The sequence below is a fragment of the Myripristis murdjan genome, chromosome 17, assembly GCF_902150065.1.
Source record: "Myripristis murdjan chromosome 17, fMyrMur1.1, whole genome shotgun sequence".
NCBI lineage: Eukaryota > Metazoa > Chordata > Actinopteri > Holocentriformes > Holocentridae > Myripristis > Myripristis murdjan.
In genome coordinates this window covers 33,829,591-33,901,679 of record NC_043996.1, presented here as the reverse complement: position 1 = coordinate 33,901,679, position 72,089 = coordinate 33,829,591, and the positions used below count along the sequence as shown (strand labels likewise).

Here is a 72,089-nt window from a genome sequence, read left to right as displayed (position 1 = left end):
GGACCTCTGTGAATACTGTCAGTTCAAGGCTGTAAACCGCGCTTGCGCATTGACTTGTGTTGTTGTTGTCATAAAAAAGTAAAGTGCAGTGAACGCACGTCTTGGCCTCATCAGTACATAACAGAAACTGGCGACGAGGATACTTTGCGGGGGAAAAGAGACACTTGGTGTCGGTACTAGTGAGTACAATGGCCCTGTTTGGAAGAATTGACGAATTCAAGCCAGAAAATGAGCAATGGACGGCGTATATCGAACGGCTAGAGCAGTTTTTTGAAGCTAACGACATAGCCGGAGAAAAGTATGTAGCAACGTTACTAAGTGTAATGGGCGCAACCACATATGGACTTTTGAGAAACTTAGTGCAGCCCAGTAAGCCAAAAGACAAAACGTTTGATGAGATCGTGGCAATTCTCAAGGCACATTTTGAGCCTAAGCCCTTATTAGTGGCTGAAAGGTTTCGTTTTAACCGGTGCAACCAGAAACAAAATCAGACTGTTGCACAGTATGTAGCCGAGTTGAAGCACTGCGCGGCTAATTGTGAGTTTGGCGCAAACCTGGATTCATCCCTACGAGATCGGTTCGTCAGTGGGATAAAAAATGAAGCATGCCAGAGGAGACTACTCTCTGAAAATGATCTCACTTTTGCCAAAGCTTTTGAGATTGCACTTAACATGGAGACAGCCGACAGAGACGCTCGGCAGCTGAGAGGCATGGAAAGTGAACATGTGGGGACTGCAAGTGTTCATAAGGTGAGGCCACAGAAAACAAAAAACTGCTACAGATGCAAAGGAAAAAATCACAGTGCAAATGAGTGCCATTTCAAAGAGACTAAATGTCATAACTGTGGTAAAACTGGACACATTAAAAAGGCATGCCGATCAAAGACACAGGCTGAAAGTGCAAAGGCAACACCAGGCAGAGGGCAGCAACATAAACACACAAAGTACATGGAAGCTGAAGAGGACACAGAATTAGAGGTGTTTGCCATTTTAACTGTTACAAGTGAGGATGAGGATCTGTATAAAGAAACATTCTCTGTAGCTGATGTTAATTTGGAAATGGAAATTGATACTGGGGCGGCAAGAAGTGTCATATCAGAGGCAACATACAAAAGGAAATTCTCGCACCTGCCACTGGGAAGAGCTAAGGTTAAGCTTAAAGCTTATAATGGAGGCCGCATCCCTGTGTGGGGACAGATCACAGTCAACGTGGTCTATGAGGGGCAAACTGCATACTTGCCACTTTTAGTCGTAAAGGGACATGGATCATCACTGTGTGGCAGAAATTGGCTTAAAGTGCTCCATCTTAACTGGCAGCAGATCAAGTATCTAAATGAGACAAAATGCTGTTCACTTAAGGAAGTGTTAGAGAAGTATGCTGAAGTGTTCAGTGAAGAACTGGGGACTCTTAAAGACATTAAAGCCTCTATCATTGTCAAGCCTGAGGTGCTCCCCAAGTTTTGCAAACACAGACCCCTCCCATTTGCTATGAAGGACAGAGTGGAAAAAGAGCTCAAGAGGCTAGAAGAAGCAAACATAATATCACCTGTTAAGCACAGTGAATGGGCAGCACCGATAGTGCCAGTAGAGAAAAGAGACAAGTCACTTCGCCTATGTGGTGATTATAAGGTATCAGTGAATCAGGCACTGGAAACAGACACCTACCCCTTGCCACGGTTAGAGGAGCTGTTAGCTACCCTCAGCGGAGGAAAAATCTTCTCAAAGATAGATCTGGCAGCAGCTTACCAGCAAGTGTTACTGGATGATGACTCTAAAAAATACACTACCATCAACACCCATAGGGGGCTGTTTGTGTATAATAGACTTCCTTTTGGGGTTAGCTCTGCACCCTCTATCTTTCAGCGTATCATGGAAAACCTCATGAAGGACCTACCAGTGGTGGTTTTCCTGGATGACCTGCTCATCATGGGGCGCTCAGAGAAGGAGCACCTTTACAACCTGCAGAAGGTCCTGCAACGCCTTCAGGAAAACGGCCTAAGAGTGAAGCGCTCAAAGTGTGAGTTTAACAAAACTCAAGTAGAGTACCTAGGCCACATTTTGGATGAGCAGGTATTCACCCTTCAAAAGATAAGGTGAGAGCAATACAGGAAGCTCCTGCTCCTACTAATGTGAAAGAGCTCCAGGCTTTTTTGGGACTTGTTAATTATTATGGAAGATTTGTGCCACAGCAAAGCACGGTCTTAGCCCCACTGTATAAACTGCTCAGGGAACATGCAACTTGGAAATGGACAGAGGTTGAGCAGGCTGCTTTTGCTAAGTGTAAAGAGTTGCTGACAAGTGACCAAGTCTTGGCGCACTATGACCCCAGCCTGCCACTCACCTTAGCATGTGATGCCTCAGCTTATGGCATCGGGGCTGTTATTCAACATACAATGCCTAATGGGGAGGAACGACCAATCGCTTATGCTTCCCGGACACTATCCCCGGCGGAAAAGAAATATTCTCAGATAGAGAAGGAAGCTCTGGGACTGATTTATGGAGTAAAGAAATTCCACCAGTACTTGTGGGGTAGACATTTTAATTTGGTTACTGACCATCGCCCCCTCCTAACACTGTTTGGTGAACACAAGAGTCTGCCTACACTGGCAGCGGCACGCATTCAGCGCTGGGCAATAATATTGTCTGCATATGACTATCACATTGTTTACCATAAATCTGAGGAGCACAGCAATGCAGATGGGCTTTCCCGTTGTCCTTTACCTGAGACCAGTGACTCAGGAACTGCTGTGAGTTCAGCTGTAGTCCACTCACTGCTTACTGAGCATCTTCAGGGTGCCCCACTTAATGCCACACAAATTGCAAGGGCAACACGCATGGACAGTGAGCTGTCCAGGGTCTACAAGTATGTTATGGAAGGCTGGCCTACACAGATGGAGGAAAACCTTAAAGTGTTTTTCACAAAGAGAAATGAGCTGTCCACAGAGCAAGGTTGTGTCTTATGGGGGACCAGAGTCGTTGTACCCTCAAAAATGAGAAAAGCTGTGTTACAGGAAATCCACTCAGGGCACCAAGGCATGGTAAAATCAAAAGCTCTAGCCCGCAAATATGTGTGGTGGCCCAACATTGATTGTGACGTGGAACAAATCTGCAAAGAATGTGAGACATGCCAGCTGGAACAAAAAATGCCTCGGCAGGTTCCACTCCATCCTTGGGAGTTTCCAGGTGAGTCCTGGAAGAGACTGCACATAGACTTTGCGGGACCTTTCCTGAACAGTATGTTTATGATAGTTGTGGATTCATATACCAAGTGGTTGGAGGTGTTTCACATGTCACAAATCACTTCTCATGCTACCATTACAAGGCTGAAGAGACTCTTTTCATCCTATGGTCTTCCTGAGCAAATTGTGACAGACAACGCGACCACTTTCACTTCAGAGGAGTTCCAGACCTTTGTCATGCAGAACGGAATTCTGCACACCACAAGTGCCCCAGGTCATCCAGCAACAAATGGCCTAGCAGAGAGGTATGTTCAGACATTTAAAGCAGGTATGAAAAAGCTTGCTACTACTCCTCTTAACATCGAGGACAAACTTTCACTGTTCCTGTTGCAATATCGCACCACACCCAACTGCACAACTGGTCAGTCTCCAGCAGACCTATTTCTTCACAGACACATCAGAACAAGGCTGGATTTCCTCAAGCCTTGCACGAAAGACACTGTGCGCATGAAACAGTATCAACAAAAGCAAAACCATGACCGCACAGCTGCAGACCGTTCCTTCAGTGTGGATGATGCTGTATACCTGCGTAACACAGGGGGAGGAGCTCACAGGTGGATTCCTGGACTGGTGGTGAGACAGACGGGCCCTGTGTCCTATGTAGTCAGAGAGCAGGACACTGACACAGTACACAGACGCCATGGAGATCAGCTTCGAGCTCGAGTCATTACTGGACCTGAGTCATGCTCTATGGAATCACCGGCAGAACGGGCTGAGGGTGAAAAGGGCACAGAGCCTAAAGGAACTGTTGACTTTACCAGGCAGCCCTCAGTGCTTCTAGAACCAGAACCGGTGGCTCTGAGGCGCTCTACTCGAGTGTGTAAACCTCCACAGCGATACCAGGAATAAGACTGTTCACAACAGTAGTAAACTGTGTTTCTACACATATGTTCCCACAGTAAACACTGACACTTTAAATATTTTAGTTGGACTGTTAGAAAATGTTATGCAGCAAAACAAAAAAGGTTCTTATTGTTAACAGAGGTAATCTTTATTTGTTAATTATTCACCCAACAAGTAAGGTAAACAAAAGTTATGAGAACATGTTTATTGCCATAGGTTATATGGGATATTTCTTTTAGGAGATGTCATTCTCTGTTTAAAAAGGGGATGATGTGGTATATTGACAACATTTATGTCATGTTACATATGCTTTTTGGACCTCTGTGAATACTGTCAGTTCAAGGCTGTAAACCGCGCTTGCGCATTGACTTGTGTTGTTGTTGTCATAAAAAAGTAAAGTGCAGTGAACGCACATGTCTTGGCCTCATCAGTACATAACAGTCAAGATCCAGGAAAACCACCAGAATTCCTCCTGTCCATTGCAGGATATCAAGATTCAGAAGAGTTTCTCAAATCAGACCCAAGGATTTCTACTAAAATGTCTCAAGACAAGCATGGTGTGGATCTGGAGATCTCCTCTGCTGCAGTGACAGACTCTGCTCTGTACTACTGTGCTGTGAGGCCCACAGTGACAGGAAACACACAGTCTCTGTACAAAAACCTCTGGAGAACTTTAAAAACGCCCATGAGAGCAGCAATGGCATTTGAAGGGGAGGAACCATCAGGAAACACAAGGGGCTGAATAGTGACAGGAAGCTACAGAAAGACCAGGGAACTAGCAGCTCTTCATGTTACACTTTGTTCTTCTGTCATTCAACATGTTGTCATTTTACTTTCTGTTATTCATGTGGATCATCGAAGGTAAGCCGTGTTTTAAATAATTTGGTATACTAGTGAATGTAGTATGAAAAAAATTCCCATGAATGAAACTTACAGGCTGGTTGTGTTGAGTTGGTTCAACCCAGTGTGTCAGATGTATTCTTGATTATTGTTTAAATCCATTAAAGTGAGTCACATCTATGTTGGCAGATGTTCACTCTCAAGATCTCACTCCAATCAAGACTGAAGAGTTCAGTTTGGAAGGCAGAAAAGTTACTCTGTCATACAACTACTCCAAAACTGCAGCATATGATGATTACTTCTTCTGGTATCGTCAAGATCCAGGAAAACCACCACAGCTGCTCCTCTCTCACTCAGGAACAAGTAGAGTATTATCAGAACCAGATCCAAACTCTGGACTGTCTTTTAAAGTGAATGAAGAGAAAACCCAAATGGATCTGGAGATCTCCTCTGCTGCAGTGACACACTCTGCTCTGTACTACTGTGCTGTGAGGCCCACAGTGACAGGAAACACACAGTCTCTGTACAAAAACCTCTGGAGAACTTTAAAAACGCCCATGACAGCAGCAATGGCATTTGAAGGGGAGGAACCATCAGGAAGCACAAGGGGCTGAATAGTGACAGGAAGCTACAGAAAGACCAGGGAACTAGCAGCTCTTCATTTTACACTTTGTTCTTCTGTCATTCAACATGTTGTCATTTTACTTTCTGTTGTTCATGTGGATCATTGAAGGTACGGCGTGTTTTAAATAATTTAGTGTACAAGTAAATGTAGTATGAAAAAAATTCCCATGAATGAACCTTACAGTCTGGTTGTGTTGACTTCGTTCAACCAAGTCTGTCAAATGTATTCTGGATTATTGTTGAATTCCATTAATGTGAGTCACATCTATGTTGGCAGATGTTCACTGTCAAGATCTCACTCCAATCAAGACTGAAGAGTTCAGTTTGGAAGGCAGCAAAGTTACTCTGTCATACAACTACAACAAAACTGCTGTTGGTGATTACTTCTTCTGGTATCGACAATATCCTGGAAAACAGCCAGAATTCCTCCTGATGATCACAGGAATTGAAAAGTCAGCACAGATCCTCAAATCAGACCCAAGGATTTCTACTAAACTGTCTGAAGACAAGCGAGGTGTGGATCTGGAGATCTCCTCTGCTGCAGTGACACACTCTGCTCTGTACTACTGTGCTGTGAGGCCCACAGTGACAGGAAACACACAGTCTCTGTACAAAAACCTGACAGCCAACAGCAGAAGCTGCACTACACTGCAAACACAGAGCCCTAGGAGACATTTTCTTGTGTTATCAAGTTATTTCAAAATGCATTCATTGAGGATTCTTGTCTGAGTGAAACCCTCAGTTTTAAAAGGTAATCTTACTTATTTACTGATCAAATCCACCACAGAAAATGACTTGCAGAGGCGTTGCTGCTCCACAAATGAAGCCAACAAGTTGTTCTGTACACATGGAGTGTCTGCTCAATCGACGATTCCTCATCACACAAACATGGTCAGTGGTACAAACTGTAGAAAATGACAATTTCTCCAAAGTCAACCTCTTGTCTACACAAACCCAGCAGATACCAGCATGTTTCCCCTCTCAAAACATGAGTTGAACTTTCCTCCTCCACTAGAGGGCGACATGACCCAGCAGGCGTTGCTCTGTTGTTGCCCTGTTGGACCATTCTGTCATTAAAAACTGCTGCCATGAAGAGAACAACTCTCACACTGAATGCTGAACATCAGCTAGTTTCTCCTGTTGCTTTAGACCTTGTTGTAGAGATGGAACACTGGCTGTGGATTATTCTTGCTGCACTTCTCTTTGGTATGATAGACAGCATCACACTTTGATCCACCTGTTTCTAGCAATATAGAAAGCTTTCTCCAGCTCATCAAGCTCTATTTGTTGTTGATGTGCAGATTCCACAGGAGCAGAACATGGCATATCTGCTGTCATTTGTTAGCTTGGAGATAACTCCCTGTATGCTACAGGCTGACATCAGACAGCAGGCAGTGAAAAGCCACACTCATCTACATGTCTGTGTCAAGCAGTCATGCACAAACTAGTCATGTTGTGATCTCAGCTCCAGTCAACTCTCTCAACACTTGAGCTGCTGCTGGCCATAGAGGAACACTGGACACTGGACATTTTCCACTGTCTTCTCCTCTCAGCCTCATGGACAATGTTAGTCTAATGGCTTGATTTTCTCCACTTTTTCCAGGGCTAACAGCTGCAGACAACATCTCTCCTGTACAAGATGAAGTCAGTAGGACAGAGGGGCAATCTGTCACACTCACTTGCTCCTATCAAACTAATGAAGAATATATTTGGCTTCACTGGTACAGACATCAGTCTGACCAGGCTCCTCAGTTTATACTCTGGAAAGGAGCCAAAGGTTACAGTTCTGAACATATTCCTAATAATCGTTATGGATCCAAAACAAGCGACACATCCACTGAACTCACCATAACAGGCCTAACCCTGGCAGACACAGCTCTCTACTACTGTGCTCTAGACACACAGTGATAGAAAGTCTACAAGAGGCTGTACAAAAACCTGAACACAGATATCTCACTATTCTTCAAAGAGGAGGGAAGTGGAATTCAAAGCACAGCTTCATATCAGATGGATTGTGGGAACTCATGCTTTATCAGAGCCACTGTGGTTCCAGCTGCTAGTCAAACACTGTGGGAGGAGTCACATGCTCAGCAAATACACTATATTACCAAAAGTATTCGCTCACCCATTCAAATGATCAGAATCAGGTGTCCTAATCACTTGGCCTGGCCACAGGTGTATAAAATCAAGCACTCAGGCATGCAGACTGTGAAACAAGACATTTGTGAAAGAATGGGCCGCTCTCAGGAGCTCAGTGAATTCCAGCGTGGAACTGTGATAGGATGCCACCTGTGCAACAAATCCAGTCGTGAAATTTCCTCGCTCCTAAATATTCCACAGTCAACTGTCAGCTCTATTATAACAAAATGGAAGCGTTTGGGAACAACAGCAACTCAGCCACGAAGTGGTAGGCCACATAAAGTGATGGAGAGGGGTCAGCGGATGCTGAAGCGCATAGTGCAAAGAGGTTGCCGACTTTCTGCACAGTCAATTGCTACAGAGCTACAAACTTCATGTAACCTTCAGATTAGCCCAAGTACAGTACGCAGAGAGCTTCATGGAATGGGTTTCCATGGCCGAGCAGCTGCAGCCAAGCCACACATCACCAAGTGCAATGCAAAGCGTCGGATGCAATGGTGTAAAGCACGCCGCCACTGGCCTCTAGAGCAGTGGAGACGCGTTCTCTGGAGTGATGAATCACGCTTTTCCATCTGGCAATCTGATGGACGAGTCTGGGTTTGGAGGTTGCCAGGAGAACGGTACATTTCAGACTGCATTGTGCCGACTGTGAAATTTGGTGGAGGAGGAATTATGGTGTGGGGTTGTTTTTCAGGAGCTGGGCTTGGCCCCTTAGTTCCAGTGAAAGGAACTTTGAATGCTTCAGGATACCAAAACATTTTGGACAATTCCATGCTCCCAACCTTGTGGGAACAGTTTGGAGCGGGCCCCTTCCTCTTCCAACATGACTGTGCACCAGTGCACAAAGCAAGGTCCATAAAGACATGGATGACAGAGTCTGGTGTGGATGAACTTGACTGGCCTGCACAGAGTCCTGACCTGAACCCGATAGAACACCTTTGGGATGAATTAGAGCGGAGACTGAGAGCCAGGCCTTCTCGACCAACATCAGTGTGTGACCTCACCAATACGCTTTTGGAAGAATGGTCAAAAATTCCTATAAACACTCTCCTCAACCTTGTGGACAGTCTTCCCAGAAGAGTTGAAGCTGTAATAGCTGCAAAAGGTGGACCGACATCATATTGAACTCTATGGGTTAGGAATGGGATGGCACTTCAGTTCATAGTATGAGTAAAGGCAGGTGAGCGAATACTTTTGGTAATATAGTGTACAAAGCAATGACTAATCAGCTGGATGATGCTACACAATATACTGCCATCATCAAGTAAAAATTACACAACATTTAAAGCCTAATTTCATTAATATATTATTGTAGAAACATGAACAGAACGGGAAACTATTGTAGGTTATGAACAACGACAATAGGAGTGCTTATAAGTCCACCATTAGTACTTTTACCTAAAAATATTGTACCAAGCAAGCAAAACTACATCTCTTACTGAGCAGGCAAGAGAGGAGTTTAGACTGGGAATATTACCATGACTACAACAGCCACAAGTAAACAGCAATAAACTGAAAGACAGGCAGATCTTTCTTGGTCAAGGATCGACATCGAACACCTGACGTTAATTAAACTCACTTCATGATAAACTATGACCACTAGTTACACACTACCGACTAGGATATATATAAATGATGAACTGAAACTGTAGTAAGAAGAAAAACTGTAACAAGGCAAAATATACAGATTAAAGAGCTGTAATCCAGTGAAATGATGTCATACCAATGAATAATAGACCATCATGCACCTGGAGCATCAGCAGTGTGTGATTCTGAATGTTAAGTTAGGCAGATTTTAGAAGAGTGTGAGCCAATTACAGATTTGCGTTATGTGCTAAATAAACACCAGGAACTTAATCAAAAATGTGCAGGAGAAATCCTTTCTCATGCCTGGGGAGCTGTGGAGCGGTGATGAAGGTTGTTTGGAAGGAGAATTTTGGCGATGGAGTTTGTGACAGAGTCTCTCTTCTTCAGATGGTCACGGCTCGTACGGCAAGAGGGCTGCGACGGAGCGTATGTTGGGATGGGGCTCCGGACGGTAAAAGGGCTCCAAAGTGTTTTGGGGATGGTTACTCAGAGTGATCCGGGCCGTGACTAACGAATGGCAGTCAGGCCTGGAGATGGGGATTGAGGTGTGAGAGACCACTGGGTTTAAAAAGGTGAAAGGGCACCTTTTATAGGGCTCAGCTGCTCAGGAGGAACTCTCTTGATGGGGAAAGGTCTATGAGTAAGTGCAGTCACTGGGATCTGTTGACCTCAATGAGAGACTGCTGCACCAAACCAGCTGAACCCAGGATGGAGCTGTTACTACACCTGTCCATAGGCAAATGACTGCATCTTTTGAATTATCTGACCCTATCACAGACGCCTCCCTCACTAAAGTCATCGGTAAGATGGGATCTTGTTCTTGCTGCTGTTTGAGTGTCCGTCTCTTTCCCAACAGTTTTCTGAAGGTCCTCCACCTATATAATCTAAAGAACTCTGACACTCAAAATTCAATCCTGTCAGTGGTCCAACAATGTTACCTCACATTGAAGAAATCTGAGTTATGTTCCTGATGGAAATTTCTGCTTGGAGTAAATTGTTAATTTTATCAGTCAGTTCAGTCTTGTTTTCATCAACTGAGGGTAATCTGTATAATTCAAGTGTTTTTAATCACTTAAAAAGATGGAGATATTATTTTATTTATTTAACCTTTATTTAAACAGGAAATCCCTTGAGATTAAAATCTCTTTTTCGAGGGAGACCTGGCCAAGAAGAGCACACCATTCCAGACTTACAAAAATTCTAAAATAAAACACGTTAAGAACAGACAAAGGACAACAGACACATACAACAAAATCCAGCTTAGGAATAGCAATGCACTCTTCAGTAACACAGTTTTTTATCAGAGCTTTGAACTCTCCCAGGAGACCAGATCATTAAGATGTAATGTGTTCTGAAGATTGTTCCATGACCATGACGCAGAATAAGAGAAAGCTAAATAATCCAAGCCTTAATTAAATACCATCAAGATTCCTGAAATTTTCTCCACATCCGGCTTTCATTATAAAGCATGAAAACCCACCACTGGGTAGGCCCTGAAAAAAAGTACCAATGTACCAATATTTGTTGTCAAATGCAAAAGTATCAAGAATTTTGAACAAAGTCATTCAAAACATTCAGTGATCTATAATTTCTTTAAAAAAAAAAAAAAAATGCATCAACCTATGTATCAAAATATTTCTGGAGAAAAGTTGCATTAATTTTTGTGGTTGATATTCAGCTTCTGTTACAAGTTTTTCTTCTTTTTGTTTTCAACTATGATGACAAATAAGCTAGCAATCTTAATGTATCAAAACAACATCAATTAAAAAAAAGAAGACCAAATTCATGATTTCACTGTTGAAAACTGCAAAACACAATATATTCAAAGCTGGAGACTCTGGCCCCGCCTACAAATGGTTAGAACAGAGCATCACATTAAACAAGTTGCTCAGAGTGAACAAGTGGTTAAAGAGCTTCATCAGTACGAGGGGAAGGACAGACTGAATAAAGACTTTAACTGTCAAAGTAGTAAAGAAGAAAAAGGAATTTCCATAGTGGTGTTTAAAACATGAAAGACTTGGTTTTTAAGATGGTGGCTCTGAGCTTCAGTGTGTTTTCACCTTTGTTTCTGACCATACTGTCAGGTATGTCAAACAACATTTTCAGAAAAACATTCACATTCCACTGACGTTATTTTACTGCTGAAAATGTCAACAACCAAGAGGTAACAGTTATCTCTTCCTTCAGGTGTCAGCTGTGAAGATCTCACTCCAGTCAAGAAAGAAGAGTTCAGTTTAGAAGGCAGCAAAGTTACTCTGTCATACAACTACAACAAAACTGGAACATCTTATGATTACTTCTTCTGGTATCGTCAAGATCCAGGAAAACCACCACAGTTCCTCCTCTCTCACTCAGGATCAGGTTCAGTGATGCTGCCTCCAAAACCAGAGTCTGGACTGTCTTTTAAAGTGAATGAAGAGAAAACCCAAATGGATCTGGAGATCTCCTCTGCTGCAGTGACACACTCTGCTCTGTACTACTGTGCTGTGAAGCCCACAGTGACAGGAAACACACAGTCTCTGTACAAAAACCTGACGTGTCCTCACAGAGTATTTACACACTTCAGTTCCTCCTGCTATTGAACAACAGTGCCACCAAGTGGAGTTATCACATCAGCACAGGCATGTTGCACTGACTAATTCAAACAGTTTTACTCTGATCTACAGTGATTACACTTAAAATCTCCCTCCAGCCATTGACTAAACCCCTAATGAATTATCTCTGTTCAGTAATATTACATTAATATAAATATTAAATGTCGACCTTTGTGAATAACATAAAGCACGGCTTTACAATAACTAGTTTGATTCGTATTCCACTAATTAGATGGGAAGAGTGAGTCCACACTCCAGTGACGATTTGGCTGATAGGTAGGTGTCCTGGAAACTGTCTGAATAAGAAGTGAATATAATCCATATACCTGCATAAACCCTCTACTGCACCACTGTCACCAAGTGTTGGACCTTCCAGATACCAAAACCTGACCCATGATGTAAAATGCATGAATACCAAAAATCTCCTCTTCTTTGATAAAGGTGCTATTCTCCTTATTAGATCATCAGGAAAATATTCATCTTTTGATTCTACATAAATGCTCACTCCAATTTAAATAAGAGTTCATGAACTAAAAAAAAAAAAAAAGAAAGAAAAAGAAAAAGTAAAAGAAAAAGGACCAATGATGTGAAGGCCCAGATCCATCAGAGCATCAATGCTCTTCCTCTCTCTCCTCCCCTCTCACTGCAGACATGAAACACTGGCTGACAAACATCCTGATTCTGACTCTCTGGAAAGGTAACTTGAAACCTGAGCATTTCTTCTTCTTTCATTATTCATCCTCATTCATTCATTTCTTGCTCTGCATGCTCTGTTCTTCCCCAGAGTGTAAAGGAGAAGACAGAGTGATCCAGCATGGAGGAGATGTTATTGCTACTGAAGGAGAGACACTTACACTTGCTTGTACATTTGAGACTACTGACAGCAACCCCTATTTGTTCTGGTACAAACAAGAGGTGAATGGTTTCCCAAAGTTTATGATGCGGCGCTACACCTTTGCAACAGAATATAATGCTGAAGAGTTCCCGAAAGAGAAATTTGATGCTCAAATCATCAACACATCAGTTCCTCTGAAGATCCAGAAGCTGCAGCCGTCAGACTCTGCTCTGTACCACTGTGCTGTGAAGCCCACAGTGACAGGAAACACACAGTCTCTGTACAAAAACCTCTGGAGAAGTTTAAAAATGCCCATGACAGCAGCAATGGCATTTGAAGGGGAGGAACCATCAGGAAACACAAGGGGCTGAATAGTGACAGGAAGCTACAGAAAGACCAGGGAACTAGCAGCTCTTCATTTTACACTTTGTTCTTCTGTCATTCAACATGTTGTCATTTTACTTTCTGTTGTTCATGTGGATCATTGAAGGTAGGCCACATTTTAAATAATTCATTGCAAGTAAATGTAGTATGAAAAAAATTCCCATGAATGAACCTCACAGTCTGGTTGTGTTGAAGTTGTTCAACGCAGTGTGTCAAATGTATTCTGGATTATTGTTGAATTCCATTAATGTGAGTCACATCTATGTTGGCAGATGTTCACTGTCAAGATCTCATTCCAATCAAGACTGAAGAGTTTAGTTTGGAAGGCAGCAAAGTTACTCTGTCATACAACTACTCCAAATCTGCAACATCTTTTGATTACATCTTCTGGTATCGACAATATCCTGGAAAACCACCAGAATTCCTCCTGATGATCACAGGAACTGAAAAGTCAGCACAGATCCTCAAATCAGACCCAAGGATTTCTACTAAACTGACTGAAGACAAGCGTGGTGTGGATCTGGAGATCTCCTCTGCTGCAGTGACACACTCTGCTCTGTACTACTGTGCTGTGAGGCCCACAGTGACAGGAAACACACAGTCTCTGTACAAAAACCTGACAGACACTGAAGCTACACTACACTTCAAACACAGAGCCCTAGGAGACATTTTCTTGTGTTATCAACTTATTTCAAAATGCATTCATTCAGGATTCTTGTCTGAGTGAAACCCTCAGTTTTAAAAGGTAATCTTACTTATTTACTGATCAAATCCACCACAGAAAATGACTTGCAGAGGCGTTGCTGCTCCACAAATGAACCCAACAAGTTGTTCTGTACACATGGAGTGTCTGCTCAATCGACGATTCCTCATCACACAAAAATGGTCAGTGGTACAAAGTGTAGAAAATGACAATTTCTCCAAAGTCAACCTCTTGTCTACACGAACCCAGCAGATACCAGCATGTTTCCCCTCTCAAAACATGAGTTGAACTTTCCTCCTCCACTAGAGGGCGACATGACCCAGTAGGCGTTGCTCTGCTGTTGCCCTGTTGGACCATTCTGTCATTAAAAACTGCTGCCATGAAGAGAACAACTCTCACACTGAATGCTGAACATCAGCTAGTTTCTCCTGTTGCTTTAGACCTTGTTGTAGAGATGGAACACTGGCTGTGGATTATTCTTGCTGCACTTCTCTTTGGTATGATAGACAGCATCACACTTTGATCCACCTGTTTCTAGCAATATAGAAAGCTTTCTCCAGCTCATCAAGCTCTATTTGTTGTTGATGTGCAGATTCCACAGGAGCAGAACATGGCATATCTGCTGTCATTTGTTAGCTTGGAGATAACTCCCTGTATGCTACAGGCTGACATCAGACAGCAGGCAGTGAAAAGCCACACTCATCTACATGTCTGTGTCAAGCAGTCATGCACAAACTAGTCATGTTGTGATCTCAGCTCCAGTCAACTCTCTCAACACTTGAGCTGCTGCTGGCCATAGAGGAACACTGGACACTGGACATTTTCCACTGTCTTCTCCTCTCAGCCTCATGGACAATGTTAGTCTAATGGCTTGATTTTCTCCACTTTTTCCAGGGCTAACAGCTGCAGACAACATCTCTCCTGTACAAGATGAAGTCAGTGGGACAGAGGGGCAATCTGTCACACTCACCTGCTCCTATAAAACAAGCTCCAGTTATATTTACCTTCACTGGTACAGACATCAGTCTGACCAGGCTCCTCAGTTTATACTCTTGAAAGGAGCCAAGTCATGGAGTGATTATGAACATATTCCTAATAATCGTTATGGATCCAAAACAAGCGACTCATCCACTGAACTCACCATAACAGGCCTAACCCTGGCAGACACAGCTCTCTACTACTGTGCTCTAGACACACAGTGATAGAAAGTCTACAAGAGGCTGTACAAAAACCTGAACACAGATATCTCACTATTCTTCAAAGAGGAGGGAAGTGGAATTCAAAGCACAGCTTCATATCAGATGGATTGTGGGAACTCATGCTTTATCAGAGCCACTGTGGTTCCAGCTGCTAATCAAACACTGTGGGAGGAGTCACATGCTCAGCAAATACACAGCAATGACTAATCAGCTGGATGAGGCTACAAACACACTGTCTAATAAAAAACACACCAATCAAGCTACAGTATACTGTATGCTAGTAGTTTATTATCTTTTTACACTCATATGTTAAAATATAAATATGTATGTGCAAAAATATATGTGCAATATGTATGTACAGAACAGTCGTAATAAATAGATAAGTGGAGGTCAACAGTGTGGCTGAGGTCTGCTCAGCACATTGCACAGGAAAGTGTGAGTGTTTTTATGTGCTGTTAGAGTCCGAGGTTTTTGCAGGTGTTCAGAGGTCTGATGGCGGTTGGGTAGAAGCTGTCACAGAGCCTCGCAGTTCTGCATGGCATATTGGCATATAGGTTATATTCTAATCAACAGATATTTTCCACATACATTTCACTATATCATCGATGCAATAGTTCAATGGTGAAAAATCTCTAGATATTGTATAGATATATTTTAGTATATCTCAATTTTTATTTCTTTTATTGGGTATTCATCATTGTTTTCTTTTTTAATTGATCCACTTCATTTATTTTGTTACTTGTGTTTTTCTAATTTCTCTAAAGACACAGAAGAACTATTGTTCAGAGGTATATTTTGTGTAGTCGACCATCACTCCTGCTCAATGTCTGGACAACCTGCTGCTGGAACACAAGAATTTACCTGTTTGGGGTCCATCCATTCATCCATTCATCCATCCATCCATCCATCCATCCATCCATTCTTCCATTCATCCATCCATCCATTCTTCCATTCATCCATCCATCCATCCATGAAAATAGTTTAACTATTTGACCTGGACACTTTACTGTACATTTACTTACTTCATAACAATAAAATCTCACTTTCAAATAAATTTCACTCCATCAATCCTTTTGGTGGTCGACTTCAGGCGAGAGAAGCAGAGGATCCACTATGCACCGCTCAGGATATATGGGACCCCGGTGGAGAGAGTAAGCAATTACAGGTACCTTGGGGTTCACATCTCTGAGGATCTGACATGGACTACACACACCACCACCCTGGTGAAGAAGGCTCGGCAGCGGTTGTACCACCTCAGGCGGCTGAGGAAATTTAAGATCTCCACCACGCTGCTGAAAACCTTTTACGCCGCCACAGTAGGGTCTGTGCTTTCTGTGAGCATCACTGCCTGGTACGGCAGCTGCAGCTCCCAGGACAGGAAGGCCCTGCACAGAGTGATCCGATGTGCTGAGCGCATCACCCGCACAGCACTGCCCTGCCTCCAGGACATCTACACCCAGCGGTGCAGGTCCAGGGCAAGTCGGATTTTAAAAGACACTCATCATCCCAACCACAGACTGTTCGAGTGGCTGCCCTCAGGCAAGCGGCTTCGCTCCATCAAAGCCCGGACTGAGAGGCTGAGAAGGAGCTTCTTTCCCCAGGCCACTCGGATTCTGAACTCATAACACAAACTCTGTATTTCAGTCCACAACACCCCCCACCCCCCTCCCACCACCACCTACAACTACACTACACCTACATTACTGGCAGATTGCAACACGTAAAGACTGGAGGGGAAGGGGTGACTCCACAAGGCTGGATCAAGTCTGACAGCTCCTGTAACCCAGTACCGGGCATCAGGTTTATGTCACTTGGTCTCACGGTTTCACACTAACCCTGAACCTCCGGTGGAACGTGTTGTTCTTCAGGGTTTTGCAACTCAGTTCTTCTACTCATTTGTACTTACCCTCTACTTATTTGTACTTTTTGTACTTTTTGTACCTTTTGTATATTGTTGCAGATTGTATATAGTCGTTCATTGTATATAGGAATGTCATATATTCTTTCTATTTTATCTTTATTTCTATCTTATTTTCTTTTATTTTTTTATTATTATTACCGTTATTATTATTATTTGTATTTTTATTTTTATTTTATTTTATTTTTGACTTGCACAGTGCCGGAGTTGTTGCAATTACATTTCACTGCTGCTGTACCTGTACATTCATGCATGTGACAAATAAACCTTGAATCTTGAATCTTGAATCTTGAAATGTTTTTCTGTTTTGTGCATTCTGCAGTTTGTTATCCTGTTTGCTTTGATTCATTTTTCATGTTATTTGTTGTTCATGATTTCTACAGAAAAGAGCATTGTTTTTTACAGAAACGATTTCCAGTGATGTGGCATCAAAACAACACCAACAACTGAATTCTGCTTCAAATCATCAGATAACAAACTGCTGTCATCCTGCCCGGTATCTGTTTCTCCACAGAAACATTAAATGCAACGTCTGTGTAGGATCTCAGTCATCCAGGTCACGGTTATCCACGTGGGGTTGAACTGAGATCAGCTGGACTATTTGTAGATTCTTGAAGACGTTTGACTTCTCATCCAAGAGGCTTCTTCAGTTCTAACAGACTGGTGGGGAGTCCCAGGTATTTAACCTGTGTGGGGACGTTGTCCAGGTGGTTGGAACTACTGGAGCGTCAGTGCTCCTTCCTGTTGTGATGACCGCCGTTAGTGTTGGTGGAGTCACCTGACTTCAGGAGTGAAGGACGCTGGTTAGGGTCTTCCAGGAGTGAATGGTGGTCGTTGGGATCACAAGAGGTCAAGGGTGTGTGGTTGGACTTCCTGTGAAGGGTGACAGTACAGCGTTGTAGGTTGGAGGCAGATGGTGTCTGAGACCTCCTCCTCTGTTGACAGATGGTTTCTCGATCTTGACAGAGATCGCTTCCTTCTCTCCTCTGTCCAACCATCTGTCCTCTCTATCCAAGATGTGGACATTGTGGTCCTCCAAGGAGTGTCCCTTTTCTCTCTGTTCAACATTTATGGGTGTCTCCAAACGCAAGTCCTGTTCACATTTACAGACGTGGAAAATCAACACTAAATCAGAACAACCTGATCTCACAGAAATCCGTGAAATGAGCACGACCTCTTAACAACGCATTGCGTGCTCCTGGCACATAACCTGTTATAATTATGTGTGGCCACCACAGAAACAGCGTCCACAGAAAGTCAATTAGGATCCGTGTCGTATGGCCACCACGCAAACGCTGTCCACTGAAAGTCAATTTCATGTGGGTGGTAGTTCATAGATCCCGGAAGTGCAAATTTAATCAAAATAAAATAATAAAATAAAAAATAAAAAATCGCCAGTTTTCTAGACTAGGCCTACCATATTGACCCGCATAAAAGACGACCCTGATTTTAAGATGACCCCTCTTTTTCAAGACCATTTTTGGAAAATAGGCTACTTTTTATATGGACAAAATCTTGTTTGAATAAAAAAGCCACCGGCCTGCATCAGGCGGGTCGGCCGCGGCACCGGCTGGTACCGCGCCCACCCGGTCAGGTCTGCGGGATCTGACAGGTGAGCGGTCAGTGCCGCGGTCGGCCCGCCTGGTGCCATGGCCGGTAGGAGTAGTATCTAACATGGAAGGGCGCAAGCCAGTAATTTCGCCTAGGGCGGCACATAGGCAGAACCGCCACTGTATAGTTTATAATGTCATCATTTTCATATTTTTCTAGTCCACAAAAATCACATTTTAAGCCATTTTGAAATCAATGAACGAAATTTTATTTTAATCTGAAAAACACCGGCGTTACCAAGGCAACGCGCTTCATGCTACCTGGTGACTCCCGGCTTCTCGGCTTCAAAGACGTCACGCCGTGGGTGGTGGTTCATAGATCCCGGAAGTGCAAATTTAATCGGTATTCTGAAAAAAAGGTCTGATTATTAGCCATAACGTTGTAACCACCCAAGGCAGACTTACCACGAGCTATGAGGATGTGTAACGATGGCATGTGTCCACAAGTCCCGTATAATATCAACTTTATTTTAAGAAAACACGTTTTATTTGCGATATCATATCACGGAGAAGCACTACATTACCCATAATCCTAGTGTTTATCAGCGACGTGTCTGAATTGACAGCTTTCATCAATAAAGTCAATAAAATCTAATAAAGTGCATGAAAGTTGATAATGTGCTGATATGTTACGCCATTGAACACAACCCTTTCAGTCAGCGAAACAGAGCGGGTGGAAAACCCGTCGAAACACGTCAAAAATAGCACTAAAGATTTATATAGTCTATAGGCTATATATATATTTTTTTTCATAACACATCTTTATTCGTGGTATAAACATAGGCTACATGTTACGGTTATGCTTTTGCTGTTGAAAAACTACCGTATGTATGGTTTTTAAACCTAAATTCACAATGTTTATCCTAACCCGGAAGAGGGGTACCAGAACTACAATTCGTGCAGAGTTGCAACACACAGAGCTTTCCTGCGCCATAGCTTTTGTAGTTCTAACATGTTATGTCTATTATATGAAGTGGTGATCACTAATTTTGCAATCTTAATCAAAGTTTTTGGGTGTGGGAAGAACGCCTGAATGGTCAGATTTTAATTTTTTTTTTCTTAAGATAGTGAAATCATGTTTTTTCCATGTTTTGACACTAGTCGGTGGCGCCCCCTATTGGTTTGCCATCGGACATGATAGTAGAGGTCAAGAGCTTTCCAAAAATGTTGACCCCATGTCTCTACCATATTTTGTTGCTGCACTGTAAGCCTTTAAAAGTGTCTCAGGTGGCCATATTAAGTTAATGGGAAAATCTGAAATATGAAACATTGAGTATTTTATGGGGAAAAAAAGCTTTGAAATGGTCCAAATTGAAAAGTATGACTGTGTATATGACTAACATCAATATTCTAAATAAATTTGGCCATTACATACCCCCTTAAAGAAGTTTGACTGATTTTATCAAGCTTGGCCCTAAAAGAGGTCTGCAGATGTACACCTGAGACAGCCTTGGCTTGGAGCACGATGAAAATCAAACTTTGTCACAGAACAACAATGAAGACATCGTTTGAAAGGTCTTGACCTATGGAGTAACATATCTCAGTGTGAGACCAGTGGGCAGTTCCTGCTCCCCACAAGTGCCCTTTGAACCTTGCACCTGAGACACTTTTAAAGGCTTACAGTGCAGCAACAAAATATGGTAGAGACATGGGGTCAACATTTTTGGAAAGCTCTTGACCTCTACTATCATGTCCGATGGCAAACCAATAGGGGGCGCCACCGACTAGTGTCAAAACATGGAAAAAACATGATTTCACTATCTTAAGAAAAAAAAAATCAAAATCTGACCATTCAGGCGTTCTTCCCACACCCAAAAACTTTGATTAAGATTGCAAAATTAGTGATCACCACTTCATATAATAGACATAACATGTTAGAACTACAAAAGCTATGGCGCAGGAAAGCTCTGTGTGTTGCAACTCTGCACGAATTGTAGTTCTGGTACCCCTCTTCCGGGTTAGGATAAACATTGTGAATTTAGGTTTAAAAACCATACATACGGTAGTTTTTCAACAGCAAAAGCATAACCGTAACATGTAGCCTATGTTTATACCACGAATAAAGATGTGTTATGAAAAAAAAAATATATATAGCCTATAGACTATATAAATCTTTAGTGCTATTTTTGACGTGTTTCCACGGTTTGTCGACCCGCTCTGTTTCGCTGACTGAAAGGGTTGTGTTCAATGGCGTAACATATCAGCACATTATCAACTTTCATGCACTTTATTAGATTTTATTGACTTTATTGATGAAAGCTGTCAATTCAGACACGTCGCTGATAAACACTAGGATTATGGGTAATGTAGCCTAGTGCTTCTCCGTGATATGATATCGCAAATAAAACGTGTTTTCTTAAAATAAAGTTGATATTATACGGGACTTGTGGACACATGCCATCGTTACACATCCTCATAGCTCGTGGTAAGTCTGCCTTGGGTGGTTACAACGTTATGGCTAATAATCAGACCTTTTTTTCAGAATACCGATTAAATTTGCACTTCCGGGATCTATGAACCACCACCCACGGCGTGACGTCTTTGAAGCCGAGAAGCCGGGAGTCACCAGGTAGCATGAAGCGCGTTGCCTTGGTAACGCCGGTGTTTTTCAGATTAAAATAAAATTTCGTTCATTGATTTCAAAATGGCTTAAAATGTGATTTTTGTGGACTAGAAAAATATGAAAATGATGACATTATAAACTATACAGTGGCGGTTCTGCCTATGTGCCGCCCTAGGCGAAATTACTGGCTTGCGCCCTTCCATGTTAGATACTACTCCTACCGGCCATGGCACCAGGCGGGCCGACCGCGGCACTGACCGCTCACCTGTCAGATCCCGCAGACCTGACCGGGTGGGCGCGGTACCAGCCGGTGCCGCGGCCGACCCGCCTGATGCAGGCCGGTGGCTTTTTTATTCAAACAAGATTTTGTCCATATAAAAAGTAGCCTATTTTCCAAAAATGGTCTTGAAAAGAGGGGTCATCTTAAAATCAGGGTCGTCTTTTATGCGGGTCAATATGGTAGGCCTAGTCTAGAAAACTGGCGATTTTTTATTTTTTATTTTATTATTTTATTTTGATTAAATTTGCACTTCCGGGATCTATGAACTACCACCCACATGAAATTGACTTTCAGTGGACAGCGTTTGCGTGGTGGCCATACGACACGGATCCTAATTGACTTTCAGTGGACGCTGTTTCTGTGGTGGCCACACATAATTATAACAGGTTATGTGCCAGGAGCACGCAATGCGTTGTTAAGAGGTTGTGCTCATTTCACGGATTTCTGTGAGATCAGGTTGATCAGAATATTCCCTGCACTGGTGTGCTCTTTTAGCAAAAAAAAAAAAAAAAAAAAAGAATAAATAAACATGTTTTGAAGAGGTTAAAGGATTTTGTTGTTGTAAAAAAGCTGTGAAACTGTTGATGTCTGAAACAGACCTCCATCTTTCCCCATCTTGTCACCATTGAAACGGCTTCAGGTCCAGGATGAGTGGATGTGTAGCTCCTCCTACTGACTGCAGAGGAGGCTGCATGGCAGAGAGCTGTTTTCTTCCCAGCTGTGAACATCAGACCAACCACAGCTCATAAAAGCAGACACACCTCATTGAACAGAAACATATTCCACATTCTGCTCTCTAACCATGGCAATACACTTTGCACTTTTACTCCTGTCAGCTCTTGTAGGTACGTAAAGGTTTTCACAAGACAAACTGGAACACAACAAGGTCAATTAAAAACTATATTCTGGGTTCAGCTTTTCTTTGAACCTGGAATTCACTAATCAGTGTCTTTTGTATGTACAAGCTCAAGACAAAGAAATCAGCAGGAAGTCAATGAATGATTTTGAAACTAAACTCTCCATGTATGTTTTTCCTTCAACAGGTGACACATTTGCAGATGATGTTACTGCCATCAGAGCTGAAGTGTATTCATCTCAGGGCCGCAGCGTCACTCTATCCTGTAACTATTCAATTAAAGCTCAAAGTCTCCAGTGGTATCGGCAGTATCCTGGATCAGCTCCTCAGTTCCTTCTCCTGATCACAGACACAACAACTCCTGATGTAGTGGAAGCAAAACCTCCAATCCCTCGACTGTCTGTTCAGCTGAACCAGAAGAGAAATGGTGTGGATCTGGAGATCTCCTCTGCTGAAGTGACACACTCTGCTCTGTACTACTGTGCTGTGAGGCCCACAGTGACAGGAAACACACAGTCTCTGTACAAAAACCTCTGGAGAAGTTTAAAAACGCCCATGACAGCAGCAATGGCATTTGAAGGGGAGGAACCATCAGGAAACACAAGGGGCTGAATAGTGACAGGAAGCTACAGAAACACCAGGGAACTAGCAGCTCTTCATTTTACACTTTGTTCTTCTGTCATTCAACATGTTGTTATTTTACTTCCTGTTACTGGTGTGTATTATTAAAGGTAAGACACACTTCAAATCACTTGGTATACAAACAAAATTTCAGATGAAACTAATTCTTCATGAGTCTGTTTTGGTTGCAGCTGATTAACCCAGTATGTCAGATGTAATCTGGTTCATTGATTAAATCCATGACTGTGAGTCAAATCTGATTTTGCAGATGCTGATTGTGGAGATCTCACTCCTGTCAAGGATGAAGAGTTCAGTTTGGAAGGCAGCACCGTTACTCTGTCATACAAATATTCAGAGAAAGCGGGTGGTAATGATTACTTCTTCTGGTATCGTCAAGATCCAGGAAAACCACCAGAATTCCTCCTGTCCATTGCAGGATATCAAGATTCAGCAGAGTTGCTCAAATCAGACCCAAGGATTTCTACTAAACTGTCTGAAGACAAGCGTGGTGTGGATCTGGAGATCTCCTCTGCTGCAGTGACACACTCTGCTCTGTACTACTGTGCTGTGCAGCCCACAGTGACAGGAAACACACAGTCTCTGTACAAAAACCTGACAGTCAGGAGGTTTTGGTACAGTTGTAACTAAAGGAGCTCACCAGACATTCACACTGCAGGCACAACTGTCAAAATGACAAAGTCCATGTGTTTTACAGAAGTCGTCAGCGATCTCATGATCAACAGAGATGCTGACAAGATGTCCATTCTAGTTCTTTTAGATGTCAGTGCTCCATGTGACACGACTGATCACAGTATTGTTATCGAGCGCCTTGAGAACTTGGTTGGTCTCTCTGGGAGTGTTTTCCACTGGTTCTGCTCCTACATATCAGGGAGAAAGTCTTTTTGTCACTGTGGGTGATCATGTGTCAGGGAAGTATGAGTTCACTTTTAGTGTTGCTCAGGGAAGCTGCCTTGGTCCGTTACTTTTCTCATTATGCTTCCTCTGGGTGACATTATCAGAGATCATAAGCTTCATTTCCATCGCTATGCCGACGACACACAGCTGTATATTGCATTAGACCAAAGTGATGACCAAACCCTCTCCCGTTTAACAGCTGCTTTGGCTGCAGTTAACAAGAACATGCAAAACAATTTTCTTCAAGTAAGTTATGAAAGAACATAAATTTTATTGATCTGTCCACAAGCCAAAAGAGAGCTAGTTCTAATCAAACTTGGCAGCTTAGCCCCACAGATTAAATCAGAGATCACAAGCCTGGGCATGATCTGAGATTCAGATTTTAACATAAACTCCGACATAAAAGAAGTTTCTATCATTTATGGAATATTACTGGAATATTATACCGGCTCCCTGTGTCTTCTAGTGTTGATTTTGAAACTCTGTAACTTTTTTACACATCTCTTAGTGGCTGCAGACCAGCCTATATTACGAATTCTTTGTGGTTTTATAATCCTTCACAGCCTCTTAGATCCTCTGCTGCTGGTTAAAATGCAGCACAGAAATAAGAAAATTCGTGGCTCAGTGTTTTTTAACTGTGCACCAGAATGATTCCCTACAGAAGGCTGAAAGAGATGCAGGCTCTGTGAATATTTTTAAATGACAGCTGAAACGTATTTATTCAACATTGCTTTAAACTGACACGCTTCTCTGTCCTATTCTTTTGTTCAGTTCTTTTATACATTTTGCTGTTCTTATATCCTTTGTTTTACATTTTGTTTCCACATATGTTGCTGTTTCTATATGTTAATTTGTTTTATTTCCATGTTTTATAAATCTTAATTCTGGTTTTTTCACAATATTGTCAAGCACTTTGGGTGAAACTCTATGAACGAAATTTCCTATATTGATAGAGTACTACCATTGTTATTTTTGAAAAAGCAATGACATTTTTCAGTCATAAACCATGAAAAACCAATATGATTTGCTGCTTGCGTACCAATATGATTTAAGTTCATGAAGAGTTACAACTGGCAAACTGAAAAACATAAAGAATTTTGATCAAGCAGAAATTTTCAGTGATCTACAAATTTGATTTCAAGAAAACACATCAGCAAATGACTCAAAATACGTTTGGAGAATGGATGCAAATATTGTTGTGATTGATGTTCAGCTTCTATTACAAGTTTGTTTTCATGATGTTTTCCACTATGATGCCAAATAAGCTAGCAATCTTAATTTATAAAAACCATGTCAATTACAAAAAGAAAGATCTTGAAAAATTCATGATTTCACTGTTGAAAACTGCAAAACACAATATATTCAAAAATGGAGACTCTGGCCCCGCCTACAAATGTTTAGAAAAGAGCATCACATCAAACAAGTTGCTCAGAGTGAACAAGTGGTTAAAGAGCTTCATCAGTACGAGGGGAAGGACAGACTGAACAAAGACTTTAACTGTCAAAGTAGAAAAGAAGAAAAAGGAATTTCCATAGTGGTGTTTAAAACATGAAAGACTTGGTTTTTAAGATGGTGGCTCTGAGCTTCAGTGTGTTTTCACCTTTGTTTCTGACCATACTGTCAGGTATGTCAAACAACATTTTCAGAAAAACATTTGCATTCCACTGATGTTTTTTTACTGCTAAAAATGTCAAGAACCAAGAAGTAACAGCTATCTCTTCCTTCAGGTATCAGCTGTGAAGAACTCACTCCACTCAAGAATGAAGAGTTCAGTTTAGAGGGCAGCAAAGTTACTCTGTCATACGACTACTCCAAAACTGCTGCTTCAAATGATTACTTCTTCTGGTATCGACAATATCCAGGAAAAACACCAGAATTCCTCCTGTCCACTGATGGATTTCAAAAGTCAGCAGTGATTCTCAAATCAGACCCAAGGATTTCTACTAAACTGTCTGAAGACAAGCGTGGTGTGGATCTGGAGATCTCCTCTGCTGCAGTGACACACTCTGCTCTGTACTACTGTGCTGTGCAGCCCACAGTGACAGGAAACACACAGTCTCTGTACAAAAACCTGACATCCAACAGCAGAAGCTGCACTACACTGCAAACACAGAGCCCTAGGAGACATTTTCTTGTGTTATCAACTTGTTTCAAAATGCATTCATTCAGGATTCTTGTCAGAGTGAAACCCTCAGTTTTAAAAGGTAATCTTACTTATTTACTGATCAAATCCACCACAGAAAATGACTTGCAGAGGCGTTGCTGCTCCACAAATGAAGCCAACAAGTTGTTCTGTACACATGGAGTGTCTGCTCAATCAACGATTCCTCATCACACAAACATGGTCAGTGGTACAAACTGTAGAAAATGACAATTTCTCCAAAGTCAACCAAGTCTACACAAACCCAGCAGATACCAGCATGTTTCCCCTCTCAAAACATGAGTTGAACGTTCCTCCTCCACTAGAGGGCGACATGAGCCAGCAGGCGTTGCTCTGTTGTTGCCCTGTTGGACCATTCTGTCATTAAAAACTGCTGCCATGAAGAGAACAACTCTCACACTGAATGCTGAACATCAGCTAGTTTCTCCTGTTGCTTTAGACCTTGTTGTAGAGATGGAACACTGGCTGTGGATTATTCTTGCTGCACTTCTCTTTGGTATGATAGACAGCATCACACTTTGATCCACCTGTTTCTAGCAATATAGAAAGCTTTCTCCAGCTCATCAAGCTCTATTTGTTGTTGATGTGCAGATTCCACAGGAGCAGAACATGGCATATCTGCTGTCATTTGTTAGCTTGGAGATAACTCCCTGTATGCTACAGGCTGACATCAGACAGCAGGCAGTGAAAAGCCACACTCATCTACATGTCTGTGTCAAGCAGTCATGCACAAACTAGTCATGTTGTGATCTCAGCTCCAGTCAACTCTCTCAACACTTGAGCTGCTGCTGGCCATAGAGTAACACTGGACACTGGACATTTTCCACTGTCTTCTCCTCTCAGCCTCATGGACAATGTTAGTCTAATGGCTTGATTTTCTCCACTTTTTCCAGGGCTAACAGCTGCAGACGACATCTCTCCTGTACAAGATGAAGTCAGTGGGACAGAGGGGCAATCTGCCACACTCACCTGCTCCTATCAAACAAGTTATAGTGGAATTTACCTTCACTGGTACAGACATCAGTCTGACCAGGCTCCTCAGTTCATACTCTTGAAAAGAGCCAAATCATGGAGTGATGATGAATATATTCCTGATAGACGTTATGGATCCAAAACAAATGACACATCCACTGAACTCACCATAACAGCCCTAACCCTGGCAGACACAGCTCTCTACTACTGTGCTCTAGACACACAGTGATAGAAAGTCTACAAGAGGCTGTACAAAAACCTGAACACAGATATCTCACTATTCTTCAAAGAGGAGGGAAGTGGAATTCAAAGCACAGCTTCTTATCAGATGGATTGTGGGAACTCATGCTTTATCAGAGCCACTGTGGTTCCAGCTGCTAATCAAACACTGTGGGAGGACTCACATGCTCAGCAAATACACAGCAATGACTAATCAACTGGATGATGGTACACAATATACTGCCATCATAAAGTAAAAATTACACAACATTTAAAGCCTAATTTCATTTATATATTATTGTAGAACACTTACATAGACAGGTCTTTCATGAACAGAACGGGAAACTATTGTAGGTTATGAACAACGGCAATAGGAGTGATTATAATTCCACCATTAGTACTTTTACCTAAAAATATTGTACCAAGCAAGCAAAACTACACCTCTTACTGAGCAGGCAAGAGAGGAGATTAGACTGGGAATATTACCATGACTACAACAGCCACAAGTAAACAGCAATAAACTGAAAGACAGGCAGATCTTTCTTGGTCAGGGATCAACATCGAACACCTGACGTTAATTAAACTCAACAAACTATAACCCAGGTGATGTTTCTATGATCTGAAACAGTAGTAAGAAGAAAAACTGTAACAAGGCAAAATATACGGATTAAAGAGTTGTGATCCAGTGAAATGATGTCATACCAATGAATAATAGACCATCATGCACCGTCTCCACCTGAACCATGCAGGGTCCCGCCTTCTATCCCAGAACATCGACCTCACACTAAGATCCTGCAAAGCTCTCTCCATCTGACTGTCTCCACTTGCTAAATGTAATAGAGACTCCACCCCACTCATCCCCGCTGTCACTTATTGTTTCACAAACGCACCCCCAGCTTTCATTCCAAGTGCTAACAACTATGGGTCTGGGATAAATAATTATAACAATAATCAAATATACAATATTCCGGTTATAAGCAGAAAAAGACCTAAGCACTCAAACAAAAGCCACACTTGTTACTCCACTGCTACTATCACCACTTCAAATTTAATCTCGATTCCTTTGAAACCTTGCATTGCCGCGCCTACCCATGTTTCAAATCCATCACTTAACCCAGACACATTCAAAAGCAGAAATGGTCTAGGAATAATTCATCTGAATATTAGAAGCCTGTCAAAGAACTTGGATTATGTTAAAGTCCTAGTTTTACAGACTGATCCTGACATTTTAGTTTTAAGTGAATCATGGCTACAGGAAAGTATTAAAGATTGTGATGTAAATTTGGCTGGATACAGTTTGTTTTAATTGTGTCTGTATTGGACTCTGTTTCTAGGTCTAAATGCTTTGAATTTATTGCTTTAAAAGTTCAACTTGGACCTCTGCCATTAGTGGTTATTGGTGTTTATAGACCTCCGTCCGCAGATGTAAATTCTGTGGATGTATTGACAAATCTTATCTCAAAATATATTGATTTTGAAATGCTTGTTTTGGGTGATTTCAATTTGAATTGGATCGACAGCACCTCAAATTATCTAAGGGATCTATGCTCTAATCTCAATTTAACTCAGCTTATAACTGAGCCCACAAGGCCAAATATGAAGGACCTTTCAAAATCAACTTTAATTGACCTTGTTTTCACTAATAGAGCTGATAAAATTATAGCCACTGGAGTTTTTGAATTAGGTAATAGTGATCATTGCCCCATAGCATGTGTAAGGAGAGCAAAAATAGAAAAAACAGGATCTCACACAGTCTCATAAAGAAATCTCAAGATCTTTAATGAACAACTCTTCTTGGAGGATGTCTCACATAGCCTTGCTGACTTCACAGAAAAAATCACTGATGTGGAGATGGCTCTTGACTGCTTCACAGTTACATTTACTTCAATCATTAATAAACATGCACCCCTCAAGAAATTCAGGATCAAAAACAGAATTGCACCTTGGTTCTCAAAGGAACTATCAACTTTGTTCCGTGAGAAGAACAAAGCCTGGTCTCGTGCGAGGCGTTCAGGTGACCCTGCACATTGGTTGAACTTCAGACAACTTAGGAATAAATGTACTACAGCAGTGAGAAAATCAAAATCTGATTACTATTTAGCTCTAATCACTAGCTCCTCCTCAAACCCAGCCATGTTCTGGAAAGCAGTAAATCTGAACAAAAATAAGACATCTAAATTTCAGCCAAAAATCATTAACACTGGAAATTCTGTGGATTCAGATGACTTAGAGATCTGCCTTATCCTCAACAAGCACTTCACAGATGCTGCACTTTTATTTGAGAGAGAGTATCCAGAGCTTCTTTCAGTCAGTACTGATAGCATTGATGCTGATGCTGATAGTGAGAGTGCTAGGGGTCAAACCAGTTTCTCCTTCCGTTCCTTCACACACAGTGAAGTGCTGAATGCACTGCAATCCATAGACCCTAAATGCTCTACTGGTGAGGATAATTTGGATTCCTTCTTTTTAAAGCTCGCAGCCCCTGTTATCACACAGCACCTTGCCAACATTTTTAATCTGTCCATCTCAACTGGAAAATTCCCCATACTATGGAAAACTGCTCATGTAGTCCCCTTAAATAAAGGTGGCACAAGGGATGACTTAAACAACTATCGCCCCATCTCCAAATTACCTTGCCTAGCAAAAGTAATGGAATCCTTGGTCAACTCTCAACTCAAGCCTTTTATTTCAGACCACTCACTCTTAAGTCCTTTTCAGTCTGGCTTCAGAGCCAATCATAGTACAATCTCCACCATCACACTGGTGTCAAACGACATAATAACTGCATTAGATAAGAGGTATCACTGCGCTGCTCTTTTTATAGATCTGTCTAAAGCATTTGATACAGTTGATCACCACGTGCTTCTCAGAAAATTAGATGGTATTGGTTTGGATAAAAATGCATGTACCTGGTTTCAGAGCTATTTATTTGATAGACGTCAGTGTGTTAAACTTGGTCATACAAAATCTAAATTTTTGGTAACTAATAGAGGTGTGCCACAAGGTTCTGTCCTGGGCCCCTTACTCTTCACTGTCTATATAAATGATATTGTTTCCTCTGTAAGTGATTGCCATGCTCATCTTTATGCTGATGACACAATTTTATATTGTATCGCGGATTCTGTACAGCTAGCCATCACAAATCTGCAACTTGCTTTTAACTCTTTTCAAGAATCCCTTATCCGACATAAACTACTTCTTAATGCAACTAAGACAAAATTCATGTTGTTTTCCAGATCCCAAAACATTGACTACAATAGTGTGCATTTATACACCAAAACTGGTTCAGAAATCGAGAGAGTCACAGAATACAAATACCTAGGCATCTGGCTTGATGAGGAGTTCTCATTCAAGTTCCATGTGAATGAGCTAGCCTCCAAGTTGCGACAAAAGATTGGCTTTCTGTACAGAAATAAATCAAGTTTTCCAGTACACTCGAGAAAAACAATTGTTGAAGCTGTATTTTTGTCTGTCATGGATTATGGGGATGTAATTTACAAACATGCTGCTGCTTCAACTCTGAAGCCCCTGGACACTGTTTATCACTCTGCCCTTAGATTTATAACTGGCGATAGATATGACACTCATCATTGCTTGCTCTACAAGAAAGTTGGTTGGCCCTCCCTTGAAGAGAGGCGCAAAGGACATTGGCTTTTATTCATCTTTAAAGCCCTTCTTGGTAGACTACCATCATACATCACAAACCTTTTAGCATGGAATTCTGGCACTTACATGACCCGTTCAGCTGACTTATTACTCCTAAAAGTTCCCCGAGCTAGTACCGAACTTGGTAAAACTGCATTCTCCCATAATGCCCCAAACTCGTGGAACACCCTCCAGCACACTCTGAAGATGCAAGCACTCCCCTCTCTTGCACAGTTTAAGACTTTAGTCTCAGAACACTGTGTTTCTGATTGTACTTGTTTTAAATGATTTTCTTATTATATGTATGTGTTATTTTGTTTTTAATGCGCTTGTAAACTCGACGGCATCGAAAATGAGGGTAACCTCAATGTCCATTCGAGGATAAATAAAGGTTGAATGAATGAATGAATGAATGCACCTGGAGCATCAACAGCGTGTGATTCTTAAGTTAGGCAGATTTTAGGAGAGTGTGAGCCAATTACAGATTTGCATTATGTGCTAAATGAACACCAGGAACTTAATCAAAGGTGTGCAGGAGAAATCCTTTCTTATGCCTGGGGAGCTGTGGAGCGGTGATGAAGGTTGTCTGGAAGGAGAGGGCTGGATCGGAGCAGCAGAGCGCTCGGGAGGAAGATCAGGAGAATGAATTTTGGTGATGGAGTTTGCGACAGAGTCTCTCCTCTTCGGATGGTCACGGCTCGTACGAATGCCGGTTTGGATGGCAAGAGGGCTGTGACGGAGCGCAAGCTGGGATGGGGCTCCGGACGGTAAAAGGGCTCCAAAGTGTTTTGGGGATGTTTACTCAGAGTGATCCGGGCTGTGACTAACGAATGGCAGTCAGGCTTGGAGATGGGGATTGAGGTGTGAGAGACCACTGGGTTTAAAAAGGTGAAAGGGCACCTTTTATAGGGCTCAGCTGCTCAGGAGGAACTCGCTTGATGGGGAAAGGTCTATGAGTAAGTGCAGTCACTGGGATCTGTTGACCTCAATGAGAGACTGCTGCACCAAACCAGCTGAACCCAGGATGGAGCTGTTTCTACACCTGTCCATAGGGAAATGACTGCATCTTTTGAATTATCTGACCCTATCACAGACGCTTCCCTCACTAAAGTCATCAGTAAGATGGGATCTTGTTCTTGCTGCTGTTTGAGTGTCCGTCTCTTTCCCGACAGTTTTCTGAAGGTCCTCCACCCAAAAAAATCAAAAAAACTCTGACACTCAAAATCCAATCCTATCAGTGGTCCAACAGTGTTACCTCATATTCAAGAAATCTGAGTGACGTTCCTGACAGAAATTTCTGCTTGGAGCAAATTGTTGATTTTATCAGTCAGTTCAGTCTTGTTTTCATCAACTGAGGGTAATCTGTATAATTCAAGTGTTTTTAATCAGTTAAAACGATGGAGATATTATTTTATTTATTTAACCTTTATTTAAACAGGAAATCCCTTGAGATTAAAATCTCTTTTTCAAGGGAGACCTGGCCAAGAAGAGCACACCATTCCAGACTTACAAAAATTCTAAAATAAAACACGTTAAAAACAGACAAAGGACAACAGACACATACAACAAAATCCAGTTTAGGAATACCAATTGCACTCTTCAATAACACAGTTTTTTATCAGAGCTTTGAACTCTCCCAGGAGACCAGATCATTAAGCCGTAATGTGTTCTGAAGATTGTTCCATGACCATGACGCAAAATAAGAGAAAGCTAAATAATCCAAGCCTTAATTAAATACCATGAAGATTCCTAAAATTTTCTCCACATCCGGCATTCATTATAAAGCATGAAAACCCACCACTGGGTAGGCACTGAAAAAAAGTACCAATGTACCAATATTTGTTGTCATGAATAGTTACAACTGGCAAATGGAAAAGAATCAAGAATTTTGAACAAAGTCATTTAAAACATTCAGTGATCTATGATTTCTTAAAAAAAAAAAAAAGAATGCATCAACCTATATTAAAATATTTCTGGAGAAAAGTTGCATTAATTTTTGTGGTTGATATTCAGCTTCTGTTACAAGTTTTTCTTCTTTTTGTTTTGAACTATGATGACAAATAAGCTAGCAATCTTAATGTATCAAAACAACGTCAATTACAAAAAGGAAGATCTTGAAAAATTCATGATTTTACAGTTGAAAACTGCAAAACACAATATCTCCAAAGCTGGAGACTCTGGCCCCGCCTACAAATGGTGAGAACAGAGCATCACATGAAACAAGTTGCTCAGAGTGAACAAGTGGTTAAAGAGCTTCATCAGTACGAGGGGAAGGACAGAATGAACAAAGACTTTCACTGTCAAAGTAGAAAAGAAGAAAAAGGAATTTCCATAGTGGTGTTTAAAACATGAAAGACTTGGTTTTTAAGATGGTGGCACTGAGCTTCAGTGTGTTTTCACCTTTGTTACTGACCATACTGTCAGGTATGACAAACAACATTTTCAAAAAAACATTCACATTCCACTGACGTTATTTTACAGCTGAAAATGTCAAGAGCCAAGAAGTAACAGTTATCTCTTCCTTCAGGTGTCAGCTGTGAAGATCTCACTCCAGTCAAGAATGAAGAGTTCAGTTTAGAAGGCAGCAAAGTTACTCTGTCATACAAATACAACAAAACTGCAACATCTTATGATAACTTCTTCTGGTATCGACAAGATCCAGGAAAACCACCAGAATTCGTCCTGTTGATCACAGGAATTGTGGTGTGGATCTGGAGATCTCCTCTGCTGCAGTGACACACTCTGCTCTGTACTACTGTGCTGTGAGGCCCACAGTGACAGGAAACACACAGTCTCTGTACAAAAACCTGACACCTCCTCAGAAAAGATTTACACACTTCAGCTACTCCTTTTATTCAACAACAGCGCCACCAAGTGACGTCTTACAGCAACTTACAATACGCTTCAGAAAAAACAAGCAACATTATTTGTCTGATGTTTTGCCAACCCGCTTTTGTTTTTGCACTTTCACGAATTAGATTTATTTTGTCTTTTCAATGTCACACAGTGACTCTTGCTGTCCATTATTTCCACTGACTCTGTTCCTGCCATTGGCAGAGAGACGTGTTCAGTGAGTACATTGCTTTATAGTTTGGTTTGGTTTATTTATTTAGCACACATTAAAGCTCAATGTTGCAAAGAGGGAACGAAGCCCAATGGGCTTGCACAAGAGTTCCAACCCTTAAGTTAATATATTTTATATCATAATGTATATTTTTTAACTGTTCATATCATTTCCACTCCATAACCCTAACCCTTCAATCAATTCATTCTCTAATACAATTACTCAGCAGTATAAATGTAAAAAGTGGTGTTGTTTCTGGTTTATATAACAAATTGCAAGAGAAATTTAATGGAACAACAGGAAACATGTTTGGAAAACGGTTCTAAAGGACTATAATGTGAGTATAAATCGGCAGAACGTTTGGAACATCATTCTGTTATCGTCCCATAATTAAAATCATCAGTTGGTTCATTACAAACTAATACAAAGATTTTATTCTTCACCTAAAGACAGAATCCATTCAAATTTTGCTTACTGCAGCCCAGGGGGTCAAATCAGTACTTCACTAACTAGAACACCTGAACACTGGCACTGACATGGAGCTTTAACGGTAATTCAATCAGAGCTTCTACAGTCAGTATGATGAGGTCCAGATGGAAATCAACTGTGTTTGTTGTACTTATGCAGTGAATCTATTTTCATTTCTCTGTTGATTATCTGTGTATGGTAAAATGAGGAATGTTGACTATATATTTATGATAAAATGATGAATGTTGGTGTAAACCCTGGAGTCTGGTAGGGGAGTTATGGTGAAGCGGCCTGGGTTATGTAACCACAGGATGGCTGGTGCATGGGAAAAGTGGAAGAGACGCTACAAATAATACAACCACTGACTTTATTATCCACCGATTTTGTGGTTTCAACATGTGTACAGGCACAATATGTTAAATTGTATTATAAATAGCCTTTGGCACATGTATGCAATGTGATGTCTCTTCTGCCAAGAAAATCTTTTAATAAAAACTTAATAAAATAATAATAATAAAAAAAGTCGACTCCATGTTGCACCATGGTCCAGGAGTAAAGACATTTTTACTGATCTATATTTTTCTGCACATACAGTGGAAGGAAAAAAAAACTGATTTGATGAGACTTGATGTCCAGGAAAACTAACAAATTTGAAAATAAAAATCTATCCCACCATGAAGGGAAAACCCTGCTTTGTTTCTGTGTTTCTATGAGCTACTGTCTTCTTCAGCTGAAAACAAATCTTTATTGGATATTAAACAGTAAAATAATTTAATAGAAGAAGAAAAGAGAAAATCAAAACAGGCTCGGCAGAAGAATAAGTTGTATTTATTGGGAGATCATGATGAAGCAGCTCTGGTGACCTCTGATGAAGTAATGTCAGTGGACAAGTCAACATCAGGCAGATGAATATTTGTGACTGAATCACGAGGGCAGGGAACTCTGATCAAGGTGGTGGTGAACAGACTTGTCCTGTAACTGAACGACCACAAGTTCAAACCCCAAAAGAGGATCTTCTCTGGGTGAGCGTGTCGGCCAAGAGACTGAAATGTAAATATGATTTGAATGACAAGATTTCCTCAACAAATGATGAAGGTGAAGGACCAATGACGTGAAGGCCCAGATCCATCAGAGCATCAATGCTCTTCCTCTCTCTCCTCCCCTCTCACTGCAGACATGAAACACTGGCTGACAAACATCCTGATTCTGACTCTCTGGAAAGGTAACTTGAAACCTGAGCATTTCTTCTTCTTTCATTATTCATCCTCATTCATTCATTTCTTGCTCTGCATGCTCTGTTCTTCCCCAGAGTGTAAAGGAGAAGACAGAGTGATCCAGCATGGAGGAGATGTTATTGCTACTGAAGGAGAGACAACTACACTTGATTGTACATTTGAGACTACTGACAGCAACCCCTATTTGTTCTGGTACAAACAAGAGGTGAATGCTTTCCCCAAGTTTATGCTGTGGCACAACACCTTTGGATCAAGAGATTATGCTGCAGAGTTCCCGAAAGAGAAATTTGAAGCTCAAATCATCAACACATCAGTTCCTCTGAGGATCCAGAAGCTGCAGCCGTCAGACTCTGCTCTGTACTACTGTGCTGTGAGGCCCACAGTGACAGGAAACACACAGTCTCTGTACAAAAACCTCTAGAGAACTTTAAAAACGCCCATGACAGCAGCAATGGCATTTGAAGGGGAGGAACCATCAGGAAACACAAGAGGCTGAATAGTGAGAGGAAGCTACAGAAAGACCAGGGAACTAGCAGCTCTTCATTCATTCAACATGTTGTCAATATACGTTCTGTTGCTCTTGTGTATTGCTGAAGGTAAGACGTGTTTGAAATCATTTCATTCATTAAGAAATTTCTAAATGAAAAAATATGATAGAATAAACAGTACAGTCTGTGTTAACATTATTAAACCAGTTGTGTCAAATGTAATCAGAATTGTTCAATTATCCATTAATATATGTGACATCTATGTTGGCAGATGTTCACTGTCAAGATCTCACTGCAATCAAGACTGAAGAGTTCAGTTTGGAAGGCAGCAAAGTTACTCTGTCATACAACTACTCCAAAACTGCTTCAAATGATAACTTCTTCTGGTATCGACAATATCCTGGAAAACCACCAGAATTCCTCCTGATCATCACAGCATTTGAAAAGTCAGCAGTGAATCTCAAATCAGACCCAAGGATTTCTACTAAACTGTATGAAGACAAGCGTGGTGTGGATCTGGAGATCTCCTCTGCTGCAGTGACACACTCTGCTCTGTACTACTGTGCTGTGAGGCCCACAGTGACAGGAAACACACAGTCTCTGTACAAAAACCTGGCAAGCTGCTGGAGGCCTGTGTCCCACATCCTGTTCCACTTTCCTCCTCCACTAGAGGGCGACATGACCCAGCAGGCGTTGCTCTGTTGTTGCCCTGTTGGACCATTCTGTCATTAAAAACTGCTGCCATGAAGAGAACAACTCTCACACTGAATGCTGAACATCAGCTAGTTTCTCCTGCTGCTTTAGACCTTGTTGTAGAGATGGAACACTGGCTGTGGATTATTCTTGCTGCACTTCTCTTTGGTATGATAGACAGCATCACACTTTGATCCACCTGTTTCTAGCAATATAGAAAGCTTTCTCCAGCTCATCAAGCTCTATTTGTTGTTGATGTGCAGATTCCACAGGAGCAGAACATGGCATATCTGCTGTCATTTGTTAGCTTGGAGATAACTCCCTGTATGCTACAGGCTGACATCAGACAGCAGGCAGTGAAAAGCCACACTCATCTACATGTCTGTGTCAAGCAGTCATGCACAAACTAGTCATGTTGTGATCTCAGCTCCAGTCAACTCTCTCAACACTTGAGCTGCTGCTGGCCATAGAGGAACACTGGACACTGGACATTTTCCACTGTCTTCTCCTCTCAGCCTCATGGACAATGTTAGTCTAATGGCTTGATTTTCTCCACTTTTTCCAGGGCTAACAGCTGCAGACAACATCTCTCCTGTACAAGATGAAGTCAGTGGGACAGAGGGGCAATCTGTCACACTCACCTGCTCCTATCAAACAAGCTCCAGTTATATTTCCCTTCACTGGTACAGACATCAGTCTGACCAGGCTCCTCAGTTTATACTCTTGAAAGGAGCCAAAGGTTACAGTGGTCAACACATCCCTACGGTATATTTTATACTAGTAGTTTATTATCTTTTTACACTCATATGTTAAAACGTTTATAGGCTATATTTGATAAATTTATTCAGATTCAGATTCAGATTCCTTTATTGTCATTCAGACATTACAACAGAGATTCACTACTGAACAAAATAACGATGGATTTGTTCACGATAAAAAATTGGATAAACACCACAAAAGAATAAAAAAATAAACAGAACAAGAATAAAAGAATAAAAAACCAGGTCAGAGAGAGGAGGTATAAATATATAAATATGTAAATATGTATGTGCAAAAATATATGTGCAATATGTATGTACAGAACAGTCGTAATAAATAGATAAGTGGAGGTAAACGGTGTGGCTGAGGTCTGCTCAGCACATTGCACAGGAAAGTGTGAGTGTTTTTATGTGCTGTTAGAGTCCGAGGTTTTTGCAGGTGTTCAGAGGTCTGATGGCGGTTGGGTAGAAGCTGTCACAGAGCCTCGCAGTTCTGCATGGCATATAGGCATATAGGTTATATTCTAATCAACAGATATTTTCCACATACATTTCACTATATCATCGATGCAATAGTTCAATGGCGAAAAATCTCTAGATATTTTATAGATATATTTTAGTATATCTCAATTTTTATTTCTTTTATTGGGTATTAATCATTGTTTTCTTTTTTAATTGATCCACTTCATTTATTTTGTTACTTGTGTTTTTCTAATTTCTCTAAAGACAGAACTACTGTTCAGAGGTATATTTTGTGAAGTCGACCATCACTTCTGATCAATGTCTGGACAACCTGCTGCTGGAACACAAGAATTTACCAGTTTGGGGTTCATCCATCCATCCATTCATCCATCCATTCATCCATTCATCCATTCATCCATCCATCCATCCATCAAGATAGTTTAAGTATTTGACCTGGACACTTTACTGTACATTTACTGTGAATCAGTGATTCTGGATTTTTAGGACACAAGAATTGCCAACTCAACTATTTTCTTTTTAAATACTTCATAAGAATAAAACCTCATTTTCAAATGAATTTCATTCCATCAATCCTTTAAAAGTTGTTGTGTTTTGTGCATTCTGCAGTTTGTTATCCTGTTTGTTTTTATTAATTTTTCATATTATTTGTTGTTGTTCATGATTTCTACAGAAAAGAGCATTGTTTTTTACAGAAACAATTTCCAGTAGCGTGGCATCAAAACAACACCAACAACTGAATTCTGCTTCAAATCATCAAATAACAAACTGCTGTCATCCTGTCCGGTATCTGTTTCTCCACAGAAACATTAAATGCAACGTCTGTGTAGGATCTCAGTCATCCAGGTCACGGTTATCCAAGTACGGTTGAACTGAGATCAGCTGGACTATTTGTAGATTCTTGAAGACGTTTGACTTCTCATCCAAGAGGCTTCTTCAGTTCTAACAGACTGGTGGGGAGTCCCAGGTATTTAACCTGTGTGGGGACGTTGTCCAGGTGGTTGAAACTACTGGAGCGTCAGTGCTCCTTCCTGTTGTGATGACTGGCGTTAGTGTTGGTGGAGTCACCTGACTTCAGGAGTGAACGACGCTGGTTAGGGTCTTCCAGGAGTGAATGGTGGTCGTTGGGATCACAAGAGGTCAAGGGTGTGTGGTTGGACTTCCTGTGAAGGGTGACAGTACAGCGTTGTAGGTTGGAGGCAGATGGTGTCTGAGACCTCCTCCTCTGTTGACAGATGGTTTCTCTATCTTGACAGAGATCGCTTCCTTCTCTCCTCTGTCCAACCATCTGTCCTCTCTATTCAAGATGTGGACATTTTGGTCCTCCAAGGAGTGTCCCTTTTCTCTCTGTTCAACATTTATGGGCATCTCTATACGCAAGTCCTGTTCACATTTACAGACGTGGAAAATCAACACTAAATCAGAATATTGCCTGTACCGATGTGCTCTTGGAACAAAAAATAAAAACATGTTTTGAAAAGGTTAAAGGATCTTGTTGTTGTAAAAAAGTTGTGAAACTGTTGATGTCTGAAACAGACCTCCATCTTCTCCCATCTTGTCACCATGGAAACTGCTTCAGGTCCAGGATGAGTGGATGTGTAGCTCCTCCTACTGACTGCAGAGGAGGCTGCATGGCAGAGAGCTGTTTTATTCCCAGCTGTGAACATCAGACCAACCACAGCTCATAAAAGCAGACACACCTCATTGAACAGAAACATATTCCACATTCTGCTCTCTAACCATGGCAATACACTTTGCACTTTTACTCCTGTCAGCTCTTGTAGGTACGTAAAGCATTTTAAAAGACAAACTAGAAAACATCAAGGTCAATTAAAAACTATATTCTGGATTTAGTTTTTCTTTGAACCTTTAATTCACTGTTCAGTGTCTTTTGTATGTACAAGCTCAAGACAAAGAAATCAGCAGGAAGTCAATGAATGATTTTGAAACTAAACTCTCCATGTATGTTTTTCCTTCAACAGGTGACACATTTGCAGATGATATTACTGCCATCAGAGCTGAAGTGTATTCATCTCAGGACCTCAGTGTCACTCTATCCTGTAACTATTCAATTAAAGCTAATAATCTCCAGTGGTATCGACAGTATCCTGGATCAGCTCCTCAGTTCCTTCTCCTGATCACAGACACAACAACTCCTGATGTAGTGGAAGCAAAACCTCCAATCCCTCGACTGTCTGTTCAGCTGAACCAGAAGAGAAATGGTGTGGATCTGGAGATCTCCTCTGCTGAAGTGACACACTCTGCTCTGTACTACTGTGCTCTGCAGCCCACAGTGACAGGAAACACACAGTCTCTGTACAAAAACCTCTGGAGAAGTTTAAAAACGCCCATGACAGCATCAATGGCATTTGAAGGGGAGGAACCATCAGGAAACACAAGGGGCTGAATAGTGACAGGAAGCTACAGAAAGACCAGGGAACTAGCAGCTCTTCATTTTACACTTTGTTCTTCTGTCATTCAACATGTTGTCATTTTACTTTCTGTTTCTGGTGTGTATTATTAAAGGTAAGACACACTTCAAATCACTTGGTATACAAACAAAATGTCAGATGAAACTGATTCTTCATGAGTCTGGTTTGGTTGCAGCTGATTAACCCAGTATGTCAAAAGTAAACTGGTTCATTGATTAAATCCATGACTGTGAGTCAAATCTGTTTTTGCAGATGCTGATTGTGGAGATCTCACTCCTGTCAAGGATGAAGAGTTCAGTTTGGAAGGCAGCAATGTTACTCTGTCATACAAATATTCAGAGAAAGCTAGTGGTACTGATTACTTCTTCTGGTATCGTCAAGATCCAGGAAAACCACCAGAGTTCCTCTTCTTCCACTTGGGCACAGGTTCAGGAGCAAGAAAAGCTGATCCAAACTCTGGACTTTATATTAAAGTGAATGAAGAGAAAACCCAAATGGATCTGGAGATCTCCTCTGCTGCAGTGACACACTCTGCTCTGTACTACTGTGCTGTGAGGCCCACAGTGACAGGAAACACACAGTCTCTGTACAAAAACCTGTCGTGTCCTCACAGAGTATTGACACACTTCAGTTCCTCCTGCTATTGAACAACAGCGCCACCAAGTGGAGTTATCACATCAGCACACTGACAAAACAGCATCACTCTGATGTGTAGTAATTACCTTGGTGCTCTGCGAAAACATATATTAAATTAAATTTCAACATGTTTTTATTTATCATTATTTTTCAAGATGTAGGCACTTGACAGGTATGTCCTTTATCTCCACATTTTTTTCAATTAATTATAGAAGCAAAGAATAAAAAAATAAACATGAGTGGGACTTCCGCTTATGGCGTCTCGCTGACAAGTCGCAACATCTTGGCTCTGTGCTAACTTTTCTGTAAAAGTCCTTTACAACGACTGACGGCTCACGTCAATTCACTTTTTAAGTCAGGAAAAGGCTTTGCTAGAAACTATGCCACCAAAAATTTCCAAACTCGGTCCTCAGCCATCAAAAACAACGGTACAAAACAGTTCTACTAGCAACGCCACAAGCTCCGCTAGCAACGTTGCTGACCAGGACCGGGACGAAGCTAATGCTACAGGGCCTTCAAACAGTGACATACTGAGTGCGATTCGTTCACTGAAGGAAGATTTTACCAAGCAAACAACCGACATGCTGGAAGCAATCAATGGCCTCAGAGCGGATTTACTGTCGCACTCAAAGAGAATCGGGGAGGCGGAGGACAGGATTTCACAAGCGGAGGAAGATGTAACAGCCCTCCAGCAAAAGGTCGAACAACTGGAAGGAAAGATGGAGATACTAAGAAATAAAGTGCAAGATCAAGAAGACCGAGGGAGACGCTCCAACTTGAGACTAGTTGGTCTCCCAGAAAAAACTGAGAGTCCTGACATGTGCAGCTTTTTGGAAAACTGGCTTCCCAAGGCTCTGGGTGATACTCTCACCCCCACCCCTGTCATCGAACGCGCACATCGGATAGGCCAAGTCAACCCTATGCGGTCCTCGGCGCCCCGACCGATTGTCATGAAATTCCTGAACTACAAAGACCGTGAGAAGACGCTGAGAGCGGCCAGGAAAATGAAAGAGGTGCGATACGAAAACCAACGGGTCAGCTTCTTCCCGGACCTATCGGCTGAAACCCGCCAGCAGCAACGTGAATACGACGGGGTCAAGGCCAAGTTCCGTGCCATGAATATTCGCTACGGCTTGCTCTATCCTGCTCATCTGGTAATCACTCACGATGGACAGCGCCTGACGTTCAAGTCTGTTGCAGAGGCAGAGGATTATCTCCGCAAGATGCAAACTTCAGGATCTCCGCGACTTCAGAACTGAAAAGTACACTGCACTCACTTCACTGACTTTGCCCCTTTCTGCTGCAGCTTAGAGGACATTAGACGGTTAAGAGGTAAAGCAAGGAACTTATAAGGGACAGTAAAGATCCCTTTTCTCTTTTCTTTCTTCGCTACATTTTAGTTCATTTTCTATATATCAGTGTACCATACTTATTAACCTATCATGGTAGAGGAAAGTGGCTAATGCAAATATTTTACTTTCTCTTTTTCCCATTTAATTTAAGTATTGAGAGCCAACGGTTTATTTGTACTTATTATGTTAGCAGACCTAAAATGAGTCAGTTCAATTACGTTGCTCCTCATAGTGTGGATCAAACGTTCTGCATAACCAAAGTTTGTAACTTTTTGGGTGTTCTTTTTGTGCTTCGTTTGGGGAAGTGCATGAGAGTTTATGGGGACGGATTGAGATCTCTGTGTTTTGCTTTTAACTTCTACTTTTATTTTATTTTCTTTTTTGGTCAGGAAATCCTAATGTACAACCAAGAAAGCTGTTTCATATCATTATGTTTAAGGGATCAGAGTTAAAAATCTCTAGCTGGAATGTAAGAGGACTGAACAGCTTGGTAAAACTTAAACAGGTTTTGGGCAGGATCAAACAAATGAAATCCAATATAATTTTCATACAGGAGACTCATTTGGTACAAAAAGATGTTAGTAGAGTGGAAAAAAGATGGCCGGGACAAATTTATTCAGCTTTCTTTACTTCCCATGCTAGAGGGGTGATGGTACTAGTTCACAAATCAGTACCCTTTCGGTTGAAGAATAAATACATAGATCCATCAGGAAGATACATTATACTTAATGGTACCATAGTATCCACTCAAATCAACCTAATATGTATTTATGCACCTAATGGTGATGATCCTGTTTTCTATCAAAACCTTTTTCTTTCCATATCATCATATCCTGGTCATTACATAATTGGTGGAGATTTCAATTGTGTGCTTGATCCGGTGTGTGATCGGTCTACAGGCTTCGACATTTCACACCAACAAACCAGGAAAATTATTCAGAAATTCATGGTTGATTTTAATTTAATTGATATTTGGAGGTATCTCAACCCCAATAAAAAGACTACTCATGTTTTTCCAATACATACAAAACATACTCAAGAATTGATTATTTTTTAATTTCTACCGGTTTATTATCAAAAATTGAGAACTGTTGGTATGATAGTATATTGTTGTCGGACCATGCTCCAATTTCATTAATATTGCCAATATCTAATATATGTAACTCGCCTCCCAGATTTCGCTTTCAGTCTAAATGGCTCCAGGACCCAGATTTTGTAAAGTTTCTTGGTGGGAAAATAGATGATTATTTTTCTTTAAACACAAATGAAACCAGTGCTTCAGTAAAATGGGAAGCGTTCAAAGCATATATAAGGGGTGAGATACTTAGCTATACTAAATCCAAATCTAAAGCATTTTATGCCCAATTGACTACTCTTGAACAAAAAGTAAAAGAGCTAGAACAACAACTTTACAATAAGCATATTCCGGAAAAACAACATGATCTTCTCATTTTGAAGTCACAGTACAATGAGTTAACCACCAATAAAATAGCTTCTAATTTGATGTGGCTAAAGCAATCATATTATGACCAGGGAGAGAAAGCTGGAAAGCTATTAGCATGGAGAGTTAAAAAGATACAAACAAATAGGGCTATTAATTCCATTAAATTGGAAGATGGGAGAAACATAGTTGATCCACTTGAAATAAATACTGTTATGACGAAATATTATGAAGATCTTTATAAATCAGAATACCCAGAGAGTTCAGAAAAACAAAACGAGTTTTTGGATCAACTTAAATTCCCAATTTTAACTGAGGAGATCAAAACAAATCTTGATAAAAAGTTAAGTATTGAAGAACTAGTGGATGCGCTGAAAAGTATGAGTAGTGGTAAAGCACCTGGGCCTGATGGCCTACCTATAGAAATATATAAGACTTTTTCAGAAAAGTTGTTACCTCAACTTCTTGAGATGTTTAATGAATCTTATGAAGAAGGAATATTACCGCCATCTTTAAGATCAGCAGTAATTACTCTCCTTTTAAAGCAAGGGAAATCTCCCACAGAAAGAGCATCATATCGCCCTATATCTTTAATGTCTTGCGATACTAAAATTCTTTGTAAAGCCCTGGCCAGGCGGATAGAATCAGTCATTCCCCACTTGATCGCTAAGGATCAAAATGGATTTGTACGGGGTAGACAAGCATTCCATAATACTCGTAGACTGCTTAATATTCTGTATGCAAAACAAAATGCCAAGGACCATGCTATCCTGTCATTAGATGCCGAAAAGGCTTTTGACAGGATCGAGTGGAAATACCTTTTTGACACTCTAAAAAGATTTGGATTTGGGGAAAGTTATTTCAAATGGATCAAATTATTATATATCAAGCCAGTGGCAGAAATTGTGACCAATAACCAAATTTCAAAACCTTTCAGTATCAGTAGATCTACACACCAGGGTTGTCCTATGTCCCCTTTATTATTTTTGTTTGCCATCGAACCCCTAGCAATGGCAATCCGCCAGTCGTCTGAAATTTCAGGTATACTAATAGGCAAGACAGAACATTGTTTGTCTCTTTTTGCGGATGATATTATTTTGTTTTTAAAAAATCTTGAAACCTCAACCAAGGGGCTCAGTCATCTTCTCAAGACGTTTGGACAATTCTCTGGTTACAAAATTAATAATGATAAAAGTGCCTTGTTACTGTTAAATAGAGAAGAGAGAGAACATCCATCAGTTCACACACAATTTACCAACGCCCCACAAGAATTTACATACTTAGGAATTAAAATAACCCCTGATATTAAAAACATTGTTTCATTAAACTATGACCCTTTAGTAAAAGAAATAGGAGAATCCCTAGAGAAATGGAGCTCAATGCCCATCTCCATGATAGGACGCATTAATATTATTAAGATGTCAATCCTTCCAAAATTTTTGTATCTTTTTCAATCCATTCCACTCCCCTTACCGGCCTCCTTCTTTTCTATGCTTAAAAAGATCTTCTCATCCTTTATATGGAATAATAAACGCCCTAGACTGCGTCTCTCTCTCCTCTATTTGCCATATGAGCGTGGAGGGCTAAGACTGCCTGACATGAAACATTACTATTGGGCTGCCCAGCTTCGTGCTGTCATGTATTATTTTTCTACAACAGAGGTTCCAGCTTGGATAGAATTAGAGAACAGTGCTTTAGAACTTCCACTATGCTTGTACCTTTATTCATCACAAACCAAAATGCTGACAAAGAATACACAAAATCCTTTTCTTAAAAATTCAATAGTAGTTTGGCATGATGCCCACACCTTTTTAAATGAAACTATCAAGCTTTCATGTTTCACACCCATCTGGGGAAATGACAGTTTCAAACCAGGGAGATGCGATATGGGATTCAAACGCTGGATGGATAATGGATTATACAAAATAAAAGATTTGTATAATGAAGGTACTCTAATGTCATTCCAACAATTAGTGGATAAATATGACCTCCTGAGGAAACACTTTTTTAAGTACTTACAAATTAGGAACTTCATATACTCTCAAATTGAAAATACTCTGGAACCTCCATTGTCTACCATTGAAAAAATTACAGTAAACCACTTGCATGGCAGAGGTCAGCTGTCAATGTTTTATAATATTTTATTAGCAGAATCTAAAGAAAATTCTCTTTCATGTCTGTCTGCTTGGAAAAATGACCTCCAATCAGACATCTCTGTAGAGGAATGGGAGAATACTTGTTTTTTGGCCCAAACCCAAACTATAAATACTAGATGCAAATTGTTACAATATAAATGGCTGCTTAGGACGTATATTACACCTGTTAAACTTAATCATTTTAATCCTAATATCCCTGATAATTGTGTGAAATGCAACAAAGAAATTGGCACCTTATTACACTGTATGTGGCAATGTGAAAAACTTCAAATATTCTGGAAAGAAGTGCTTGAGATGATCTCTAAATTGGTGGGGTATGTTATTCCTGTTGATGCCAAACTATGCTTACTGCATATCTACCCTAAAGAATTTCCAGCCAATACAAGGAAACGCAAACTTATACATTTTTGTTTACTACAAGCAAAACGTGTAATTGCTTTGAAATGGAAGGATGTTCAGAAACCAGATTCTTGTCAATGGATCAAAGAAATGTCTTGCAACCTTGCACTAGAAAAACTGACCTACATAGTAAAAGGTAAAATTGAGGAATTTTTTGAAATATGGACACCTTTCTTAAATTTCGTAAATGACCCAACTACAAAGAAGTCAGTGGATGGACAGGGATTAGTGCCACCAGTAACCTCTCAATAAACTTGTATAATGCCACGGCTAGAGTACTATGGTTGTAGACATAAAGGAAAAGAATAGGATGCTGACTTAACTGTATATTTATATATGATTATTTTATTACTGTGATTATTGTTTATGTATGTATGTGTATATATATATATACATGGGTATGTGAGTATGTGTATGTGTATATGTGTATATATATGTGTATGTGATTTTTTTTTTTTTTTTTTTTTTTTGATTTTGATTTTGTTTTTTATAATGTGTTTGGACTCCTAATTAGGCTTTATATTATTTATTTATTTACTTTTTACCATTTACATAATTTCTATGTACTTTTTATTTACGTATTATTTATTTATTATTTCTTTTTTTTTTCTTTTTTTTTTTTTTTCTTTCTAACCGAGACTGTTGTGTTATTGTGGGGTTATGGGATGTTTCTTTGTTAATGTTTGTTTTGTCTATATAAAATGAACAAAAGCCAATAAACATAATATTGAAAAAAATAAAAAATAAAAAAAAATAAACATGAGTGAGTCCATCTGTCCTCAGAGTGACATCATCATATCAAGAACCCACTGCCAGTTCTCCAAATCTGACAGGCCATGCGAAACATGAGGAAACAAAAATTAGTAAAGTGTCATTGTTTATGAAAATTTAGTGAACTGTTAACAGTAATGTTAGTGAACATATAATGATAGGAATGAATATTCTGATTGAATGAAAATGGCAGAGTAATCTGGTGGAGGTAGCAGTGAAAGAGATTCTCCCATAACTGAAAGGTCAGAGGTTTAAAGCCCTCATGAACTTCTCTGGAGAAGAACCAAGGTGAAATATCCACCCATCCACTTTCAACAGCCACTGATTACAATTTAAACAAGACTTCCTCAACAAATGATGAAGGTGAAGGACCAATGATGTGAAGGCCCAGATCCATCAGAGCATCAATGCTCTTCCTCTCTCTCCTCCCCTCTCACTGCAGACATGAAACACTGGCTGACAAACATCCTGATTCTGACTCTCTGGAAAGGTAAGTTGAAACCTGAGCATTTCTTCTTCTTTCATTATTCATCCTCATTCATTCATTTCTTGCTCTGCATGCTCTGTTCTTCCCCAGAGTGTAAAGGAGAAGACAGAGTGATCCAGCATGGAGGAGATGTTATTGCTACTGAAGGAGAGACAATTACACTCGCTTGTACATTTGAAACCACCAGCTACAACGCCGATTTGTTCTGGTACAAACAAGAGGTGAATGGTTTCCCCAAGTTTATGCTGCGGCGCGACACCTTTGCAACAGAATATAATGCTGAAGAGTTCCCGAAAGAGAAATTTGATGCTCAAATCATCAACACATCAGTTCCTCTGAGTATCCAGAAGCTGCAGCCGTCAGACTCTGCTCTGTACTACTGTGCTGTGAGGCCCACAGTGACAGGAAACACACAGTCTCTGTACAAAAACCTCTGGAGAACTTTAAAAACGCCCATGACAGCAGCAATGGCATTTGAAGGGGAGGAACCATCAGGAAACACAAGGGGCTGAATAGTGACAGGAAGCTACAGAAACACCAGGGAACTAGCAGCTCTTCATTTTACACTTTGTTCTTCTGTCATTCAACATGTTGTCATTTTACTTCCTGTTACTGGTGTGTATTATTAAAGGTAAGACACACTTCAAATCACTTGGTATACAAACAAAATGTCAGATGAAACTAATTCTTCATGAGTCTGGTTTGGTTGCAGCTGATTAACCCAGTATGTCAAAAGTAATCTGGTTCATTGATTAAATCCATGACTGAGAGTCAAATCTGTTTTTGCAGATGCTGATTGTGGAGATCTCACTCCTGTCAAGGATGAAGTTTTCAGTTTGGAAGGCAGCAACATTACTCTGTCATACAAATATTCAGAGAAAGCAACTGGTAGTGATTACTTCTTCTGGTATTGTCAAGATCCAGGAAAACCACCAGAATTCCTCTTCTTCCACTTGGGCACAGGTTCAGGAGCAAGAAAAGCTGATCCAAACTCTGGACTTTATATTAAAGTGAATGAAGAGAAAACCCAAATGGATCTGGAGATCTCCTCTGCTGCAGTGACACACTCTGCTCTGTACTACTGTGCTGTGAGGCCCACAGTGACAGGAAACACACAGTCTCTGTACAAAAACCTGTCGTGTCCTGACAGAGTATTTACACACTTCAGTTCCTCCTGCTATTGAACAACAGCGCCACCAAGTGGCGTTATCACATCAGCACACTGACATGTTGCACTGACAAACTAAGACAGCATCACTCTGATGTGTAGTAATTACCTTGGTGCTCAGTGATAAAATATATATAATTCTGTTCAAACATGTGTTTAATTCTCATTATTTTTCTAGATGTTGGCACCTGACAGGGATGTCCTTTATATCCACGATTATTGAGACTACAGTTGTGGATGTGATCTAGTGGTGGAGCTCATGTCATCTCCAGGATAACTCACAGTCATTTTAATACTTGTGTCTCATTTTTCCTGTGTCTTTAATAACAAATAAAGGCATAGGAAAAACTGAATTTTCAAAATAAAGTGTTAATGTAAACATCAGATGGGCGAAACCTTGAGCTCTTATGCTACCTTCAGTATTTGGTGGAATACGTTTTTGTCTGATAAAGTTTCCTTTATTCAAGATTAGATTTTACAAAGCCCGCTGACGATGTTTTCCCTCATCAGCACAGCTTCTCCTTTGAATGAAACTTATGGATCACTTCAATTCAAATGATTCAGTCCAATCTATTTCAATAATCTTTGCCCTTGGCGGCAATTAAAGAGGCAAAGTTAAAAAATAAATTAATAAATAAAAAAATAAACATGAGTGAGTCCATCTGTCCTCAGAGTGACATCATCATATCAAGAACTCACTGCCAGTTCCCCAAATCTGACAGACCATGTGAAACATGAGGAAACAAAAAACAGTAAAGTCTCTTGTTTATGAACTTTTAGTGAACTGTTAAAAGTAATGTCAGTGAACATATAATTATAGGGATGAATATTCTGATTGAATGAAAATAGCAGAGTAATCTGGTGGAGGTAGCAGTGAAAGAGATTCTCCCATAACTGAAAGGTCAGAGGTTTAAAGCCCTCATGAACTTCTCTGGAGAAGAACCAAGGTGAAATATCCACCCATCCACTTTCAACAGCCACTGATTACAATTTAAACAAGACTTCCTCAACAAATGATGAAGGTGAAGGACCAATGGTGTGAAGGCCCAGATCCATCAGAGCATCAATGCTCTTCCTCTCTCTCCTCCCCTCTCACTGCAGACATGAAACACTGGCTGACAAACATCCTGATTCTGACTCTCTGGAAAGGTAACTTGAAACCTGAGCATTTCTTCTTCTTTCATTATTCATCCTCATTCATTCATTTCTTGCTCTGCGTGCTCTGTTCTTCCCCAGAGTGTAAAGGAGAAGACAGAGTGATCCAGCATGGAGGAGATGTTATTGCTACTGAAGGAGAGACACTTACACTTGCTTGTACATTTGAAACCACCAGCAACAGCCCCTATTTGTTCTGGTACAAACAAGAGGTGAATGATTTCCCCAAGTTTATGCTGCAGCGCGGCAGCTATGTACCAGGAAATAATGCTGCAGAGTTCCCCAAAGAGAAATTTGATGCTCAAATCAACGACACATCAGTTCCTCTGAAGATCCAGAAGCTGCAGCCGTCAGACTCTGCTCTGTACTACTGTGCTGTGCAGCCCACAGTGACAGGAAACACACAGTCTCTGTACAAAAACCTCTGGAGAACTTTAAAAACGCCCATGACAGCAGCAATGGCATTTGAAGGGGAGGAACCATCAGGAAACACAAGGGGCTGAATAGTGACAGGAAGCTACAGAAAGACCAGGGAACTAGCAGCTCTTCATTCATTCAACATGTTGTCAATATACGTCCTGTTGCTCTTGTGTATTGTTGAAGGTAAGGCGTGTTTACAACAATTTTATGTATGATGAAAATTCTAAATGAAAAAATATGATAGGATAAACAGTACAGTCTATCTGTGTTAACATTATTAAACCCATTGTGTCAAATATAATCAGAATTTTTCAATTATCGAATGATATGTGTCACATCTATGTTGGCAGATGTTCACTGTCAAGATCTCACTGCAATCAAGACTGAAGAGTTCAGTTTGGAAGGCAGCAAAGTTACTCTGTCATACAAATCAACTGGTGGTGATTATTTCTTCTGGTATCGACAAGATCCAGGAAAACCACCAGAATTCCTCCTGATGATCATAGGAACTGAAAAGTCAGCACAGATCCTCAAATCAGACCCAAGGATTTCTACTAAACTGTCTGAAGACAAGCGTGGTGTGGATCTGGAGATCTCCTCTGCTGCAGTGACACACTCTGCTCTGTACTACTGTGCTGTGAGGCCCACAGTGACAGGAAACACACAGTCTCTGTACAAAAACCTGACAAGCTGCTGGAAGCCTGTTTCCCACATCCTGTTCCACTTTCCTCCTCCACTAGAGGGCGACATGACCCAGCAGGTGTTGCTCTGTTGTTGCCCTGTTGGACCATTCTGTCATTAAAAACTGCTGCCATGAAGAGAACAACTCTCACACTGAATGCTGAACATCAGCTAGTTTCTCCTGTTGCTTTAGACCTTGTTGTAGAGATGGAACACTGGCTGTGGATTATTCTTGCTGCACTTCTCTTTGGTATGATAGACAGCATCACACTTTGATCCACCTGTTTCTAGCAATATAGAAAGCTTTCTCCAGCTCATCAAGCTCTATTTGTTGTTGATGTGCAGATTCCACAGGAGCAGAACATGGCATATCTGCTGTCATTTGTTAGCTTGGAGATAACTCCCTGTATGCTACAGGCTGACATCAGACAGCAGGCAGTGAAAAGCCACACTCATCTACATGTCTGTGTCAAGCAGTCATGCACAAACTAGTCATGTTGTGATCTCAGCTCCAGTCAACTCTCTCAACACTTGAGCTGCTGCTGGCCATAGAGGAACACTGGACACTGGACATTTTCCACTGTCTTCTCCTCTCAGCCTCATGGACAATGTTAGTCTAATGGCTTGATTTTCTCCACTTTTTCCAGGGCTAACAGCTGCAGACGACATCTCTCCTGTACAAGATGAAGTCAGTGGGACAGAGGGGCAATCTGTCACACTCACCTGCTCCTATCAAACTAGTGAAGAGTATATTTACCTTCACTGGTACAAACATCAGTCTGGCCTCGCTCCTCAGTTTATTCTCTTGAAAGGAGCCAAGTCAAGTAGCAGTGCTAAATATATTCCTAATAATCGTTATGGATCCAAAACAAACGACACATCCACTGAACTCACCATAACAGGCCTAACCCTGGCAGACACAGCTCTCTACTACTGTGCTCTAGACACACAGTGATAGAAAGTCTACAAGAGGCTGTACAAAAACCTGAACACAGATATCTCACTATTCTTCAAAGAGGAGGGAAGTGGAATTCAAAGCACAGCTTCATATCAGATGGATTGTGGGAACTCATGCTTTATCAGAGCCACTGTGGTTCCAGCTGCTAATCAAACACTGTGGGAGGACTCACATGCTCAGCAAATACACAGCAATGACTAATCAGCTGGATGATGGTACAAACACACTGTCTAATGAAAAACACACCAATCAAGCTACAGTATACTGTATGCTAGTAGTTTATTATCTTTTTACACTCATATGTTAAAATATAAATATGTATGTGCAAAAATATATGTGCAATATGTATGTACATGTGACCTGTGTGTTAAACCCTCTGCATAAATGAAGCTCTCCAAGTACAGGTAACAGCAGATTTAATTGATCTGTGGTTTGACAGAAAGAAAGAACAAACAGGCAACGGGTCAGCTCAGGTGGACACCGGCTCATGCGCAGTCTGTTTCGAATCCTCAGGCGCAGTGAGTATTTCACATAATCCCGCGATCGTATAGTGTTTTTTTACATAAATACAATAATGATATAAAGATAGAAAACCCTCTTTCTCAAGAAAGAAAATTACAATAAAATATATATATATAAAATTCTCTGGACTGTTACCTATTTTTTTCATATTTTTCGTTTTCAAAAAAAAACATCTCTGTAATACCTTTTTCAGGTAATACAGAGTAAACAATAAACAATGCAACATACCTGTGGTTTGACAGAAAGAAAGAACAAACAGGCAACGGGTCAGCTCAGGTGGACACCGGCTCATGCGCAGTCTGAAAATGCGGCACAAACAAACGTCAACTAGCATACATATGGCGACTACTTACTGGAAAGAAAGTACACGAACATGAGTGATTAACTCAAAAAAAACACGGCGACTTAAGCCTAAAACATCCAATGCACAACCCAACAAGCCAGTTCAACTTTCCAGCGCCCCCTAAGACAATAACATATTTCTTTTTGTCCACAGACATTAGCTGACACGTTACCTGTTTCGAATCCTCAGGCGCAGTGAGGATTTCCCACAATCCTTCGTCAAACCCAAACACAGATACACATTCCCGACAACAGGTGGCATAGTCCCCACATTTTTCATAGCAGGATTTAACAACCTACATAACTATGTTACATACACCCCCCTTAAATCCTGCTAAATTGGGGTACAATAAATGAGAAAAACACCAAAGAATACAATTTGCAAAACTCCAGTCACTTACAAAAAAACAAGAGCATAACCTAGTTTAAATCAGTTAGAAACTTTCCACTCGGAATTAAGTCAGCAAGGGATTGGCCAGTCCCTCCACCAACATAAGACACAAAAGATGCCATGTACACCTCTTATAATGTAAACATTGCTCCTTAACAGCGAAGTCTGGAGGATACCTCAGGTAAATACAAGTGCAAAAAAAAAAAATCTCTCTCAAACATACAGCAATCTATCCAGAAAACATATTCCTCACAAAAGAAAACAAAGAATCAGCTGTTGATGCTGAGTCATCTACAATCTGTTCATTCATTTCACAAATGAACCGAGCTGGGGGTTTTACAGGTCTACCTGACCTAGTGAAAAGTTTAGGCGGCTGTGTGCAAACAACATGGTCCTGTGTGAGTGCACCTAACTGTGTGCCAATGTCATGTTCAGGGGAAGGGGCATGTGAGACGGCTTCCACTGAGGGCTGGGATGGTGCATTCAGGGGCACCACAAAATCAGCAGTGGGCTCGGGGGAAGGCAACTGTGCAGTGTGTACCCAAGAATCAGAGGTATTTGCGACCTCACACACAGCATGTGGGACCACAGTCATTTCAGTCTCAGAAGGCAGAGCACCCACAGCCACAGCAGGAGGACCATCGGGCTGGCTGGCTGCAGCGTCATCCTCAGTCACATCATCCATTTGCAGGAGCCAGGTAATTGTCTTAGTTTCACTGTCCTGTATGTCATCAGGGACCACTGGGTCACATTGTCCACTTCCAGCAACTGAAGAGCAGCTTGAATCCAAAGCGTCATCACCCCCTGCAGGGAGAAAACTCACAGGAAGCAGGAGGTTTCTGTGAACAACTTTTTCCCTCAAGGTCACAGGGTCTCTGATGCAGTACACATTGATTCCAGGCTTCACAGATGCCACTTCATAAACTGTGGACTCCCATTTGTCTGCAATTTTCCTCCTTCCCCTTTCACCACGGTTTGCAAGCAAGACCCTGTCACCAACAGTGAGAGGTGACCCTTTTGCTTTGCGGTCGTAGTACCTCGCCTGACGAGCTTGTTCTGTCCGGCAGTTCTCCCGGGCAATGCGTGCAGCTTCAGACAGGTCATGTTTCAAGCGAGAGATGAACTCACTATGGTCGACAACAGCACTGTGGGGGAGGGCATGCTGAAACACAACATCAACAGGCAGACGTGGGATTCTCCCAAACATGAGAAAGAAAGGTGCAAACCCTGTTGTCTCATGCTCAGTACAGTTGTAACAGAACGTCAGCATCTGAAGCATTTGTGGCCATCTGGATTTGGAATTAGGGGGCAGAGCCCTAATCATGTTCCCAAGCGTCCTGTTGTACCGCTCGACAACCCCATTCCCCATTGGATGGTATGGGGTGGTGTGTGATTTCTGGATACCAGCCATCTCCAGGAGCTCTTTAATGAGTTGACTCTCAAAATTGGCTCCCTGGTCCGAATGGATGCGTTTTGGGAAACCATATATGCAAAAAAAGTCATTCCATAGACGACGGGCAACCTGTTTTGCTGACTGATTTTTACATGGGAATGCATGTGACAGCTTGGAAAAGTGATCTGTGACCACTAAAACATCCACACACCTCTTGTCTGTTTGCTCTGCAGTCCAAAAGTCTATACACACTAACTCCATTGGTTCAGAGGTGTGGATGCTTTCCAGCGGAGCACGGTCGTTAGGCTCAGGGGTTTTCCCAACAACACAGCGAAAACAGTTTCTCACATGGTTGATGATGTCCCGTTCCATCCCTATCCAAAAGAATCTCTGCCTGGCGAGAGAAAGTGTTCTGGCTTGCCCCTGATGGCCAGCTGAGTCATGGAGGCCTTGGAGGACTTGGGCCTTCAGGGAGTCTGGAACCACAAACTGGTGAATTGTCATGTTCATTTGTCTGTCCTTCTTTACCTTGTACAACATTCCATCCCTGATAGAGAGCTTGGGCCAGTGCCTCAATAATTTCATCACACTGCGAGACTCACCAGCGCGCTCCTGTCTAGTGGGCCTCCTGTGACGCTGGATGTAAAAGAGAGCTCTGCTCAAGGTGGCGTCCTGCTCTTGCAAACCAACCAGTTCACTCCTTGGCAGAGAGGCTGTCTGGTTAACACCAGTAAGCTGGGGAATAGCTGGTCCTGTGCCTCTCACTCGGCTGACACCACCAGAGTCGTGTGCGTCCAGCACAGCTGAGATGTCCTGTGCAGAGAGGGACCCCTGAGGAGGAGGCTGGGGAACAACAGTTTCCTCCTGGGACTGATCAACAACTAACTGACAGTTAGTAGTACATCTGAATGCATCTTGCACAGTCTTATCCACCATTTCACTCACTTGGTTCAATAATGAGGCATAAGGTTCAGTTATGAGACGATGGCTCATGCATGATCGGACAAATGGCTCTCTACTCAATGCATCGGCAACCACATTCTTTGTGCCAGGGACATAGTTCAGGTCAAAACTGTATGCTGCAAGCTTAGAAACCCACCTCTGTTCGCAAGCATCTAATCTAGGTTTAGATAAGATGTATGTTAAAGGATTATTATCAGTCCAGACAGTGAAACATCGCCCTTTTAGCCAATGGCTAAACTTGTCACACACCGCCCATTTAAGAGCAAGAAACTCTAGTCGATGTGCTGGATAGTTCAGCTGGGAGTGTGACAGTGTCTTGCTGGCAAACGCCACTGGTCTGGCGATCTTCCCTCCAGGGGGCAGCTGTGAGAGAACGGCTCCTAAGCCGTCAAAGGAGGCATCAACCGCCAGTATGAATGGTGCATTAAAATCTGGATGGGCCAAAGTAACACTGTGCATAAGCTCGTATTTCAAAGTTCTGAAAGCCTCTCTGCACTCATCAGTCCAGTCAGATGGAGACAGTCTCACACAACCTTTTTTGAATTTTGGCTTATGGCCTCTCCCCCTTTTGTGTGGTGCAGCAGGCTCGGCTACAAGCTTAAACAGTGGCTTAGCTTTAGCAGAGCAGCCCTCAATAAAATGATGGTAGTAAAGAACCATTCCCAAGAAAGATCTGATTTTCTTAGCACATGGTGTCACCCCATCAGGTTCCATCAGGTCAACTTCCTGCATATCATTAATAGCCTGCACCTTACTCGGGTCTGTTCTAACACCATCTCCACATATGATGTGTCCCAGAAATTTTACAGACCGGCGAAGAAAGTGGCATTTCTTAGGTGAGAGTTTCAAGTTGTTGACGGCGAGGCGTGAGAAGACCATCTGCAGCCGCTCAAGGGCAACCTGTTCGGATGGAGCATAGACCATAAGGTCATCCAGGTAACATAACAGGCTTGTGAAATTCTCATCACCAAAGATGGACATCATCATCCGCATAAAAGTGGCAGGACTATTTGTCAGGCCCTGGGGCATCCTGTTATATTCATGGAGGCCAAATGGGGAGGAGAACGCTGTATATCGTTTATCGTCCTCATGTAGTCTGACATTGTAGAACCCTGACGTGAGGTCCATTGTGGAGAAAAACACATTACCACCAAGCGCAGCAAGGGCGTCAGTCTGATGAGGTAAGGGATGTGCGTCTTTCACTGTTCGTGCATTCAACCACCTAAAATCATTGCAGATGCGAAGATCACCATTCGGTTTGACAACCAGGACAAGTGGAGATGAATACTCGCTCTGAGACTTACGAATTATCCCTAATTCCTCCATCTCATTCAGAGCAGTCCGAAGCTTGTCATAGTGGCACGGTGGGACCCGCCTGTATGGAAGTCTGAACGGCTTGTCATCCACTAAGCGGATCCTGTGGACAAAATCTTTTGCCTCCCCACAATCCATTTTATGCTTCGAAAAGATGGACTCATACTGCTCAATAAGCTGTAGAAGTTTATCTTTCCACTCGGGAGAGACTTCACAAGATGAGAGGTCCAAGTCTTGCAGGCCCATGTCAGCCAAGACACGTGACAACTCCTCCTCTGATCGTGGTGCAGGTGAAGAGCTCTGTGTGTACTGTGCACTGGACTGGATGCGATCAGGTTCAGGTAAGTCCTGGACAGAAAGACAGGGGGACACATCTGCAACCTTTGCATTCCTTTTGAGGGTAAGTGGCTTCTCAGTGGGATTTACTATTTTGACTGGAACCCAGCCATCTCCCCATAGGGAAGTGACAACTCTCCCTACCAGAATATGTGCAGGTCTGGTCTTGGACTGGGTGGGTTCAATCATGACTGTGCTTCCCACTGCGGAGATGTCAGATGCAGGTAATTTAGCCCATACTAAATGTTCAGACAGGGGCTGAAGAGTGACACATTTTCTGAGTTTTGCTGTGCCAATTCTGTTTGGCATTTCTCCCCCTTTCCATCCATCTGAGCAAGACAGCAGAGATACTAAATGGGGAATATTATCATCCCGAGCACTGTTCACTGGAGGTGCGATGTTCTGGCCACAAACAGTCTCCTTCATCTGTGAAATGAGCCACTTGATGGCATTGCTGCCAAGAATCATTTCATCACTTTGACCTGGGACAACTAGCACAGGAATTATCACTTTGTAGCCGTAAACTGATGCAGTGAGATCATACATGGCAGACGGTGTGACAAAGTGACCTCCACAGCCAACAATAACAAAATCCTTTGCTGACTTCCTCTCGATGTAAGGGATAGACTGCAAGAGTTTCGCGTCAGCTGTCTCACTAACTGTGCATGCCATAGATCCACTGTCCACCAGTGCTCTGAGAATATGCCCACTATCAGTAGCCACATCTGTGTAGAACAGGTTATCAGTCTTTGAGAGTCTTTGTAGATTTTGCACAATCAGAGTTTTGTGCAACGGCACTATGCTGCTGTAAGTGTGACACAATGTCTCATAATCATCAATGTCTGTCAAATCCAAGGTGGGAGGCTCACTCGTGATCTGCGCTGTCCTCCCTCGCACGCAGATCACTTAGTTTCCCTGCTGGCCATGGAGAGTTGGACGTCTATCCTCCGGGCAGTTGCGTCTTGAATGGCCAGGTAAGTGACACAGAAAACACAGCCTGTTCTCTCGACAGTGTGTGAAGGCAGAGTGAGAACCGTCATTACATATGGAACATGGCATGTCATTCAAGCCCTCAACTCTTGCAAGTCTGGGTTTGGTGTATGGCTTTTTCGTGGCTTGAGCATAACCTGGGCCCTGAAGCAGCACTTTTTCTAACATACCAATCAGCCTCTCTAGGGCAGAAGTGTCTTGACTCACAGCCTTATTCTGTTCAGAATTGTCCGAGCCCAAAATAGGATTGGGGCTAACTTCAATTTTATTCACATCGATTCTGTTACTCCCCTCAACAGAAGACATGAGTCCCTTCTCCAGATGGTATTCATCTAACACCTCCTGGACTTCACGAGCTGACCATTTATCAATCGTCTTGGACCTAAAGGTAAGAGCTAAATCTCTACTGGGGCAGTGTCTGATGAACATACGTGTGACTTCAACACTGGGGTTGTCAAACATCTTGCCCTGCTCCTTGAGACAACTCACAGCAACATCAGCAGCTCTGTTTAGTCTCAGCCAATACTCGTATGGATCCTCCCGCTCCTTTGGCAGAGTGGAATAAAAGTCAGCTAGAGGAACAGATGAGCAATGGCTGGAGCTGAAGTGTTTGCGCAGGAGTCCATAAATGGCCTGTGGGTTTTGCTGCACATCAATTTCACCATTTCTTATTCCAAATCTCACAACATCCTTTGCCCTGCCTCTCAGGTGAATGAGAATTTCCTCAGCTTGATTCTCCAGCTGAATACCACTTTTCCTGATGTAATTTTTCATTGATTCCTCCCAGTCATCAACAGCCAGTGCATCTGAAGGCTCACCTCGGAAAACAGGTGGGTCTTTAACACCTCTCTGAGTGACTAGCTGGACTTGGGAGAGATCCAGTGTATGGCTGGAGGAGGAGTCTGTTTTATTGCATATTTCTTCAGTACTTGCATGCACAGTAGATGTGGAGCTTGATTTGTTGAGGTGTGACATAATACTATCAGCTAGCTGCTGCCCTATCTGCTGCACAATAGTGCTCATTTGATTACTTAATCTCACATCATCAAGGGGCGGGTTTGAGACAGACGTGCTTGAGTACTGTGGTGGATGCAACTCGACAACAGGTTGACTACAGGGAGACTGTGATGTGTCAACCAGTCTCGCATCATCATGAGGAGGGTTCGAGACAGACGCGCTGGTGCATTGTGGTGGATGTAACTTGACTACAGATTGGCCGTGAGGTGTCATTACATCATTACATCTGAAAGGACTGTGCAAAGAATTCACACCCAAAGCTGTTTCAGCACTTAGTGAAAATGGGACAGGTGTGCCATGAAACCCTCTACCCCTTCCCCTACCAACACTGAGAGGAGTCATATCAGGGTTACCGAACTTGCTGAAACTCATGATCAATAACAAAGTCCACACTCAAATAAAATGACAGTCTCAATAGGAATATTATGGAAACCACAAAATAAACCCAACAGTCAAACACAATGGAGAAAGATATGCAGCTCCAAAATGATGCAGTGGCACGAAGACATCAGCCCGGTACAGCGTAGTCATGGACGGGTCACGGCACCAATGTGACCTGTGTGTTAAACCCTCTGCATAAATGAAGCTCTCCAAGTACAGGTAACAGCAGATTTAATTGATCTGTGGTTTGACAGAAAGAAAGAACAAACAGGCAACGGGTCAGCTCAGGTGGACACCGGCTCATGCGCAGTCTGTTTCGAATCCTCAGGTGCAGTGAGTATTTCACATAATCCCGCGATCGTATAGTGTTTTTTTACATAAATACAATAATGATATAAAGATAGAAAACCCTCTTTCTCAAGAAAGAAAATTACAATAAAATATATATATATAAAATTCTCTGGACTGTTACCTATTTTTTTCATATTTTTCGTTTTCAAAAAAAACATCTCTGTAATACCTTTTTCAGGTAATACAGAGTAAACAATAAACAATGCAACATACCTGTGGTTTGACAGAAAGAAAGAACAAACAGGCAACGGGTCAGCTCAGGTGGACACCGGCTCATGCGCAGTCTGAAAATGCGGCACAAACAAACGTCAACTAGCATACATATGGCGACTACTTACTGGAAAGAAAGTACACGAACATGAGTGATTAACTCAAAAAAAACACGGCGACTTAAGCCTAAAACATCCAATGCACAACCCAACAAGCCAGTTCAACTTTCCAGCGCCCCCTAAGACAATAACATATTTCTTTTTGTCCACAGACATTAGCTGACACGTTACCTGTTTCGAATCCTCAGGCGCAGTGAGGATTTCCCACAATCCTTCGTCAAACCCAAACACAGATACACATTCCCGACAACAGGTGGCATAGTCCCCACATTTTTCGTAGCAGGATTTAACAACCTACATAACTATGTTACATACAGAACAGTCATAATAAATAGATAAGTGGAGGTAAACAGTGTGGCTGAGGTCTGCTCAGCATATTGCACAGGAAAGTGTGAGTGTTTTTATGTGCTGTTAGAGTCTGAGGTTTTTGCAGGTGTTCAGAGGTCTGATGGCGGTTGGGTAGAAGCTGTCACAGAGCCTCGCAGTTCTGCATGGCATATAGGCATATAGGTTATATTCTAATCAACAGATGTTTTCCACATACATTTCACTATATCATCGATGCAATAGTTCAATGGCGAAAAATCTCTAGATATTGTATAGATATATTTTAGTGTATCTCAATTTTTATTTCTTTTATTAGGTATTCATCATTGTTTTCTTTTTTAATTGATCCACTTCATTTATTTTGTTACTTGTGTTTTTCTAATTTCTCTAAAGACACAGAAGAACTATTGTTCAGAGGTATATTTTGTGTAGTCGACCATCACTTCTGATCAATGTCTGGACAACCTGCTGCTGGAACACAAGAATTTACCAGTTTGGGATCCATCCATCCATTCATCCATCCATCCATCCTTCCATCTATCCATCCATCCATCCATCCATCCATAAGTATTTGACCTGGACACTTTACTGTACATTTACTTACTTCATAACAATAAAACCTCATTTTCAAATAAATTTCACTCCATCAATCCTTTAAATGTTGTTCCGTTTTGTGCATTCTGCAGTTTGTTATCCTGTTTGCTTTGATTCATTTTTCATGTTATTTGTTGTTCATGATTTCTTTTAACAAAACAAACAAAACGTTTGTTTAAGTTAGATTTTGTGCTGCTCATCCTACATATTATATTAATGGGTGTGAAATGTATTGATTGGACTGTATGCTCATTGTTATGAAGTCAAATTCTTGTACATTGGTTTAACTTTCTGGAAAACATTCAGTGTGCCTGCAGTCGTGTTTTTGGGAAAAAAAAAAAAAACAAAAAACAAAAAACTGCAGAAACAATTTCCAGTAGCGTGGCATCAAAACAAACAACTGAATTCTGCTTCAAATCATCAAATGACAAACTGCTGTCATCCTGCCCGGTATCTGTTTCTCCACAGAAACATTAAATGCAACGTCTGTGTAGGATCTCAGTCATCCAGGTCACGGTTATCCACGTGGGGTTGAACTGAGATCAGCTGGACTATTTGTAGATTCTTGAAGACGTTTGACTTCTCATCCAAGAGGCTTCTTCAGTTCTAACAGACTGGTGGGGAGTCCCAGGTATTTAACCTGTGTGGGGACGTTGTCCAGGTGGTTGAAACTACTGGAGCGTTAGTGCTCCTTCCTGTTGTGATGACCGGTGTTAGTGTTGGTGGAGTCACCTGACTTCAGGAGTGAAGGACGCTGGTTAGAGTCTTCCAGGAGTGAATGGTGGTCGTTGGGATCACAAGAGGTCAAGGGTCTGTGGTTGAACTTCCTGTGAAGGGTGACAGTACAGCGTTGAAGGTTGCAGGCAGATGGTGTCTGAGACCTCCTCCTCTGTTGACAGATGGTTTCTCGATCTTGACAGAGATCGCTTCCTTCTCTCCTCTGTCCAACCATCTGTCCTCTCTATCCAAGATGTGGACATTGTGTCCCTTTTCTCTCTGTTCAATGTTTATGCGCGTCTCCAAACGCAAGTCCTGTTCACATTCACAGACGTGGAAAATCATCACTAAATCAGAATATTCCCTGTACTGGTGTGCTCTTTTAACTTTTACATGAATAAAAACATGTTCTGATGAGGTGAAAGGATTTTATGACTAAAACAAAAGAGCAAAACTTCAAAGAAAACATCATTAGAAAAGTCATTAAAAGTTGTGAAACTCTTGGCCTTCATCTTTTCCCCTCTTGTCACCATGGAAACGGCTTCAGGTCCAGGATGAGTGGATGTGTAGCTCCTCCTACTGACTGCAGAGGAGGCTGCATGGCAGAGAGCTGTTTTATTCCCAGCTGTGAACATCAGACCAACCACAGCTCATAAAAGCAGACACACCTCATTGAACAGAAACATATTCCACATTCTGCTCTCTAACCATGGCAATACACTTTGCACTTTTACTCCTGTCAGCTCTTGTAGGTACGTAAAGGTTTTCACAAGACAAACAACAACAAGGCCAATTAAAAACTATAATCTGGATTTAGTTTTTCTTTGAACCTGGAATTCACTATTCAGTGTCTTTTGTATGTACAAGCTCAAGACAAAGAAATCAGCAGCAAGTCATCAATGAATGATTTTGAAACTAAACTCTCCATGTATGTTTTTCCTTCAACAGGTGACACATTTGCAGATGATATTACTGCCATCAGAGCTGAAGTGTATTCATCTCAGGACCTCAGCGTCACTCTATCCTGTAACTATTCAGTTAAAGCTAATAATCTCCAGTGGTATCGACAGTATCCTGGATCAGCTCCTCAGTTCCTTCTCCTGATCACAGACACAACAACTCCTACTGTAGTGGAAGCAAAACCTCCAATCCCTCGAATGTCTGTTCAGCTGAAACAGAAGAGAAATGGAGTGGATCTGGAGATCTCCTCAGCTGAAGTGACAGACTCTGCTCTGTACTACTGTGCTGTGCAGCCCACAGTGACAGGAAACACACAGTCTCTGTACAAAAACCTCTGGAGAAGTTTAAAAACGCCCATGACAGCAGCAATGGCATTTGAAGGGGAGGAACCATCAGGAAACACAAGGGGCTGAATAGTGACAGGAAGCTACAGAAACACCAGGGAACTAGCAGCTCTTCATTTTACAATTTGTTCTTCTGTCATTCAACATGTTGTCATTTTACTTTCTGTTACTGGTGTGTATTATTAAAGGTAAGACACACTTCAAATCAATGGTATACTTCAAAATGGTATACAAAAAAATGTCAGATGAAACTAATTCTTCATGAGTCTGGTTTGGTTGCAGCTGATTAACCCAGTATGTCAAATGTAATCTGGTTCATTGATTAAATCCATGACTGGGAGTCAAATCTGTTTTTGCAGATGCTGATTGTGGAGATCTCACTCCTGTCAAGGATGAAGTTTTCAGTTTGGAAGGCAACAACATTACTCTGTCATACAAATACTCAGAGAAAGCAACTGGTACTGATTACTTCTTCTGGTATCGTCAAGATCCAGGAAAACCACCAGAATTCCTCCTATCCATTGCAGGATATAAAGATTCAGCAGAGTCTCTCAAATCAGACCCAAGGATTTCTACTAAACTGTCTGAAGACAAGCGTGGTGTGGATCTGGAGATCTCCTCAGCTGAAGTGACACACTCTGCTCTGTACTACTGTGCTGTGAGGCCCACAGTGACAGGAAACACACAGTCTCTGTACAAAAACCTCTGGAGAACTTTAAAAACGCCCATGACAGCAGCAATGGCATCTGAAGGGGAGGAACCATCAGGAAACACAAGGGGCTGAATAGTGAGAGGAAGCTACAGAAACACCAGGGAACTAGCAGCTCTTCATTTTACACTTTGTTCTTCTGTCATTCAACATGTTGTCATTTTACTTTATTTTGTTCATGTGGATCATTGAAGGTAAGCCGTGTTTTAAATAATTTCATTGCAAGTAAATGTAGTATGAAAAAAATTCCCATGAATGAACCTCACAGTCTGGTTGTGTTGAAGTCGTTCAACCAAGTGTGTCAGATGTATTCTGGATTATTGTTGAATTCCATTAATGTGAGTCACATCTATGTTGGCAGATGTTCACTGTCAAGATCTCACTCCAATCAAGACTGAAGAGTTCAGTTTGGAAGGCAGCAAAGTTACTCTGTCATACAACTACTCCAAATCTGCAGCATCTTATGATTACATCTTCTGGTATCGACAATATCCTGGAAAACCACCAGAATTCCTCCTGACGATCATAGGAACTGAAAAGTCAGAACAGATCCTCAAATCAGACTCAAGGATTTCTACTAAACTGTCTGAAGACAAGCGTGGTGTGGATCTGGAGATCTCCTCTGCTGCAGTGACAGACTCTGCTCTGTACTACTGTGCTGTGAAGCCCACAGTGACAGGAAACACACAGTCTCTGTACAAAAACCTGACAAGCTGCTGGAGGCCTGTGTCCCACATCCTGTTCCACTTTCCTCCTCCACTAGAGGGCGACATGACCCAGCAGGCGTTGCTCTGTTGTTGCCCTGTTGGACCATTCTGTCATTAAAAACTGCTGCCATTAAGACTGTGACTCTGCTCCGCATCTGGTATGAGTAAAGTTTTTTCCAACTGACTTTCTATCTAAAACCAGCTGGTAAGAGCGAGTAGATGGTAAAAAAAAAAAAAAAAAATCCTGAGCGGTGTGTCAGCAGTGAGAGACATGACGCAAGTTGCATTCAGCCCTAACCCCTAACCCCTAACCCCCGAACCATTTTGAGTTGTTTCCATCAGGGAGGCATTTTTTCTTTTCTGCCCAGAAGCCATTTTTGGCTCTTTTCCACTAGTACCTACTCAGCTCGACTCTACTCAACTCGACTCTTCTCGCCTCAACATGGTTTGGGTGGTTTTCCATTACAGTTGAGTCCCACCTCGCTGTGGGTGGAGTCGTCACAGCAAGGCGGCGCACCGTCCAGCTCCCTCTGGATTCTTTGGGCCACCGAGCACAGAAAAGTCTCCACCTCTTCATTGGACCACAGTACCGGTTTGCTTGCCATTTTCCGACTTTCCTAACTTCAGTGATGATCAGTGCGCACGGTCGCTGTTGTGTTTTTTTTTTTTTTTTTTTTTAAATGCCGGGTTTTGTTTCCGTGCAGGAGTCGCCGTCATGTGTCGTCACTCCCTGTCCAATCAGTGGCCTGCATGGCGTTTATGTCACATTTCGGCTCACCGACTATCCGGCTCAATGCTAATAGGTCCTGAAAAAAAATACCAATGTACCAATATTTTCTTTTCATGAATAGTTACAACTGGCAAATGGAAATGCATCAACAGTTTTACATAAAGTCATTCAAAACATTCAGTGATCTATAATTTCTTTTAAAAAATACATCAAAATATGTATCAAAATATTTCTAGGGAAAAGTTGTATTAATTTTTGTGGTCGATATTCAGCTTCTGTTACAAATTTTTGTTCTTTCTGTTGTCAGCTATTATGCCAAATAACCTAGTGATGTCAATTCATCAACACCATGTCAATTACAGAAAGGAAAATCTTGAAAAATTCATGATTTCACTGTTGAAAACTATCTGTGCAAAACACAATATCTACAAAGCTGGAGACTCTGGCCCCGCCTACAAATGGTTAGAACAGAGCATCACATGAAACAAGTTGCTCAGAGTGAACAAGTGGTTAAAGAGCTTCATCAGAACGAGGGGAAGGACAGACTGAACAAAGACTTTAACTGTCAAAGTAGAAAAGAAGAAAAGGGAATTTCCATAGTGGTGTTAAAAACATAAAAGATTTGTTTTTTAAGATGGTGGCACTGAGCTTTAGTGTGTTTTCACCTTTATTTCTGACCATACTGTCAGGTATGTCAAACAACATTTTCAGAAAAACATTCACATTCCACTGACGTTATTTTACTGTTAAAAATGTCAAGAACCAAGAAGTAACAGTTATCTCTTCCTTCAGGTGTCAGCTGTGAAGATCTCACTCCAGTCAAGAAAGAAGAGTTGAGTTTAGAAGGCAGCAAAGTTACTCTGTCATACAGATACAACAAAACTGCTGCTTCAAATTATAACTTCTTCTGGTATCGACAATATCCAGGAAAACCACCAGAATATCTCCTGATGATCATAGGATTTGAAAAGTCAGAAAAGACTCTCGAATCAGACCCAAGGATTTCTACTAAACTGTCTGAAGACAAGCGTGGTGTGGATCTGGAGATCTCCTCTGCTGCAGTGACACACTCTGCTCTGTACTACTGTGCTGTGAGGCCCACAGTGACAGGAAACACACAGTCTCTGTACAAAAACCTGTCGTGTCCTCACAGAGTATTTACACACTTCAGTTCCTCCTGCTATTGAACAACAGCGCCACCAAGTGGCGTTATCACATCAGCACACTGACATGTTGCACTGACAAACTAAACCAGCATCACTCTGATGTGTAGTAATTACCTTGGTGCTCAGTGATGAAATATATATAATTCTGTTCAAACATGTGTTTAATTATCATTATTTTTCTAGATGTTGGCACTTGACAGGGATGTCCTTTATCTCCATGATTATTGAGACTACAGTCGTGGATGTGATCTAGTGGTGGAGCTCATGTCATCTCCAGGATAACTCACAGTCATTTCAATACTTGTGATGTGTCTCATTTTTCCTGTGTCTTTAATAACAAATAAAGGCAGAGGAAAAACTGAATTTTCAAAATAAAGTGTTAATGTAAACATCAGGTGGGCGAAACCTTGAGCTCTTACGTTACCTTCAGTATTTGATGGAATACGTTTTTGTCTGATAAAGTTTCCTTTATTCAAGATTAGATTTTACAAAGCCCGCTGACGATGTTTTCCCTCATCAGCACAGCTTCTCCTTTGAATGAAACTTATGGATCACTTCAATTCAAATGATTCAGTCCAATCTATTTCAATAATCTTTGCACTTGCGGGCAATTAAAGAGGCAAAGTTCAAAAAAAAATAAATAAATAAATAAAAAAATAAACATGAGTGAGTCCATCTGTCCTCAGAGTGACATCATCATATCAAGAACTCACTGTCAGATCCCCAAATCTGACAGACCATGTGAAACATGAGGAAACAAAAAACAGTAAAGTCTCCTGTTTATGAAGTTTCAGTGAAATATTAACAGTAATGTCAGTGAACATATAATTATAGGGATGAATATTCTGATTGAATGAAAATGGCAGAGTAATCTGGTGGAGGTAGCAGTGAAAGAGATTCTCCCATAACTGAAAGGTCAGAGGTTTAAACCCCTCATGAACTTCTCTGGAGAAGAACCAAGGTGAAATATCCACCCATCCACTTTCAACAGCCACTGATTACAATTTAAACAAGACTTCCTCAACAAATGATGAAGGTGAAGGACCAATGACGTGAAGGCCCAGATCCATCAGAGCATCAATGCTCTTCCTCTCTCTCCTCCCCTCTCACTGCAGACATGAAACACTGGCTGACAAACATCCTGATTCTGACTCTCTGGAAAGGTAAGTTGAAACCTGAGCATTTCTTCTTCTTTCATTATTGATCCTCATTCATTCATTTCTTGCTCTGCATGCTCTGTTCTTCCCCAGAGTGTAAAGGAGAAGACAGAGTGATCCAGCATGGAGGAGATGTTATTGCTACTGAAGGAGAGTCACTTACACTTGCTTGTACATTTGAAACCAGCAACAACAAAAACGCCTATTTGTTCTGGTACAAACAAGAGGTGAATGATTTCCCCAAGTTTATGCTGCAGCGCGGCAGCTATGTACCAGGAAATAATGCTGAAGAGTTCCCCAAAGAGAAATTTGATGCTCAAATCAATGACACATCAGTTCCTCTGAGGATCCAGAAGCTGCAGCCGTCAGACTCTGCTCTGTACTACTGTGCTTTGAAGCCCACAGTGACAGGAAACACACAGTCTCTGTACAAAAACCTCTGGAGAAGTTTAAAAACGCCCATGACAACAGCAATGGCATTTGAAGGGGAGGAACCATCAGGAAACACAAGGGGCTGAATAGTGACAGGAAGCTACAGAAACACCAGGGAACTAGCAGCTCTTCATTTTACACTTTGTTCTTCTGTCATTCAAAATGTTGTCATTTTACTTTCTGTTGTTCATGTGGATCATTGAAGGTAAGCCGTGTTTTAAATAATTTAGTGTACAAGTAAATGTAGTATGAAAAAAATTCCCATGAATGAACCTCACAGTCTGGTTGTGTTGAAGTCGTTCAACCCAGTGTGTCAGATGTATTCTGGATTATTGTTGAATTCCATTAATGTGAGTCACATCTATGTTGGCAGATGTTCACTGTCAAGATCTCACTCCAATCAAGACTGAAGAGTTCAGTTTGGAAGGCAGCAAAGTTACTCTGTCATACAAATCAACTGGTGGTGATTACTTCTTCTGGTATCGACAATATCCTGGAAAACCACCAGAATTCCTCCTGATGATCACAGGAATTGAAAAGTCAGCAGTGATTCTCAAATCAGACCCAAGGATTTCTACTAAACTGTCTGAAGACAAGCGTGGTGTGGATCTGGAGATCTCCTCTGCTGCAGTGACACACTCTGCTCTGTACTACTGTGCTGTGAGGCCCACAGTGACAGGAAACACACAGTCTCTGTACAAAAACCTGACAGCCAACAGCAGAAGCTGCACTTCACTGCAAACACAGAGCCCTAGGAGACATTTTCTTGTGTTATCAACTTGTTTCAAAATGCATTCATTCAGGATTCTTGTCTGAGTGAAACCCTCAGTTTTAAAAGGTAATCTTACTTATTTACTGATCAAATCCACCACAGAAAATGACTTGCAGAGGCGTTGCTGCTCCACAAACGAATTCCTCCTCCACTAGAGGGCGACATGACCCAGTAGGCGTTGCTCTGCTGTTGCCCTGTTGGACCATTCTGTCATTAAAAACTGCTGCCATGAAGAGAACAACTCTCACACTGAATGCTGAACATCAGCTAGTTTCTCCTGTTGCTTTAGACCTTGTTGTAGAGATGGAACACTGGCTGTGGATTATTCTTGCTGCACTTCTCTTTGGTATGATAGACAGCATCACACTTTGATCCACCTGTTTCTAGCAATATAGAAAGCTTTCTCCAGCTCATCAAGCTCTATTTGTTGTTGATGTGCAGATTCCACAGGAGCAGAACATGGCATATCTGCTGTCATTTGTTAGCTTGGAGATAACTCCCTGTATGCTACAGGCTGACATCAGACAGCAGGCAGTGAAAAGCCACACTCATCTACATGTCTGTGTCAAGCAGTCATGCACAAACTAGTCATGTTGTGATCTCAGCTCCAGTCAACTCTCTCAACACTTGAGCTGCTGCTGGCCATAGAGGAACACTGGACACTGGACATTTTCCACTGTCTTCTCCTCTCAGCCTCATGGACAATGTTAGTCTAATGGCTTGATTTTCTCCACTTTTTCCAGGGCTAACAGCTGCAGACGACATCTCTCCTGTACAAGATGAAGTCAGTGGGACAGAGGGGCAATCTGTCACCCTCACCTGCACCTATCAAACTAGTGAAGAGAATATACTCCTTCACTGGTACAGCCATCAGTCTGATAAGACTCCTTAGTTTATACTCTGGAAAGGAGCCAAGTCATTGAGTGATTATGAACATATTCCTAATAATCGTTATGGATCCAAAACAAACGACACATCCACTGAACTCACCATAACAGGCTTAACCCTGGCAGACACAGCTCTCTACTACTGTGCTCTAGACACACAGTGATAGAAAGTCTACAAGAGGCTGTACAAAAACCTGAACACAGATATCTCACTATTCTTCAAAGAGGAGGGAAGTGGAATTCAAAGCACAGCTTCATATCAGATGGATTGTGGGAACTCATGCTTTATCAGAGCCACTGTGGTTCCAGCTGCTAATCAAACACTGTGGGAGGACTCACATGCTCAGCAAACAAACAGCAATGACTAATCAGCTGGATGATGGTAAAAACACAGTCTGCCATCAAAAACGAGACGACAGAAGTTACAGAACATAGAACATCAAGAAAGAAGTTTTGAAATCAGTGATCAAGTTGAGAGATCAGCTGCCTCACAAAACATTTCACTGAATTTTTGATGGTTTCCTCAACACTTTGAGAAATATTTCTTCCTATTTCACATTTTCACTGATTATCATGTCTTGTCTAAGGGTCACCTGACTCACGTCTCCATTAGCTCCATTATTATTGTTACTGACATTGTGAATGAGATGTGATGTGTCTTGTTATCTGCTGGATGCCTTGTGACGATCTCAATATTAAACTGCACTGAATGTTTCTTGGATGGAAATATATTCACCTCACCTCAAATATATTCCCTCACCTCTACATGAAATGACGACATGAAATTCTCACAGAACTCAAGTCAAAAGTCCAAGTTCATGTTTAGAAGAAACGAGTTCATCGCATGAATGATGAAAAATCTACTTTTTATCCTCTGGTCCAAAGAATCCCATTAAATTAATCAGAATCTGAATTATGTACTTACACAGAGTTAGACATACACTACTCACAAAAAGTTAGGGATATTTGGCTTACGGGTGAAATTTACGGAAAATGTAAAAAGTTCACGCTACAGTGATATTATATCATGAAAGTAGGGCATTTAAGTAGAAGCATACACTGGTGATTTCCTCATCTCAAACAATTTCTTGAAACAAAAGCCAACAACAGTGGTGGGTATACCACAACAAAAAATGTCAATGTCTCAATAACTTGTCATGTGCCCTTGAGCATCAATTACAGCTTGACAACGACGTCTCATGCTGTTCACAAGTCGACTTATTGTCTGCTGAGGCATGGCATCCCACTCTTCTTGAAGGGCGGCCCTCAGGACATTGAGGTTCTGGGGTACAGAGCTCCGAGCCTCTACACGGCGACTCAGCTGATCCCATAGGTTTTCTATGGGATTCAGGTCTGGAGAAAGTGCCGGCCACTCCATCTGAGGTACCCCAGTCTCCAGCAGCCGTTCCCTAATGATACGACCTCGATGAGCTGAAGCATTGTCGTCCATGAAGATGAAATTAGGCCTGTGTTGTTCATGCAGGGGTACAATGACTGGATTAATGATGTTATTCAGGTAGTATGGGCTTGTCACAAAGTGTAGAGCACTTCTGTACTGACCAGACACACCTGCCCACACAGTAACACCACCACCACCAAAGGCTCGTCTGGTGACAACAGTGGCTGATGCATAGCGCTCTCCTTGATGTCTCCAACATCGTTGGCGGCCATCATTTCTGCTCAACATGAATCGGCTTTCATCAGAGAACAGCACTGAGGCCCACTGGTCCCTCGTCCAGCGTAAATGCTCCCTGGCCCATGCAAGACGATGACACCTGTGCCTGGTGGTGTGGTCAGGTACCCTTGCAGGTCGTCTAGCACGCAGACCATGCTGATGTAAACGGTTTTGAATGGTCTGACGTGACACTTGGGTGCCTCTCACCTCCCTTAAACGTGCCTGGAGTTGAGTGGCATTCATCATCCGGTTCCGTAGGGCACTGTTCACAATGAAGCGGTCATCAGTGTGGGATGTGGCCAAAGGACGTCCACTTCTATGCCTTTCTGTGACTCTTCCAGTCTCTCTGTATCTCTGTTGCAACCTGCTGATGACACTCTGTGACACTCTAAGCTCAGTGGCCACTTCCGTCTGAGAACAACATTGAAGACTCGCAATGGCGAGGTGCTGCTGATCAATTGTTAGGTGTCGTCTTGGTCTCATGATGTCAAAATGTGAACAGCATAATGAGGACTGTTTCAATACCAATTCTAATTGAACCAGGAAATTTATTGGTCGATTCATGGATCAAACACCTGTTATGAATTTTGCCGTT

General features: G+C 41.6%; 3 protein-coding genes across 3 annotated transcripts in view; all 3 read left to right on the top strand.

Annotated features, from left to right (window-relative positions):
• Nucleotides 1-947: 947 nt before the first annotated feature.
• On the top strand, nt 948-4,087 carry LOC115375392 (uncharacterized protein K02A2.6-like). The gene is given in 2 exon segments (XM_030074796.1): nt 948-2,064; nt 2,067-4,087. Coding segments are annotated over 2 exon segments (3,138 nt in total).
• Nucleotides 4,088-22,159: 18,072 nt separating this feature from the next.
• LOC115375391 (immunoglobulin omega chain-like) lies at nt 22,160-37,921 on the top strand. Its single transcript, XM_030074794.1, has 4 exons — nt 22,160-22,202; nt 22,401-22,579; nt 23,153-23,401; nt 37,874-37,921. Exons 1-4 carry the CDS (start codon nt 22,160-22,162, stop codon nt 37,919-37,921), a joined length of 519 nt encoding a protein of 172 aa, XP_029930654.1.
• A 24,717-nt stretch (nt 37,922-62,638) lies between these two features.
• Nucleotides 62,639-72,089, top strand: part of LOC115375390 (uncharacterized) — a 10,128-nt gene continuing 677 nt past the window's right edge. Inside the window, exons 1-3 of the mRNA XM_030074793.1 lie at nt 62,639-62,707; nt 62,904-63,193; nt 63,669-63,914. Coding sequence (XP_029930653.1) covers nt 62,665-62,707; nt 62,904-63,193; nt 63,669-63,914 — 579 coding nt within the window. The 5' untranslated portion in view covers nt 62,639-62,664. The remainder of the gene's footprint in view (nt 62,708-62,903; nt 63,194-63,668; nt 63,915-72,089) is intronic.

Bases quoted from the DNA above. Each gene is read 5' to 3' on its own strand.
- LOC115375391 (XM_030074794.1), top strand. From the start codon at position 22,160: ATGGCAATACACTTTGCACTTTTACTCCTGTCAGCTCTTGTAG. The intron at 22,580-23,152 runs GTAGTGGAAGCA...GAGTTCAGTTTG, and splicing joins CAGACACAACAACTCCTGAT to GAAGGCAGCACCGTTACTCT. The intron at 23,402-37,873 runs GTGCAGCCCACA...ATGTGCTGTTAG, and splicing joins CTGCTCTGTACTACTGTGCT to AGTCCGAGGTTTTTGCAGGT.